This window comes from Lycorma delicatula, chromosome 6 (assembly GCF_047948215.1).
Source record: "Lycorma delicatula isolate Av1 chromosome 6, ASM4794821v1, whole genome shotgun sequence".
Classification (NCBI taxonomy): Eukaryota; Metazoa; Arthropoda; class Insecta; order Hemiptera; family Fulgoridae; genus Lycorma; species Lycorma delicatula.
This window is the reverse complement of record NC_134460.1, coordinates 23,176,044-23,236,991: the sequence shown is the minus strand read 5'-3', so window position 1 is coordinate 23,236,991 and position 60,948 is coordinate 23,176,044. Positions and strand designations below refer to the sequence as shown.

The following is a 60,948-nucleotide window of genomic DNA, read 5'->3' as shown; positions in this document are numbered from 1 at the left end:
ATTATCCGCAATTTAGTTATATTTTTGTTTATGTTGATAGTACTGTTGTGTACTTTTGGTACAGTACAGAAACAGCATGTTGCCACAACGTAGTGTCTACGAATGGATTGAAAAATCCAAAAATGGCCGCACAAGTGTTATGCATGACAAACGAGCTGGATGACCGTTTACATCTTCCAAAAACATTTGGATCGCTATGGTAATGAACAGGACATCTTCTTAGACAGAATCATCACTGCTAACGAAACATGGTATCCATCATTACGAGCCGGAGAGTAAACGGCAGAGTATGGAATGGAAACATCCAAATTCGCCTTGCAAAAAACGTTCAAGACCCAACCATCTGCAGGAAAACTGATGCTTACGGTTTTTTGGGACTCACAAGGCTCAGTACTGGAACATTATGAGGAAAGGGGCACAACAATAAACAGCGCGCTACAGTGAGATGCTTAATGCTAAGCTTAAGCCTGCAATTCGAAGCAAATGGTGTCGAAAGGTATCATCCTCTGTGTAGTCCTGATCTTGCTCCTTCTGATTACCACTTGTTTAGTCCACTCAAAGAGGCATTAAGGGGCTGTCGATTTACCTCAGACGAACAGTGAAAGAAGCGGTGCATTCCTAGCTCGCAGCCCAACCGAATGTTGAAAAATGATGTACATGTAAGTTTCCTATTTGTATTGCAATAAAATTTATAACTACATTGCGGATAATAATTGACTTACCCTTGTACTCTAAATTGGGGCTTACTAAAACTTTTCTTATCAGAGAAGATTTCCAAATAGAAAATTAGGATACCTCAAATAACAAAAAAAATTAAGGGGGAGCATATATAACCATAGTTCTATTTTAAACAATCATATTATTGGCTACCATTTTGGATTGGGCAATTGAATTTAATTTTAATTGTATATTTTTCCTGTCTCATTGAGCTCTTTAAAATGATCACTGGTCTCATTTGAAATTTTTGAGTTGCCCTCCATCCAAAAATCAAAAAGAGTGAAATATACATGCTTTGAAGTAGCCCCTTGGTACAAGTAAGAATGATGCAAACCACATCCATTTATCTCAATTACAAAAAAACGTATTAGGGGAAATATAAGTTTATATATATATAAATCTATGATCAAAAATAATTTTTATACTATGCAATTTATTAGGTTAGTCAAACTGAAGTATGATCTGTGAATGGAATGTATAAAAAGCTAATTTAAGTAACGATATTATTCTTCACATAATGCTTTTTTAACACTTTCAAAACATAACCTAAAATTGAAATACAAAAACAATTTTTTGCACATTATTTTCATAACAATGGTGTAAAGGAAAATTCTGAAATAAATCACTATAAATGAAATCCTGTTTCACCTTGTTTTGAACTGTATCTTGAATGACTGCATATAGGTGCCAAATTCTTCTATTTTCTATAAACCATCCTTTAACTATGTACCTGTCCTTTTGGCCGATTATTTCACAACACTTTACCAGTATGAAATGTTCCTTGTACAATATTTGCCATTATTGTTGTGATAATCTGTACACTTGCCACAAATTTATATATATTTTAAATTTGTATTATGCAGTTTTTTCTGTTTGAAAATCACCTTGTAAAATTGTCCATGAGTGTTTTAGACTTTCTAGAATTTCTTCTAAATTCAACTTCAAGTCATCACAAGAAACTTGACCATCTTCTACATTTTGCATGAGACAAAATGTAGTCTAAAATTGTTACAGACTTGTAGGCAAACTTATAAATTCTTCATGCTGAACCAAAATCTTGACTTGTGTAATTTTCTTCTACTATAATTACTACAATCTTTTAACAAAGTGAATGGTCATCCAAGGTTAAAATTAACCTTACAATAAGCATCTGGTTACCTTAAGCATTAATTAACAAACAATTTTAGGGCTGTTTTAAAGAAGATTCTTAAACAAAGACAAATATTATATCTGAGAATTACAGGAGTAAATGTTTTTGAAAAATTTTAACATTGCATTCCAACTGGAGCAACATACACTAGTTTTAAAAATCAGTTTATACCTTTTCAAAGCCATAGGGATGAGTGAGGAAAAATGCTTTCTTAGTAGAATTTCTTACTATCTATGGAAAAAATCCACACCGGGTTACAATTTCCAGCTTTCCTTTTTTTTGGCTTAATTCCTTATGTGGTTGTTAATCAGAATAACGTTTCATTACTTTTCTAAAGACTATCTATCAAATAGCTATGCTACACTTAAGCTATATAGCTGTTAAATAAATAAAAGAATTATGGTTTTTTTTTATAGGTCAATTTGCACTCTTTTGTAGGCAAGTGTGAAAAAAACCCCTTCTTAGTGGTAACTTACCAGCAAAGGGGAACATCTACATTAGATGTCTAGCTTTCAGCTGTCCTGTTCTCGGCACCTCTTTTCAAGTTCTTTTAGTTATATCAATCCCTAATGGGTAGTTAATCAAAGTAATTATTGTTAAATTTTCGTAAAGATCCCTTTAACTATAAAAAATTTCAGCTCACCAACTACTTGAAAAAGGGAAAATTAAAATTGACTTGATTTCATCTAAGGCTTAACTATTCATGTATATAGGTCAGTTCATGCTCCTTCTTGGTCTTTGCGACGCGAGCAAAAAAATTTCCTTCACAGCAGTGTCTTACTCACCAAGGATGTCAGTTTTCCAATTTCTAGCTGTTTCAATTCTTATAAACAATAAACGTGATTAAATAATTAAAACTTTATGAATTTCCAATTTCTAGCTGTTTCAATTCTTATAAACAATAAACGTGATTAAATAATTAAAACTTTATGAATTTTAATTAAAATACTTTTTGTCGTGATCAACTATAGCATAACGATGCCAAATTTCATCTTTCTAGCAGTGGGATTGAAGAATTATTGTTAACCAAATCAGTGAGTGCTTGTGCTTTTTCAAATTAATCACATTAGTGCAAGAAAAACATGATAAAATGGTATCATAATGAAGGTACCAACAAGACAAAAGAAAAAAAATTATAAGTCTAAATTTATCAAAATATTATATAACACTTGGGAGAATCAAATAGGCCTGAATAATCAAAACTGAGCAAGTAACAATGACTAAGCACACATACAGTATTTAGCGTTAATAAATGCAAGTTCACAGGAGGGAACTGGTAGAAAATTGTGAGAATAATTTATAAATTTAATTACTTAATACACACGATCGAACATATGGATATATAATTATCACTAAATTACCAAAATTGAAGTTAAAACTAGATAACTAACACAATATAGAATTAAATGTTAAATTTAACAAACTCTTCATTTAAGACGGCGAACATATCTTTTAACATTTAAGCCATAAAAATAACTTAAATTCACCTACTGTATCGTTAGTATGTTTAGTTAAATACAATAAGATTACAACAAACAATGGTTATTCAATACAATGAGGTTAAATACCTCAACCTTCTTGTTACAACATATTGAAACCGCAAACTACGATTTTTTCCAAAAATATAAAAACAAGCTATAAAATTATATTAAGAACACACACTCGCCTGGTCTTTGTTCACTGGAACAAAATAGATAATCTTTTACTTTATCAACATCAACTATACTAGCTACTGTTTTGAACTGACAAGACATATTACAAAAATATTTCACGTTAATTTACAACAAACAATCCACCATAACCTCTAAACTCTGTAACCAATGTTACCAACATTCCCCGACTTGTCATTACCAGAAATTCATTAGGAAAACAATGGCAGATTGCACAGGTCTAATTTTGTCAATTCTTTTTAATTTTAGTGGTGTATCTTCAATCTTAAACTAATATAAATTTGGTGTATTACTGAATACACTACTTATTCACCCATTTTTTACTAATAGCAATAAAATTATGTTAATAGTAACATCACTTGACATCAGTACTTTTAATTTTAACTAAAGCAGTGAGCATCTTAAAAAAATGATTACATATTGAAATGGGGTATCCATGTGAAACAAGTCTTTTTAATTGGACTATAATTGTATTGCAAATAACGTTAATGTTGTAGTGCGTACGTTTTAGTCATATGTGTATTTTAAGCATTAACTAAAGGCTGCATATAAAACAAAAAAGGCACCCGAAAAGTTCTTGGTTTTAAAAACTAAGGAAAAACTTCCTTTCATCTTTAAAATTGGTGGGCAGTCGATCAGCTGTACATCGCAATTAATCAGATGTAAGTGGGTTGGAATCTTGTTTACTTTTTTGCTTAACTGTATAACGTTTACGGCGTCATTCGACTGTCGGAGTGTTCTGTAATCACCGGTTGCGGGAAGATGGCGTATTCTGTAAATATCTCTGTCGAAGCGCCAATTGAAAATCAAATTCAAGAAATTACGTATGATGGACAAGAAATATATCAACAGTAAGTAAATTTTATAGCATTCTTACATAATATAATGTTTTCAGAGTTTGTGAATCAGTTCTGAAGTTCTAGTTCGATAGAGGGATTGCAAAGTCTATAACTGGAGGTTTATTTAAACTCATGTTCTCTGACTTTTTTAAACTTAATTCTAGAACCTACAAAAGGATATGGTTAAGAGGTTAAATGAATTTTCTCATTTACATACTTTTTTATATATCATATGATCTGGGTTTATTTTAATTACTTTTATTATGATTTTGGTGCTAACTCCTTAATTTTAACTGGACTTTAATAAACTTTTGGGTTAAATTCTACCCCAGAACATCTATCTGTTGGACTGTTACAAGAAACATAAAAATAAAAAATAAATATTTGTTAAAACTATAATTTCATTTACACCATTTTTTAAATGACTTTTTTTATTTTTTATTTACCTAACCAAAAATGATTACACTTGTTTCACATGGATATCAATTTCAGTATGTAATCATTTAATTCATCTGCTCATTTCTTTCTATATGTGAAATAAAATAGAAGGTTCTCTGCACATTTTTAGGTCATATTTGTTTAATAGAAGTAACATTCATTCTGCTTATAAAATTACACATACTTATAGATCAGTGAACATATTTTCATCATATTTATTTGTTACACACTTACTTTATTTAAGTTTTCTTAAATTTCCTTTATTATCGTGCACAATGAAGTTTGTAGTGTCAATTTGTTGGTATAGTTTTTTAGAATAGGTCTTAGGTCTCTCTCATTTTAACATATGTTCTTTATAGCAGTTTTTTTTTTTTAGTTTTAGAATGTTGAAACATTAAGTGACATACACAATAATGAATACAATGTTGATTGTCTTGTATAGTACTGGAATTGGCAAACATTGTTTTTCTGTTAGTAGCTGCATATTCAGATGGAACTGCTTGTAACTAACACATTTTGTTGGTTGGTTTAACTCATTTATTATCTCTGTTATTGTCTTTTTTTTAATTTATTATGAGATACTGATAGTAGAACTATTATTTTTCTATAATTTGTGTGATATTAGAGTTTGTGTTTTATTGAATCAGAACATTGTAGTGTCAATGTTTCTTTATTAAATAAATAGTAGGTGTAGTTGCACATTGTCTGTAATTATATGTAATAGAATTCACTTCATAAGTATTTATTATTAAAAATCACTATTATCATAAAAATTAAATGATCAGAAGGTACTTTAAATGGTAGGTTTTAGAGGAGGCTTTACTTTAGAGGAGGCTTTGATTGTATAATTTTTTTTATACTATAAAAATGTTTACTAAACCATACTGATTGTCTTTAATGAATAATGTAACATGATAGAATTAAACAAAACATCATTTTTCAGGTCATGTTATTTATTTCTCTTGTTTGCTAGGCCTTTGTCTATGTCAGAAAGTCTTGCCAAATTGGCCCAGAAAATTGATTTTTCAAAAGCTGCTTATGAAGACAAGAAAGATACAGGTGATAATATTGACAAAAGTGATGATGAAGGCACTTCAAAAGATTCTGCATCATTCCAATCTTCTCTTTGGCCATGGGATTCGGTTCGAAATAAACTCAGGTAAATTTGCTTTGAGAATATTCATTTATAATAAAGTAATTTTATCTGTCCTACCACACCAGCAGCCATTAATTTTTTAAATGATTATTTTTCTTTTTAGATTTTATGTTTTACTTTGGATTGTAATATAATTTCACGTTGGAAAGCAAAAAATCTTGATTAAAATTTGTGAGCTAATTAGGACAAGTAAATGAGTGACTGTTCAACATTGTGTCCAATTTACATCTTCTAATAGAAGATAAGAAGCTCATTTTTATGTGATGGATGGTTTTCTTGAAGTGTGATGTAAAATTTCTGGCTATTAGTTTTATAACTGTTATTTTTAAAATTGAAATATAAATATTTTTATGCATATTTTATTTGTAATTGCTGAAAATTACATTTCATTTTAACTATATATTGTACAAAAATTAATAAACATTATTATATTTGATATTTTAATCTCCAGGTTAAGAATTTATTTTTAGCTTTGAATAATGCAGAAACAAACAAATGAGGTATTTACATATTCTTCCATTATATGTCAAGAGACACTAATGGCAGTTTTCAACTGGTTTAGTTTAATCATACCCCATAGAATAATGTTCTGCAAAATAATTGAAAATTTTGTGAATTAAATTTATTTTTATTTTTTTAATGAAGTTAAAAAAAATTAATGATTTTAAATGATGGTCTTTTGGCTGATCCCATTTTTTAGTTATTGTGTTTTTTAAAGTATTTGTTTACCTTTCATTAAGGAGGCTAGTAGTAAATGGCGATATCAGCGGGGTTTTTCTGAAATAAATTACAATCTCTATGATGTTGACATCACATGAACTCTGCAAGATACGAATCTTATCATTCCTCTATTTGTACGACTGATACAGGTTTGTTATGGTGGTTTACTAATTAATTTCCATGTATTTTCTACAGTTACTGTATGAGCTCATATTCGTGAGTACAAAATTTGGTGAATAATTAACTGTTTGGTGGACATATTTTCCTGGCAGGCTTGGAATTCTCTGATATGCCCACCATTCGTCTAAAATAATTGTTGATCCTGATTTTGTGTAATTTTTTTATCAAAGACATTAAAGATTGAATGCTTCTATCTAGCACTGTGACAAAAAAACATTCCTTATTTTCTCAGCAATAACCGCCGAAGACCCACTGCTGAGGCAGTATTGCCAACATTATGTTTTTGTTGTGTGAACATACTCTCATTGATTTAAACTGTAATATCAGGTCAGCCAATTTCCACCAGATCGTTAATGATATTGTGAGCATGAACTTCACTTACATAGTTCACTTAAATGTTGTGGTTGATTTCTAACTTGTGTTCACAAAACTTGACTGATGCTTGGCCTTTGCCTAAGCATAACTATACTATTTTCCAGAACCGTAATTTAGATGGTTCTGAAATATATTTTGGCATTACCGTTTAAATTCTGTACACCTCCATGGAGCACATCCACCGGTCTTGCCTACCCATTCATAAAATCATGTTATTCACAACTACACAGATCATGTAGAATGCTGTGTTCCTGGAAAACAAAATAGCATCACTTTCATTTTTAACATGCAACTAAACACACAAAATTCATAATAGATAACAGAAAGAAAAAACAAAACTGGATGATGTCGTTAATTGATGATTTGTAACCAGCTAAATATGGAGCTGTATGAACAAATGCACTATGAACATATCCGAACATGCATAATATGTACAGTGACTCACTAGGTTGATATCATATAAATAAAGTAACAAAACAATTACATAAATTAATAACTTCAATATTACAACTAGGTTAATAATTAACTTTTCTTGAAACATAGTGGAAGAATTCTGGTATTTATTTCCATATATGGGAGGAAAAAATCTTTTTTCGTCGTTAATTTAAATAAGTTTTTATGAACTTCACTTGTTTGGAAAAAAATAATTTTTTCTCTGATTATGTGTTTTTCCTGCATGTTTAACCTATTTCTTGCTCCACTTTTACAAAAATTTCTGCTTCATCAGAACCATTTTTTATAAAATATGCTAAAAGAAATATATTTACATTGTCACTGATATAAAATGAAATTTCATGTAAAACAACTGTACCTGGATTAAATGAAAGTTCAAACTGAAGTTTTATTTTTATTAGTGTAGAGATGGTAAACATGTCTATATAATTTTATATTTATATTTTATGCTTTTTGTATAATTTGCTTATATAAGTATATAAATCATGATAAAAAAAAAAATAAAGAAAATTTTTTAATTCTGCATGCTGTCTTTTTGACTAAGTTAATCTTTTTCCATGTTGTGGTAGAATTGTCAATTTTTTTCAGTCATATTAGAAGCGTATTTCAAATTTGGTAGCCAAATAATTTGACATATATTATTGTGAGTGGTAATTTATTTTGTTTGAAAATAAAGGAACAAAAGGATTTAAATTAAATTTTGTATTAAAATGGAATTAAGTACAGTGAGGTGATGAAGATATTTAGGAGGCTTTTGGCAAAAATGTTATGTTGAAATCAGAAGTTTATGAATGAACAAATGGTTTCAAAAAGGCTGTGAAGATGTTGAAATTGAAACAAAGGTTGGACGTCCTTACACATCCATAACCAGTAAAAATATTGTGATATTGTGATCAATAATTGTCAGATCACTATTAGAGAAGCTGTTGAAGAGGTGAGAATCATTTATGGTTTGTGTAGAAGATTTTGTCGTAACATTTTGCGTATGAAACAATTAGCAGCAAAATTTGTTCCTAAACTGTTGAATTTTCAATAAAACAAACATTGCAAAAACATTACAGAGCAATTATTTTCTGACATTGTAAATGACTCAGAATTACTCAAATGTGTTATAAAAAAACATGGATGTACAATTATGATGCTGGAATGAAGCTTTAATCATCTCAGTGGAAGCTTCCTGAAGAACCAACATCAAAAAGAGCACGCCAATTTGATCGAATTAAGGTTCTTACTGTTTTTTCTCCAATTACAATGGCATCATTCATTATGAATTCTTATCACAGTCGATAAACGGAATTAAATAGTTTTATGCTGTTTTCATGAGGCAATCTGAAGAAAATTATCAACCTCAAATGTTGACAAAAATTCTTGAATTTTGCTTTACAATAATGCTCCAACAAGTTACACTTGTGATTGGTGATTATTTAGCCAAAAATAACACCATACTGATGCCTCCGTCTTCCAGACATTCCATCTTGCATCTTTTTCTTGTTTGCATGGATTAGGAGACTAGAATTACAATCATCTGACACTACAGATTGAATAAAGAAAAAAATATTGCAAGTGAACTTAATGCCATTCCAAAAAATACTTACTACAAATGTTTTGAGAATTGGAAGAAGTGGTGGCAAACGTTTGCTGCACCTCTGTGGGATTAGCTTGAAGGAGAACAATTGTCAGTAGAAGAAAAGTAAATTTATTTAAAAAAATTAAATATCTCATTATATAGGTATAGTGGTTAACTTGTCATCGCAAATAAGTTATCAATAACTGATAAAGTCAAAGATTCTGAGGTTCAAATCCTAGTAATAGTTGCTCTTATGTGGATTTGAATACTAGACTGTGGATACCGGTTTCCTTTGGTGGTTGGGGTTCAACTATCACATGTCTCAGGAATGGTTAGCCAGAGTCTGTAGAAGATTACACCTTATTTACATGTCACACATGTCATCCTAATCACATTGGACCATGAAGGGGGGTTACTTATTGTTCATTACTTGAACAGTTAGCAACATACACATTAGGAAAAAAACATATTTTTATATTATTCTTTTCACATTTCTTCTGTAAAGATGGGATGCAATCTTTTAAACTATTTATTCATTTCGTTTTATTTTATGCTAATCTTTAAATTTGAGCATTTTTTACATCCATCGTAATTATTTGATGCAATCTTACCTTTTCCTCACGTTACAGTTTTTATATCTTTGAAGTTAGTCATTAAATCATTTATTTTTAAAATTAATTCAGTTTGTCATTCCATGAATTTGTAGTTTTAAATATGTTTTTATGGTATACTTTCTATCGCATTTGAAGAAAAATTCTTTTAATTTAGAAATCACCTACTTTATTTTTGTATAGAGAAAATAATTTATAATTAATTATACTTATTAGTCTTAATGATTTGTATGTATTTTTACAATCAGAATACAGTTAGGAAGAGTGTGTCAAAACACCTTATAGTCCATTTTTCTTATTAGCTTTCCATTTTCCTTTTGTGTTTTGGAACTGCCATTGTACAGCCAGGTTGGGTAAAATATTCCTCCCTTGATCTGTGAGTACCATGTGTCTTCTGATATGATCAGGTCACAGCATCAATAAGAAACATAAAGATAACCAACTTATAAAAACAGTTTATATTTTACGTTACTACAATATTATAAACAATTATAATATTGTGTTTCATTTTATCATAATAACAAGTGCCACACATTATTTTTAGTATGCTCAAGGACAGTGCTGCTGCAATAACAAAACAAAGTAGTGTTTGTTTACACTAGTTCCAAATTTTGGTGTATATTTGTGATTTGATCTCTGAATTGCTTTCTTATTTTTATAAATTGTAAATTTAGTTGCATATACTATAAATAAATGATACTTCGCACAATTGCCATTGTCAATCTTCTGTAAAGACAAGAATTTGTTGTATTATTCTATTGTTCAAGATAAACCATGTACATTCACATACTAGTTTCCATTCAGTTACAGATGTCAGATTTAACTTAAATCTTGTTCAAAATGTATTAAAAAGACGATAAGCTGTTTCATCTGTAAAATTAAGTTTTATGTTGCATTTGAAATTGTCAGTAAAGATAGTGATCTAATAAAGTTGCTGTATAGTTTTTGTGTTAGTGAAAAATGTGTAAATTCAGCCTAGTTATAGCTGCCAATGGAAATGTTACTTTAGAAGATACTATATGGTCAATAAATGAAGTTAAAGAAAAAAATAAATCGATAGTCAGATTTAGTTTTTGTGTTTGTGAAATTAATGGCTCAGCTAGAAACAAGATTGGAAAAATATTATCCTAAAACAGAAGATCTTACAATAAATTATGCGCCTAAAAAAAGAGAACATTTACAATTAAATATTACGAATGAAGAACTTGGAATAGTGTTCACATACAAACAGTACTGCTATTAACAAATTTCTGGAAAATAAAAATGAAAATATCAAAGAAATTATTATAAATATTGTTAAAGCTTTAGACAATTTGCAGCTTCATTGTTGAAATCTAAGAAGCATTAAAGAAAAAAAATCAAACCTCTGGATCAGTTGGGGAAAGATATTTCTCAAGAAATTTAAAGGGGCCCCTTTGGTAACACGGCATAATTTAAAATTGTAACTAATCTATAAATAATGTTGTCATTCATTTATATGCAGTTTGCTAATAGAATATTTTTTTTTTTTTTACCCACACAAGGCCAGCCAGTAACCACCTAGAAGACTTTACCTTGGTTCACCTTATGTGACCCGGTGATGTCTAGCCAACACCCTTTAGCACTGTCCACTCATTGGACCTTCCCAATGGGTCCCTCCTGGTTCATTGAAGCAACACAAGCTCCGCTTCTGGATGCCGTGATGCCTCTCCCCAGGTGGACTACTCTCCTCATTCCTACTCCTAGTCAGGGTCTGAGTATGCCCCCATGCACACCCCCCGACCCTTGTGCGTCCACCCTTAAACCTCAAGGGTCCTTAATGCTTCATCAGAGGGTCCCGATCCAGTCACTCTTGTGTGTGACCGGGCCATGACATCCTCAGCAAAACAGCTACCTCCCTGGCCCTGCCTGGTTCCGTGTTTCGACCAGTCTGGCTACATTATTTTTTTAGCCAGCTCCCAGTTATTTTTTTCCCCTTTTCCTTCTTTTTTCTTTTTGTTTTTATCACAAAAAAGGACTAGTAACAGCCTCGCCTATGGGGCATACAGCAGCCCCCCTAAACACCTGTTACGAAAAGCACTTATAGGGTTCCACCTTTACATGACAAATATCATGAAAGCAAAACATGTGATAAGAAAACACAATTATAATAAACATATAAAACTAAGACAATAAATAAACAGTAAAGGAGTCACAGTAGAGTATACATCATAGGACAGAGTAAAATCTCAATACGAGACTAAGGTTTACCGGACAAAAATCTATATAACTAGAGGTCAGTATTCATCTATAGCACATGGCTAAACATAATAATCAGATATAACAGTACCAAAAAAGAGAAACAGAAACAGGCATCTTCTTACAACTAACATACATGAACAGTGGTAAAAACTAATGATATTAAGCGAAAAAAACAGAAAAAGGTCGCCTCCTAGAGATCCTCACCTCCTAGCGTGAACCTTCGATAAGGTTTAGTGTCACATTCTGGTTTAATGCCAGTAGAGCAGTAGTCCTATTCAAACCAGTAGCGAAAATTAGCTCCATTACAACACTCTTGAGGAAGATACATATGAAGACAAAATAGCAAAATAAAGATAATATAAGATAATGTATAAAATAATATAAATAGGTAACATACATGAAACAACGCAATCCAGCTTGAAGTGAAAGTAACTTATATCCTAAATTTTGCATGTCGTGTATCCATCCTGGGGGGTTGGATGGCGCTAATCGCTTCAAGAAGAGCAGTCAGTCTGAGCCCCATTCCGCAGCCTCCATCAACTTGGTCCGTAGGATGCCTGAGACCAGTGCAGACAACCCTGTCAATTGCTCCCTGATTTTCAGCATGTGTTCAACCGTATTGTCTGGTGTTAACCAATCAAGGCCTGCGAGCCTACGCTTCCCAGCCCATCTGTCACGTTCGTAAAAAGTATGAAGCGGAGTGTCCACCTGTCCGCAATAGATACAATCTGGGGTTTGTCGGATCTTGAAGGCATCTTCATGCACTCTCTCCATGCACTCTTCTAGGAGGAATTCCACGCTCCCTGTCACTCCATCAGTTGCCGTGCGACATTCTTCATTGTTCACACGTATGGCTCTGATCTTAACCGTGGGAATGCCTGCGATACCCCAACCGCGTCTCCCGATATATTGCGGTATGCAGCCGAAATCCGAATCGTCGCACGACGCTGCTTTTTTTGTCGGTCCAGCGCTATAATCCATACCGGCGTACATGACTGAAAACATCGTTACCGTCACCAGTAACTTCCTCTTGCTGGTCCGAGGTCCCTTTTATGTCATCATCAGTCGTCCAAGTGCCACACGGTTGTTTTCACTTTTCGCCGCCGCCTCACGAAGATGGGTGGTGAAAAGCCCAGACCGGTCTAACCAAACACCGAGGTATTTCGCCCTACACTGCTCCAATACCTTTACTCCATCAATATCCACTGCAATTGGCGCCTCCCAACTATCGCCAATGTCGCCGCTTTTTAGGAGGCAAGCCTTATGCCCTTCCTCCGCAGCCATTCACTCACTCTCTAAACCGCAGCACTGGCAACGTCTTCCACCTCTTGCTCAGTGTGGCCGGCGACCAAGAGGGCCAGGTCATCGGCATATGCGACCACCTCTGCCCCTTCCGGTAGTTTCATCTTCAGGACGCCATCATATACAAAATTCCACAATAACGGCTGTGGTAGTTCACATCATTTCAAAATTTACTAGTTCCTCTTCTGTATTCAGATTAACCCTCCGATCGTGGAGGTAGCTGTTGACAATTGCTATGATGTAGTCGTTTAGGCCACTGTCTCTAAGAGCCTCGACGATCACCCTCCAGGATACGCTATTAAACGTGTTTTCTACGTCGAGGAGCACCACTAGGGGAATTTGGTGTCGGCGCCAGGTTCCAGCCGCACGTTCTTTGGTCCAATTTACCACATACTGCACCGCGTCGATGGTGGAACGCCCCTTCACGAAGCCAAACCGGGTCGGGGAAAGTCCTCCTGTAGAGTCAATTTCGGCCCAGATACGGTCCTCGAGCAACCTTTCGTAGAGTTTTCCTAGGAAATTCAACAGACAGATAAGCTGAAAATTTTTTTTCTTCATGTTCTCCAGTTTTGGGCTTAGGGATGAGGACAAGCCTGGACTCCCTCCAGCATCAAGGAGAAAGCTTTTTTATTCAGAGCAGCATTAATACAATCCAAGACCGCCCATGGATGGTGGTCGGCCAAATTCTTTACTATGATTCCTGGAATTTCATCGGGCCCCGGACTCTTCATCCAGCTGATTCTGTGGGCTGCCCGGCACAACTCTTCTTCCATGAAGGGCCTTGGAAATCCACCTAGGATCTCCTCCCCATCCAGATTCTCAACTGGAATGAGACCTCAGACTGCCCCCATCGCCTGACTTCTTGACAAGAGGGGGAGGCGTTTACCAAATCTTCATGGGTTATTATTCGTATCTCCCTCATGGGAGATATCCCTCCCCCATGGGTTATTATTCATATCTTCAACAAGCTTGCCCCATGCCCCTTGCTTTGCTTTCCATATCTGTCCCTTAGTTGCCTTCTTTCCACACAGTAGGTCTCCTTTGCATTCTGAAGATAGTCCAGATGCCTCCTTCTGGCTCGAATCAAAGCCCTTTGGGCTCTAGTAGCGTCTGCTCTCAGGGTCGCAATGTGATCATTCCACCAGTAAGCCTTTGAGGGAGGTCAGCAGCAGTCACTTTTTTCCTCAAATTGGCCATTGCCTCAATACCTTCTCTCATCTTCACTTTGATATTCACCTTATCCCTGCTGTACAGAGCAGTTCCTCACCAACTGAGGTCTTTACTTGTTTCAGCAGGCTGGCATAAGTGATGCGTGGTTGGCTCAACACAACCGTCTTTGTTTTCGGTTGAGGTTTTGGTTGAGGTTGTGGTGCTTCTCCGAAGAAGCAGAGCAAAACATCTTGTGAGTGCTGCCTGGCCCAAAATTCAACTGTTTTCCTGGTCAGTTTGCCAAGCCTTCCCCTGGGAACTACCAAAACAAAAGTGTCATCAGCGTGACTGAGAACCCTGTCTAGTCCAATCGTCACATGGTCTACTGCGTCTATGCCCTCACCATTCACCAGAAGAACATAGCTGTCTCCCATAGGCTTTAATTCCTCTGTTTCCCCAAGAAGAGTCTGTTTCCCACTTCAATTGTCTGGGCTACTTGCCCAGGAATGCGTGCGTTCCATGACAGTCCCTTAATCGCAGAAGGTCCTCATGTAAGCATCCTCATGTATTTTGAGTATAGGCTAGTGGGATCCTGATGGACATCAGTATTTGCACTCTGCCCCTGTCCCCCATCCTTCAGAGGTCCCTCTTCCTCTTTAGTCTTTTTGTACAGCAAAGGAGACCATCTTCTCTCAACCACTACCTTCAGGTATGCAACCGTTCCAGACTGAAGGACTTGTTTGATCTCAGCTTGTCGGCCTCAAAATGTGTGCATTCCTGTTCATCGAAGGGCTCCTTCCTCTAATTAACCCAAGCCTGGGGGTAATGCCTTCAATCCAGTTCTGGACTCTCGCCATTTTTGTTTTGAGGTCCGGTCGTCCTTCTTTAATAGAGTTCATAAAATCCTGTAACTCCTCAATGTCCTCCAACACAGTTTCTATATCCACCCTGTCCTCATCATTGCTGCTGGGAGGGCGCCTCCTCTTCCTTGCTTTATCCATATCTTTGGTGTCTGCCAAGATCCGGTGAGGTGACCTCCATCTCTGGTGACATAGGACATGAATTAACAGGTGCAGGGGTGATGGTGGTCTTCCTCCTCCGCTTCCTGCTCGTTTTTTCCATTATAGGTTGGTCTTTCTTACTCACAAAGGCCATAATCAGTGTTCACTAGGGGCATTCCCACAAAAAGTGGGATGATTTCACAAAAGTCCCCACAAGTGTCCCTGCGAGTGACCCCATTTGTGTCCCTCACAAGTGGTTGGGGTAGTGATTCTAATGGACTAAGTTAGCACTATCTTCAAAGATTGTTTAGTCTTATTAAAAAGTATTCACCACACTAGAGTTGGTACACTTGCAACAATGGCAGGTTCTCGCGTCTTCTCCTACGGGGTTGGGATGCTTAGATTTGACCCCACGTTAGATGTAACTTTTCCTCTGTTATCTGTCTCCCACCCACATTATTTATCTCTGCTAAATTTTTACAGTAAAGTGACTGTGTATTTAAATCAACGCAAATGCAACGAAAAAATTTTATTATTTTAAATGTTGATACAAGACTTGATGTATTAAAATGACATGAAAATTGCTAGCTATAGTTTCATGTTAGGTAGTTTTGGTGTGGGATTTGTTATAAGTAGGGCTCAAGGTTTCAGTTAAATTTCTATAAAAATTATATTTTTATAAGATTTGATAAATAGAAATATGGTACTTTTCAAGCCCCTGCTGTTATTAAACATTAGTTATTACTGATAACTCTTTCTTTGTTGTATCTAACTATTATTAGTAATATCATCTCTGGTAAAGATAGGGAAACAAAATATTTTACTTGTATAAACTATAAAATCTTCAAGGAAGCATTATAATTAGAATACCAAAATTATGAGAATGATTTGCATATTGCTAATTGATTATACAGTTAAGAAATTCTGGAGCTGTTTGGGGTAGTGCTTATTATACCAGTTTATAGTCAATTAGAATGGTGTAAAAACAGATAATAAGTTTAATTTCAAATGCATAAAAATACATTCATTCCCATTTAAGGCCTTATGAATTCTTCATACATTATGGAGAAAAATAAATAATCTGTGTGACTGAAGTTAAAATTCTGAGAAACCGTTGTGATTATTCTCTCCCTTAAAAAAAAAAAATTAGTTAGGTTGGACCATAGATAAAAAAAATCTGCTCTCATCTTCGGATAAATATTGGCCAGTAACAAAAGATTTAGAGTAGACGTGTAAAAGTTGCTTGGTGTATTAAATAATAGCATAGATGTTTTATTCAATGATATTAAACAAATTGTCTGTTCTGAAAAAGCTTTTAATAACACCTTAATTGTTTTTTATATTCGGAGTTTAGATTTATTATCAAAACTTGTTTGTAGAATCACTTTTTCGCAATCCTTATATAATTTTTTGTTTAATATTATATATTTTTTCTTTATTGTATTCATTTTGGTTTTATTAAATTACACATGTTTTTGATGATTAATTCAAGAAATTATTTGATGATATTTTGTTTTTATTTAATTAATTCTTTTACTATTCTTTGTGATTTTGTTGAAATGTTAATTTAATGATTTATTTTGAATGTACTTAAAATACAAAATAAAAAAGATTTATTTTGATTGATTAACTGATATTTAATCTCCAAAATAATACTAACTTTTTAATTTAGATCTTATTTTGAATGCAAACATATTTCCTAAACTGCTATTATAATAGTTAAAAAATAAGTCTTACTTATGTTCACTGTTGTGGAGGCCAATGCAGGCAAATCCTACATAATTTGATCGGACGGGTCCCTGTTGATTTTACATTGTTACCACATGAACTTGAATAAATAGGAGTCCAAAAACTCTCCACAGCATTTGCATGCCTTGTAATTGGATTTCAAAAGTTAACTGAGTGATTAATAGTTCGATGTGTAAAGTAAAATTATAAACTTATAGTTTAGGTATATAATTATGACTTCGTCAAGAATCAGAAATTATGTTTGTCTCAAGTCTAATGCATACCTTTGTAACACTTAATAATATTTATTTTGTTCAGTTGGGGACCATAAATACAAAATATATATTTTTTTTCTCTGGAAAAATGAGGGTAAAATGTCTCTATATGTCTTTCACCTTGAAAAAAAGAGCTTTTTCTGTTTCCATAATGTGGAAACAAAAGTTTTGCAATCGGTTATAGCAGCAGTAATCACATGAAATTCTTCGTTGCTAAACTTAAAACTAGTATATTCTCTACTCCGTAATTATAAATGAAATGAAAGCTGGAGACAATGAAAATAATGCTGTGTTAAATTTTTTGACTAAGTATTGGTGTAATTTAGATTATTCTTGTTATTTTTTGTACGACTATTCAAAATGACAGATGCATTTATAAAAAAGTTTTTGTTTAATAATTTGGATGATATCCACCATATCAAGTTTTCCTAAGGTGATTTGTATTTTTTGTTGACATTTGGTAAACAGTTGGAATTTTATGCTAATCTTATTGTAAATGCTATGATAATTATTTATGTAGTTCTGAAAAAATTGTATTATTTTATAATGTTGTAAGTTTACTTTTTTAAGGTAAGATTTATTTATCTTTTTATTAATATTGTATATTATGCAAGATTATTATATTACAATTAAATTTTATTTTCCTGATATTATATAATATGCTATTAAATATATCTGTTATCAATGAAAGAATAAATTATTATTTTCTTTGAAATTTTTATTTCTATTCTTGTTTTTTTATATTTTCATTGCCTGCTTTCAGTATAATCCCATAACTCTTGATTAAATGTAGTTTATGTTTCATCATATCTTACTAATTTCTATTATATTAGAAATTCCCTTTTTAAATTGTGTAATCTACTACCATGTTTAAACATTTTGTTATTTTGAACTCGGGCACAAAGAATGTATGTTCTTATATTTTTTTGGTTACTTCCTCATAAAGAGTTTTCTTTAGAGACCCAATTGAGACACTTTTGTACTCAGGAGGTTGGCATCATATTTTACTAAAAGTCAGTAGAATGAAGAAAATATTTCTTCAAAATTATAACCGTTGTTCCATTTATTTTTCTACATGTTATTCTAAGCATAATAGAAACAAAACTTTGTGTTGTATGTAAAGATATGTATAATTTAATGAAATTATACAGAAAATACCTAACCCATAAAAATATGAATTTTTTGTTTAGCTATCCTATCCTTTAGAGAAAATGTCCAAATCTTAATCAAAACATGTTTATTACCTACAGGCCTTAAATAAATTTTTAGGGCACAGATTTTAGTGTGCTTATGGAAAATTAAAATTACTCTATTAATTTGAAGCTCATGTGGGTTGGGCACTTTCTCCAACTATACAATTTTAACTAATAATTACAGTAATATACAATAACAGCAATATAGCCATTAATTGTAGATTGATATTTTTTTTTTATGCTCATCAATTATTATATATGCTCAGGCTTATATATGCTCATTATTTATATGCTCAGGCAATTATTAATTAATAATTAATTAATGATTATTATGCATGCATATAGAGTATGAGAATATATAAATTACTCTTTCTCTATACTTAATTTATTTTCATTTAATTTTTTAATTCAATAATTTGTTCCTAAGTAATAACAAATTTTGAACTTATGCTCATTTTATGAATAATAAGTATCATTGTATCCTTAATGAAAATGTATTATTGTAGTTAATATATTTTAATCTTAGTATTTAATTTTTACTTTTGTAGTTTGCAATGATATTAAAATAATAATATTTGTGAATAATTCAAATTTATTAATTTTTTTTTGTATATGTTTTATTATTTATTCTAGGAGTGCCTTAACTGAAGTGTGTGTACTGGCTGATGTGCTACAAATTGCTAAAGAAAAGCGTTATTTGGTTTTAGATCCTATCCAACAAGACAGCTTAGATACTAAACCTATGGCACAAGTCTACGCCAGAAAAAAGGTACAAAATAAAATGTTTTACTTTTGCCAATCAAAATAAAATGGTGGATTTGATTCCCGATTTGAATTGAAACTAATAAGTAATGACAACGGTTTGTTTTCAGCCATATTTTCTTGTAATACTTTGGAAATTGATAATACATAATTTTGATCCTAAATCTTTAAGAAGCTGGTTTTGGCATTTGGTAACAAGCTGAGTGATATTGAATTATTCCTTTAGGGTGTCTCATTAAATATTGGTATAATTTCATTTAATGATCATTTGTTTAACACAATAAATCTTTTCATTTTAAATGAATTAAAAACCTTCAAGATTCCAGATTTTTACGCGCATACTTCAGGTCATAGAGATGGGTTATCTCTAGTAAAGTACAATATAGATTTTAAAGTCAGAACTGACCTCAATAGTTTTAATGAGGATTTTTGTTTTGATGTTTCTTATGTGTAAATACCCTCTCCAAATATGTTAGTTGTGTTTATTTATAGAACACCAGGCTTTCATATAAATTTTGTGTTGATTAAAACTTTTGGTGACTTCCTTCATTTTTAAAAAGCAAGAAGTACCTTTTATTTATATAGCAGGAGATTTCAGTATTGATTTACTGAGAAATAACAGTCATGAAACTAAGTTCATAGATTTAACTTTTACTTGTGGTTTTAAGATAAATTTTAAGGATCCTACAAAAATAACAGTAAACAGCACTTCTTGTATTGATAACATTTTGACAGATTTGTTTTTGATATAGATTTAAGTTTTTCTGATCATAATTCTCTTTTTATAACTCAGCCAAAAAAAAAAAGACAAGAAAGACCAATACTTTGTGCAAAGATGGATTTATAGTGAGAATTCTTTAAAATGTTTTCAGATTGTTTAACTGAACTTGATGTGCCTGATATGCCTTGCATGAATATGATGTTCAGTGACTTTTTTTTTTGAGTAAATTTATTACAGCTTTTAACTGTGTCTTTCCTGTGTAAACTTCTATTAGTAAAGAATGTGGCAAAACTAATAAAATTGGATAACAAATGGTGTAAGGTTCTCTGCCAAAATTAAATCTTCATATAGAAAGCAGATTTAATAGATCCCTACTTTTTGATTTATGTTAAAAAATATAAAAAAATATTCAATAAAGTTGTTAGGGCAATTAAAAGAATGGTGAATGATAAATTCATTGTCAGCTGAAAAAAAATTAAAAGCAACATGGAAAATTGTTAATAATGAACTTATCTTAATAAAAAGATGTACTTGAGTATCCTTACGCCAGGATTCTTTTATTATCTACTTGAGTAGATAATAAAAGAATTGTAAACCCCACAGCAGTAGCTGAGAATTCATATATTGTTTTAATGTTGTTTCTAGATTAAATATTCCACCAGCTAAAATTCCAACCACTGTGAAAGCTCAAAATTGGGAATTATTCTATGTTGATGTGATTTCAAATCACTGTGTGATCAAAGCTATATGATCGCTTAAAAATAAGACTTCATCAGGCTGTGTCGATGTTCCTATTAGTATTTTTAGGACAGGTTAGGTTTTATTAGGATTGGTCAGCTTGTACCTGTTTTGGCAAGGATAATTAATTTATTTATCTTGTAGGACACGAGTCTTTCCTGATAGGAATCACCTCAGCACACTTCAGCTTCAGACTTCTCAATGTGGTTTTGGGAAGAAACGAGGTATTAAGCATGCTTGTGTGATTTTGAGAATGGGATGTCATCTGCTTTGGATGACTCTCATAGGATAGCTGGTATTTTCTGTGATTTGTACAAGACTCTTGATTGTGTTGATCATTTGCTTTTGTTATATAAATTGTTCTTATATGGCTTTTCTGTGGATTTGAATTGGTTAGCTTTTTTTATTTAGCTAACTGTATGCAGAGGGTATATGTGGTTGGAAATGGCTTTAAATATTATTCTCTGGAAGTGCATTAGGTATGGGATGCCACAGGGTCTGTTGCTGGCCCTCTGTAAACCTTATGTTCATAAACAACCTACCACAAATCATCAGTGAGGATTTCATATTTTTTACTGCTAATAGAACATTATTGGTTGGGGTATGGAACAATTTTGGAGTTGAGTGATTCACTTAGGGGTGCTCTGACCTGTATTAAAGACAGGTTTACTAGTAATGGTTTCCTTATAAATGTGTTCAAGACTAAGATTATTAGTTTTAAATTGATGGAAGCTGGGCCTTCTTTGAGTAAATGTGGTTTTACTCTGGCTGAATCACATAGTTTTCTGGGAATGCGGGTTGACAAAAAATTGGAGTATGCATATTGATTACCTTACAAAATTAATTAATTCTGTATGTTTTGTATTTTCTGCCATTTCCCAGATTGTCTCATTAGATATAAGACTAATTTTGTATTATACTTATTTTCAGTTTACTGTCATATGGGATTGCTTTATGGGGAGATTTGGCAGGACGAGAGTTTTTAAGGCTTAGAAAAAAATTATCCATATAATTTATAAAAGAGTTCCTAACATATCTCTTAGGCCTCTATTCTAATTCTTGAAAGTGCTTACACTTCCTAGCTTATACATCTGGAATTATTAATATATATTCACAATAATTCTGAATTAAAAAACAAATTTACCTTTAAACATGATTGTAATGCAGGAAAACACCTACCACTTCCAAAACACCATTATCCTTTTATAAGAAAAGTCCTCAGTATAGAGGGATTAAATTTTAAAATAAACTGTCAGAAAGGATGAAAAACCTTGGTCCAAAATGTTTAAACAGAATGCTTGTGACTTGCTCATAAAAACACATGTTATTCAGCAGATGAGTTTCTGAATGATTAGCTGTGGGGCATTATCAAATGTTACTGTTGTTTTATGCACTTTTGTGTGTTTTTTATGTTCCTAATAATGCCCCAACTACCTCACTTAAATTATTATATAGTGTTAATGTGCAGAAATAGAAAATAAATAAATGTAGATACTGTATATAGTGAATATGGTTAGAATTAAGACTTTTTAGATAATAATAAAAAAAAAATAATAATAATAGTTTGAACTTTTAATCTTCAATTTAATGTGGACTAGGAAAATTTTTGAATTCTGTGTTTCATTCATTCTGATATTCAAATTTCTAGCATTGAAGGTTACATTAAAATTGGTTCCTGTTCTAATGAACCATTCCAATTCATATTGTAATGATCATTGATTGTTGCATATTGTAGTAGCTGTTACATCTACAAAAATTCTAAAAATGGTTGCAGAAGTTTCTATATGGTAGAATTATGAAGAAAATCTTTACATATCAAAGATTACCATATACAGATGGACATTACAGTTTTATAAAAATATGTCTTACTATTATTTTATATAGTTTTACTATGTGTTATGTAAGCACTGTTTAATTTTTATTTTTACAACTTTTTTCCTCACAGGCATTAGCAGGAGCTGCTGCAGTGCTTTTGACAGGAGCTGAACGTCTCAGAACATCACAGAATGAAGCTGCAAGGAGTAGGTCAACTCCTGATTTTCATATAGAGTTGTTAAGGTTGAGAAAAAATTGGAGGCTGAAGAAGGTTGCAAATACTATTGTTGGAGATCTTAGTTACAGAACAGGTATTGATAGACAAATAGCAACAGCTTATATTATGTGCAAATTAATGATTATTATCAATGTTCTATTGTGTGTTGGTGCTAATCCTAAAATATTTCTTACATCTCCTAAATTACCTACTCTAAGCATCTTTGTCTTCTTGGTGGCTTTTAGCCCCCTCACTTCTCTGTAGTATTAAATTAACTAACATTTCCATGTCTTACTTGTCAACCATCAACCTAAATAATTTTACTAGGTTATGCCAAACTTTGCTTTTCTCCAATCCATCTTTGATTCTCTTCAATCACAACTTTATCAAATATTTAATTTTGCATAATCTGTTGTAATACTACATTTACAAAGCCTTTTATAACTATCAGCGTGTAAGTTGGCATAAAAAATTACTAGCATTTAGCAAACATTTGGCATGGCACAAGGCTGACTGAAAACATTGTCATTTTATATAGGTGATATTTATAACCAAAAATACATATGATACTATTTAATTAAAACTAGTATCCCAATTAGTATTGTTATTCTAAATAATTATTTTTTCTACTCACTTTACTGCTATAGTTCACAAACTCCAAAGTCGCTGTCATCAGAAAATTCTAAAGAGCTCATGTCCGATTCTGAATTCACATTTATCACAAAATTGTCGAATCATGCCCATCATATATATCTTCAATGTATTTTTTCCAATGTTGACAATATGCTTGCAGACATTGCTCCACTCAGATTCAAACAATTTATGAAATTTCTCTTCATTAACTTCTTTCTTATTTGACTCGTATATAAGTACAGCTTTGTTAATGAATCCTTTATTACAGCTGGCATGAACAATATTAATTGAGCTCTTGGATGTTGGTGTTTTCCAAACCTCATGGAGGTTTGTTGTGTCTACCCATGATTTTGGTGTCACATGGCTACTGTGAATGTAGGTTTCATCTGTGTAATCTGTCTTCCTTCTTTGTGAAACAGGGAAATTTGTCATAAAATTTCATTCTTTGCATTTTAATATCATGCCATTCTGTCAGTATTTTCTAGTTGTCTTCTGTTTTTTTTCATCTAAATACCATTTTACATAATATTCTCTTTAAAGATCTTCCACTCCCTTTGAAATTAATTTCACTTTTGCGAGCTTTTTGCATAATTCTCTTCACTTGAACGCATTTTTCGGTTACATAAAATTTATTTATTAAACACCTCAAAGCATCCATGTCAAACGAATCTAAATTGCATACAGCACTGGAGCGATTTACATGTTTTACATGAACATGGATGGCTTCTCAGTTTCATTTGATTTTCCTTCTGCTATAATTCCTTGGAATGTTTGTTTTGATACTTTTGTTGCTTGAACAATCGTATTCAGCACTTCAGTTATCCTCACTATTCTGGTTCTGGTATTTTGTAAAAAGACATTGTAAACATTGAATACAATTTCCCTTGCCTGACAATGAACTACTGTACCTTTTCCTCCTAACTTGGGCATTTTAAAAGAAAATAACTGTATTGAAATATTAAAAATTTTCATGACTGAATTTATGAGAAAGCCTTAAATGAAAACAACACAACAAATAGTAAAAATTCACAAACAACAAACAAATAGTAAGATACACTAACTCTATTCTTTCCATTAAGTAAAATATACACCGCAGTAAATGTTTCTATAATAATCACTTCTAGAACATAATTACAAGTGATGTGTGACATATGATTCTTCACTGCACAATGATTAGAGTAGATTAAAAATAAGTAAATGAAATTCTTAGAATTGCATGTTGTGTTTACAACAATTCATAAATAGCACATTAGTCATGTATGATTCATGAATGATTCTATTATTATTAGTTGCTATACAACAGGAAGTAGGCCTAGATCACATCAGTGTATAATTTAGAATAAAACTCAACAATTACATACGCTGCAGCAAGTTTATGAAAACTGTTTTTTATATATACCATACCACAAAAGACATATAGAAAATGACAATGTTTTTAGAATATTGTCATTTTTATAACTCTTGTAACAGAGGCCAATGCATGCAAAATTCTAGTTCATAGGCTTTCAGAACCTGCGCCAACATTTGTGCCGGCGAGTCTACTTTGTTAATTTCCTTCTGTTTTGAATCCAAAACTTTGCTGAAATGGTATTACATTTCAAACATTTAATGTAATTTTGTGAATTTATGCTCCCCTGGCTGATGACAGATTTAGGTTTAGGTATATTTTTTTATGTAATCCACTTTAATTCTATTCATCTATAGTCAAGTTCTAAAGCATCGGTAACATCAGTTTATTTTTGTATGACAGATCAATTGTGAACCAGATATTAGTCTAGCCTGAAAAAGATTATTTTGTAACTATTTTTTACCTGTTAGGTAGTAATTTGTTTATATAAATGTATTTTTCCTGTTTTTTATTTTTAGCGGGATCAAAGTACTCGCAGACTGGTATGTTTGAAGTAACTAAAGCAGAAGATGAAGAAATAAAAAGTTTGAGTCCACCTTCCTCACCTGGTGCTAGTACACCTACATCAAAACTTAATTCAGCTTTAAGGGTATCTGTACCCAGTGAACTTCAGGGTGTTGCATACATTCAGGTTCTTTGTAAAAAAGGTAATATTTATTTATTCATCTCCTTAATTATATATTTGTTTGTAAGTTATTATTTGTTAGTTTTCATTTATAAAGGTAAACGAGTCCAATATATTATCTTTGTTTTTGTATAGGACTTTTTTAACAGTTTGCATAACAATTTATTTTAAAGTTTGTGCCTGATTATTTAAATTAATATATCTTAATAAAGGCTCTTATACAGGTGATTCCAAATTGCACTGCAATCTTTTGGGTGATGATTCTATAACCAAAAATAAAAAAAAAAATTTCATCTAAACAAAGGTCAGAAAACAGTTTGTTAATGAGTTTCAGCCTGCGAAACATTTAGCCTTGCTTTCTGTTTCCTCTGTGAAATTAAACCATTCTTGAGGTGCAAATTGAGGGGTAGATTTGTTGCCTCCTTATGGTTTTTGATCTAAAAACTGATTAAAAGTAGTCCCAGATCTCATTTAGGTTTTAAGAAAAACAGGATAAAACATGAACAGTTTTATTGGAAAAAAGCACTTTTTTAGGTTTAGAATAAAATAACTGTTAATTTACCAGTAACAAATAAAATTTTCTAGTTTATGAGAAAATTGATGTAAATAACATCTATTAAAATTAAACATAGATTCAAGAAGTTCAACTTTAATAAAAAAACAAAAGACACAAACTGGATTGGAAAAGTAATTGGAAAAGAGATTTTAAACAGAACAATTTTCATCAGTGCTTGAACAACATAATGTAAAGGAAAACAAATAGAAAACTTATCAGTGACAGAAAAAAATTACCTCCAAGGCTTCATTGAGCCTTGATGGTAAGGTATCAAAATCAGGTTATAATAACTTTTGTACATGTGTTGTATGGAATGGATATAAATGTTGCTCCTATAACGTTTGCCACACACTTATTACAAAACATGAAAGCGATGTGACAACCTTCTGGTGCTTAGGTGGGAGATATTTATACCCCATTCAATATTGCTATAAATTGACAACATATCTGTCAACTCTCCAAATGAAAACAAATTTATGGTATCACCGTTGTGAGTGATTGACTGAACAATAACAGCAAAAACACTACTCAAATGAATATTCAAATGCTAGACACAACTTAATTGTTGATCAGCTGTTACTGTCAACATATGAAAAAATAACAGTTTTTAATGTTTTAGAGGGATGTCTTTAAAATTTATTTTTATAATTTTTAATATTTCTATGTAAATTGTTCTGTTTAAAATCATATCATTTTTCTGATCCAGTTTGTGTCTTTTGTTTTATTAAAGTTGATTAAATCTTCTCAAATCTGCATTTAATTGTAATAGGCTTTATTTTTATCAGTCTTCTCATAATTAAATACTCTGTAAAGCTAACTAGAAATTTTTATTTGTTTATTGGCAAATTAACACAGTTATTTTATTCCAAACCTGAAAAAGAATGTATTTTTCGACAAAACTATTAGTGTTTTATAGTGGGGAGCGTATGGCTATGCACATAGGCTGACGGCTGGCTTGCTGTACTATTAACTAAAAAAAATTTGACAATGTACTGCACACTATGTAAGTATACGGAGCTATACAAGATGTTTTCGTAAAGGAATGACTATCTAACTGTTCCACCCGTCCCGTCCTATCAGTCTATCTGTCTCACATGCAATGTGCACAGCTATACACTGCCTACTATACCCTGTTTTTTTTTTAAAACCTAAGTGGGTTAGAGGTCTGTGACCACTCTTATTCAATTTTTTGGATCAAAAACTGTAAGGAAGCACCAAATTTATCCCTTGATTTGACCCCAAGAATTTTAGTACGGTTTAATTTCACATAGAATCTGGGCTAAATATTTTGCTAGCTGAAACTCACTAACGAACTGTTTTCTAACCTATTTCATTTATTTTTATATGAATTTTTTTCTTTTTTTGGTTATAGAATCATCTCTCGAGAGATTGCTGTGTAATTTGGAATTAACTGTATATCGTAAGTGATGTGAAAGTATCACACTGCTATATGTTTTAGGATATTTTAAGAGGTTTTTTAGCATAGATTTTCTTAACTGCCTTTTTTAATCACTGGAATTTATGCAATGAAATAGTTGAAATAATTCTTGTAAACCTTTCTTTCAAGTAATATCTTAATAACATTGAGAGAGTCAAGTAAGGAAATTGGACATTTGCCTAAGAATATGCTGAATTATTGGAGAATTTTTCACATACTACAAAAATTCACTCTTCTAAAAAAAAGAAACAGAAAAGAAAAATGTTATGATTCCATTTTACTTTGCACTTATTTAATAAGTTTCTAAATGAAACAATCGTAGTGCCGCCTTGTTTCATTTGATGCATGACATGTTACACCCCATCCTTTTGATAATATCATTGCCTAACAGTGGTTTTTTGTACTCTTACTCTGGCTTGAGACTTTAAATCTTAATAAAAACTCCATAAAAAATAATCTCCATAAAAAAAAATCTTAATAATAAACTCCATGAATTATATTAATCTTAACATTCATCAGACCCCACTGTTCATAAATTAAATATATTTGCCATATTTGCTTGAATATACTTCGACCCTGAATATAGGTCAACCTCCCAATTTTTTAATTTAATTTTCAGGCAAAAAAAGTTGTTAGAAATTTTTCCGCTACCAAAGAGAATTTTATTACAATAAGAAATTCATTTATGTAATTACGTAATATTATTCGTACATTTATTAAAAATGTAAAATTGTGTACAAGAGTTTTAGGAAGAAATATTCTGAATGAAATAATGATTGCAATCTTTAAATTTTTATTTAAATTTTTTTGCTATAGATTCATGAAAAAAATTGTATTTTAAAAAACACTACTTACAAAAATTTATACACAACACTTTAATTTATCAATGCTGCCATCTGAAAATAAAATGTTGGTTTTATTATTTGAATCATACTTCCACAGAATATCATCTTCAGTTCTATCTAATATCGCCAACCGGGCTGGTCTATTGGTTAACTCATCATCGTAAATCAGTTGATTTTGAAGTCAAGAGGTCTAAGGTTCAAATTCTAGTAAAGGGAGTAGTTACTTTTATACAGATTTGAATACTAGATTGTGGATACTGGTGTTCTTTGGTGGTTGGGTTTCAATTAACCACACATCTGTACAAGACTACACTTCATTTACATTCATACATCTCATTCATCCTCTGATGTAATACCTTTTGGTGGTTCCGGAGGCTAAAAGAAAATGAAAGTTCCATCTGATATATTGCTAATGCAATTTTTTAAATCCTTGTTTAACAATATACAGTGTTATTAAGTTCTATGATTTAATAATCCACTCATACATAATAAGCTCGCAGGAGATATTTTTTTTATTCTTCCAGTTGGAGTTATCAGATGTAGGGAATTGTCTATTGCTTCACATCCTACAATTATAATTTTTTTTAAGATTGTCTTTAAAAGACTTATTCACAACTACATCTAAAACAAGTATTAACATGGATTGCTGTCTTCTAAGACCTAAGTTTCTGGACTAGACTGCTTTAAGCCAATTTTTGACTAAAGATTCATTCATCCAATCTCTTTCATTTACTTGTACAACAATGTTTTTGAGTAGTGTTTCTTTTGACAACATTTTTCTGTTTAAAATCACAAATGGTGGCAATTTTGATACATCAGATAACATACATAGAGTGTAACAGTTATTTTTTCATTTCCACATGATTTAATTAACACAAATCTTTATCTTTTTCGTTGATTGTTGTGTTTGTAGGCATGCAAAAAAAAACAGGAGTTTGATCAGCATTACCAATTCTTTCAAATGGGGTAATTGTGTGTTTTTCTTAAATAATAATGTATTTCTGGAAAACAGTAAGTGTTTCCTTGTAATCCACTGATAATCATTGAGTTAATGTATGATATGTTAATGTTGTACCTCTTTCTCTAACTTTCATGACCTTTGATCATGATTGCGTCTTTTGTAATACAAAAACCTTTACTTCTATTTTCTTAAATGACTTCAACATTCAAATCATCTATTTCTTGGAAAAGGCCTACCGGTGGTGTGGTCCTCTGAAACTTTTAAGGAAGATATTGTGGTCAGTAAGGAGTCTTTCTGTTCTCTACAACAATGTAATTTTTTTTGTTGACACCATATCTTCTAGCTGCACTACAATTATTAGACTTTTCAGCTTCACTTATTACTTGTAATTAAAATTTCGCTTAAAAATTTTGGTGAAAACATTTTTACACTGTTACTCATTTCTGATGGAAAAGAATTACCAAAGTATTGGATTTTAAAGCAACAATCTTTTTGTAATGGACATCTGTATTTATCTTACACATTCTAATCCTAAATGCTCATTAACCTTACCAGGTAGATAATAAGTTAGAGGGATAATCCTAGTATTAGTATTGAATCAATATAGCAAAATAGAAAAGATATGATCAAATTACTACCAAAAATAAATGTTTATTTATTATTTGAAGAAAAACTTAAATTAAATAGAATTAAAAAAATATGGTTTCATGAAAAAGGGAAAATTAAAAACATTCACTGGTTATGTAGATTCATTTAATTATCCCTTTTCTTTAAAAGTTTGAAAATGTAATTCTGTGTTTTAAATTTACTTAATATACTAATTTAAAAATTCTGTATCTTTATGAAAATAAGAAATTCTTAATTAGGTTCTTTTATTAATAATAATAGATAGTAATAATAATAATAATAATAATAATAATAACTGAAGGTGTTTAATAAAATAACTATAAACTGTATTAAGTCCTCCATCATGAATATAGAAATGAAAATAAACTACAAAACAACTTAAAAGCCAGGCTTAATCCAAATTTAATTTGACCTTGCATATAAGCTGACTTCTCATTTTGTGGAAGAAAATGTAGGTAAAAATCTTGACGTACATTTGGGGAAATCCAGTATTTAAGAATCATTGATTTCAGTTTTTGGATATCTTAATTTACTATCTCACATTATTACATAGTTTATATTTAAGCTCATGAAATGATTGTAAGTCTTACATTTGAACTGAAATCATTCATCCTCTTCGTAGATTAAAATAAATGACAAATTCTTTCTTCTATTATTAGTTAATGGTCATTCATGTTCATTTCATCATTGCTCACAATTTTTCAGTAAGTAATTCTATTTTTGAAAGCACAATTAAGTTGATACCTGTACTTTTATCAGCATGGATATCTTAACTTTCATTAATTTCCATTGTTAAACTTTATTATTTGTCTCCATCTATGTTTTATTTGCAGTTGTTTTCATATAATTATGAAGTAATTGGAGGTTGGTATTTGTTAGGAAACAAAGTTAAATAGATTGTGTCCATATATATATATTGTTAGAGCAAGTTATGAAAGGGTCTCAAAAATGAGTATATTCATACTACTGATAGTGTTTTTAATATACTAAGAGGCATAATTTGACTTTTTTTTGTATGATTTATGTATATAAAACCCATTATTTGTATATATAATGGGATGTAATTTCTTTTGTAAACTCTAATTTTGAAGTTTTTATCCATTCCAATTATATTTATATACAGTCTGAAGGCTCTTCTGAAAAGAATTAGGAACCATGGAATAGAAATTTCATTTTAAGCAATAGGATGGCTTTTTTAATTGTAAGAGACCTTAATTTCTTAATTCAAATTTAATTTAAATAATTCCAAAAGATTAATGGCTGTGAGGGAGAAGGTGGAGGAAGTATGGACTAGTATTATGTCAACATGACCTATCAGTGTGTAATTTTAAGTTAAATAAAATTTTACAATTTTTGTTTTTGTACATATATTGCATTATTCTCTAGACTCTGCATCAATTGGTTATTTTACATCTCATACTGTGCACTTTTTATTTTTCTGTGAGGAGAATTCAGAGATTATCTGCCATGTCGGAATTATTTTTTTGTATCTGCCATGTGGGAATTATTTTTTTGCTGTGGCAACATGGCTAGCTTTGTTCCTATCAATTATTGTTATTAATTATGAGATACTTATTACAGACATAATTAATTTCTTATTGTTTCTACATGTTTGTTCAATCTCATGATAAAAATAGTAAAATGTTCTGAACGAAACTGTTTTATGTTTATGCTCTTTTAAATTTTTAATGAAGTAGGTCTAAATTTGAAAATATTGTGAACTTAAAATGTGTTTAGGTTATTTAAATGGAAACAATTTATAGGGATTGTTGTGAAAAGGATATGATGGGTCGGTGTATCTTATATAAATGAAACAGAATGTGATTGTTTGTCAAGTGGGTGCAATTTTCAACAGGCAATTTTTATTCTACTGAAATACATAATTTTTTAATTGTTTGTGTGCTTTTTTTTTAGATACTGAAGATTTATGTAGCGCTTCGTTAAATCTTTTGGGTTCAGCAATGGCCAGCCCTATACCTGATGTTCACTGGCAGCAGAAACTTGAAGCAGCTCAAAATGTCTTATTTTGTAAGGAACTATTTAACCAGTTAGCCAAAGAAGCTGTTCAGTTACAGGCTCCAATTCCACATATGGTTGTTGGAAACCAAATAATGGCGACTGTTAGTTATTGTTTTTTTCATATTTTATTTAAGTAATACCTTACTTATTTACTTATTCTCAGATGCCTAATTGTATAGAAAAAGTTTTTAAATAGTGGAGTGTCTGGCCTGGAGTTAGTGGCCTTGTAAGTTTCACACAGTATAATCTTGAATAAAATCTCATCAAAATATGTGACAAATTTAAATATGAGTTTTAAATAATAACCTTATTCAGTAATGGGGCCCTTGCTGAACTTACTGTAATTCAGTTTGATACTTTGATATTACTCTTAATACTGGAGGTGAGTAAAGTATTCTTAAATGAACCTGTTCTTTGAGCTTTTCATTGTCTGGAGGTAAAGCAGTTTATTATAGCATTTATTTGAATTGGATGATGAAAAATCATTGATCAATAACATGTGCTCCTAACTAGATAAAGATTACTTCTATCTTCTGAAAAGTAGTGGGTGTGATGAATGCCTATTTCCTTTATCTGAGTGGTTTTGTTGCACCCTTTGAGAGTAGGGTTATTTCACATTTTGCAATTGTTCTGGGGGGGGGGGGTTGTAGTAGCTCATCCCTTTATCACAAATTAGCATATATTTGCTTGGTGGTATAATGTAAAGTTTGGCTAGAAAACTTATTTATTAATTTACAGCCATATACCCTGTTACGGTTACCTACTTTCTTCTTTTTTTTTTTTTTAAAGTTAGTTTTACAGTATGTGAAATATGCCAAGGCTGATCAGGATTTGAACTCAGAACCTTCTGAATAAAAGGCTGAATGCTGTCACCACTCTGCCACAGAGGTTAGTGATGGGGTAGCTTGAGGGGAAAAAAAATTGATGTAATTTCAGAGAAGATTTTACAGTATGATCTGAATTTGATAAAACTCTAAAAGACTTCATTTCATATAAACAAAAGTATATCATTTCATATAAACAAATAGTAGGAATAGAAGAAGTAGGAATGAGTAAGCTTTATACATTATTATGTTATGTTTTTATGAGATTGAAGAAGCCTCTAGTTAAAAAAAAAATTGACGGTTGTCGTACCAAAGAAAGAAATCATATAAATGTGAGAACTGATACTACATGTTTAACTGATAGTGTTACATTTAAGATCTCATGCTTCAAAAATGCTTACAAGGATAGTTTTCAGGCAAATAGAAGGTGGTTTGGGTGAAGACCAAACACACATCATCCATGTTCTTTAGCCAAACACACCTTCTATAAATAGTCTAAGGGCCATTCTGATCCTTTGACTATAGAAGACAGGTAAGAAGAATAAAGCCACTTACATGGCATTTGTTGATGTGGGAAAATCATTGATAATGTTGAATGTTATTTGCAGTGTGTACAAGAATCGGGTAGCACTTATAAGGGAAGATGAAGGAAAGTGAGACCAGAAAGGAGTAAATGAAGGTCTGTATCCACACTCTTGTACTAGAGTAATTTTGTTGAGATATTAACTACAGAGTTGGCAGTTAGTATGCTAGCATCAGTGGAGCTGATGGGGCCATTCTGAAGTGGCTTCTTTACTTTGCAAGTGACAAGCTTCTTTACTCATAAGACAGTGGAAAATAGAGTGCATGTATGAATTGTGTTGGACTAATCTACCGAAATAGGATTTGGTTTACCAGTACATAACCTGTATTAATGGTGAATACTTTTTATAAATACTGTTTCAGTGGTTGTTTATAATTTTTTTTGCAGGTACTTCCTGGTATTCAGCTCATAATAGGTTTATACCATAGTACTGGAACTGATAAAAAAGGTAACTCAGCAACTCCACCTCAAAAATCTGAACATGATCATGTTTTGGAACATTCTTTACATCAGTTATTAAGAGAAGTGCATCATAAAAATACACATCATCCTTTTCCACATCCTTCTTCTGGCCCACTTGGACCTAGTAAACGTAGATGTCTTGCTGGACCAACTGCAGCTGATAGATATCAACTTCTTGAAATGACTAAAAGGTAATTCAGTTGTAGATTATGAAATTTAGTCATGGGTACTTATTTATTAATTATATCAGACAGCATTATTGCTTTATTTAACTGATTATTAAGTGAAACCTGAAAAAAAAATTTACTTGGTAGATTTTTGTTGTAATTTGCTTGCTTTGATGCAGTTCTATCTTCATTTCTGTGTTCTTCCCCTGAATCATCTGTCATTTGGCTGGTTTGATACTATTCTCCATTTCTTTCTGTTGTCTACTACATGTTTTTGTCTACCTATACAGTTTTTATCCTCTGTTTATCCCATTGACACCAAATTAACTAAACCTAGATGACATATATGATCCAACAACCTAGTTTATCTCTTTGCAAGTTCATTCTCAAAACTTCTCTTGCCTCATATTTAACATTTCTTCTTTTTTTAATGTATCAACCCTTCTAATTTTCAACATCCTTCTCTAATACCACATTTCAAAGGGTGTGTTTTTCCTTTCTGCTTTTTGTATTGTCTATTTATTGTTACCATAATGTGATACACTCCATATAAATATTTTCAAGAAAATATTTTTAATTCTTAAATATATTAGATGTTCAGACTTCTCTGCATAAAAAACCTCTCCTTACTTATGCCAGATTGTCTTTGATCTAGTTTACTTGTTTTTTATAATTGTACTCCCTAAGTAGCAAAATTTTGACAGATTTTTTTACCTATCTTAATATTTTATTTCTCATTATCCTTCTTATTGTCAGAGAATGTTTCTCCTAGCAGTGAATCCACGCCATTCAAAATTAATTCTAACGTAGTGTAGATTCTGCCATAAGAACAACGTCATCATTGAATGTAACAGTTTTATTTTTCTGCTTGGATACTTACTCCATCCTCATATTTTTCCTTCAGTCACTTTCTTCATTTCCTATTCTTGCTACTGTTGTCCGATTTATATGCATATTATATACAATTCTTGTTGCCCATTATTTCATTTCAATTTTTGTTTTAATATTAGAAATTTTGTTTTATTGTATATTTTCAAATGTCCTCTTCAGATCTAATAATTCCATATAAGTGGCTTCATTCTTTATAATTTTATCTTCTTAGATTAATTAGATGGCTAGAATAGTCTTCTTTTTACACATGGTTCTTCTGAAACCTAAATATATTCTAAGTTTAATATAGCTTCATTTTATATTTTGTTTGTCAGTAGATTATCCTATTCAGTATTTTGGATGCAAATAATATTAGGCTGATAGTAGTAAAATTCTCACACATATCTACTCCTGCTTTCTTTGATGTGATAACATCATTTTTTTAAATCTAGCTATTTTTCCACTCTCATAAGTTCTACATTATAATTTGTAAAGCCAGTCAGAGTGAGTTCTGCTTATTCAAGAAATGTTTTACAATCCATAATTCAGTTTTAAAATCTCTGCCTAACCATTATATAATCTATCTGATCTCTTCCCACACCTACTGGACTCACTCATTTTTATTTTCTTCTTTATGGTTTTTATAAAGGGTATTCACAATCATCAGCTTCTGCATAGTGCAGTATCCTACTTCCTCTTTATGTTACTCTAACCCGGCTGATATTTTGATTCTGTTCTCTGCTAAATCTTTATTCTCACTTTTATGTAGCTCTATATAATACTACAAACACCCTAAATTATCTCTTGCAAATCATCTTATCTTTTTCTTTTACAATTTTTCCTTTATATCTTGTACAAGATAGGTTCAAAATGTTCCTGGGTGTATTTTTCAAACGCTGCATACCAAAAAATTTTTGATTACATGTCCTCTAAAGTAGTTTCCTTCACAAACTACACGTTTTTGCAACATGTATAAAGTTTTTGGAAATATTCCTGGAATCAATTTTGAGATGTCATCTTCAGCTGCTTTGTTGCATTTTTCACATTTAATCAGTATTCTGTAACTTTTCCCCTTAAGAACATTTTTCAAGGAAGAAAAAAGTAAAAATTATCTGATAGAAAATGTATAGAAAATGTATACTCATAAAATTCTGATCAGTCTATACTCATAAAATTCTGATCAGTCAGTAATGAACTCTCCTACCAATGGTAATGTGAGTTTCTTTCTGATCTATAGACAACATTTATGGAACAATGTGTGTTGACCAATGCAGTATATGTTTAGATCATCATGGAGAATATTGTGGCAACTTCTGACTGATATCCCAATCATGGATGCTATTTCTGTGAGTTTTTCTTCCATCACTTTAAACAACATTTTCAACATGCTCAATATTTTCTTCATTTGTTGAGGTAGATAGGCATCCATTATGAATCTTATTTTCAACACTAATATGACCATCACTAAAACACTTTGGCCAGTTATAAACTGCTGTTTTCTTCATTGTCGATTCATTTCATGCTTCTTTAAGTAGCATTAACATCTCATGACTGTGATTTTTTTAAGCAAAATACAAATTCTGATATTTATGCATTGTTCAATTGTTGACATTTTTCTACATTCATATTACGAAAAACAGCTTCAGATTGTTGCTGTGGAACAAGAAATTGTGATGTGCCTGTATGTGATATCATGAATGCTGCCAACATTAAAACCAAAAATTTTCTTATTACGATTGCTATTTTAAATTGCATGAGGCAATTGGGAACTTCTTGAACCTTCTTTCTTTTTTTTCTCTTTAGCCTCCAGGATATTACCGTTCAGAGGATGATGAATGAGGATGATATGTATGAGTGTAAATAAAGTGTAATCTTGTACAGTTTCAGTTCAACCATTCCTGAGATGTGTGGTTAATTGAAACCCAACCACCAAAGAACACCAGTATCCACCAACTAGTATTCAAATCCGTATAAAAATAACTGACTTTACTAGGACTTGAACGCTGGAACTCTCGAATTCCAAATCAGCTGATTTGAGAAGATGCGTTCACCGCTAGACCAACCTGGTGGGTTGGGAACTTCTTGAACCTACCTTTGTTCAAAATGACCATCTTATAACAGTATTGTCGTAAGTGTCTTAATGTAAATCACTAAACTTTTTACTTCAGCTTTCCCTCTAATTTCTTTATTATTCAATAAAATTTATATTTATATTATACCAACAAACTTATCGTTATAAAAGAATTTAATTTTGTTATATTACTTTTCAAAAGCCTGACTTCTTATTATTCTTAAAATTTCTGGTGTTTTTTGTTGCTCATATTTGATTGTTGTCTCCTCCTTCATGATATATAAATAAATTTGAAGAATTCCTAATAATTCCTTCATCATGTTAATATCCTGTTGATTTCATTTAAACATGGAAGCTCTTCTGGTTTGTGCATTCTGTTTTTAATGTTATTTTTACTTTTTGTCTCCTTAGAAATTTTACATGCTAAATAACAAAACCACAACATTTCGCTTATTATGTTATTATATGTTAATGTTTATCCCATCTTATCATTATTTCCCTTCCTTTTATAATTTATCAGATTTATGATTATCATTCTTTGGTAAACTGAATTTTTCCTTTGTTATGAGTAGTGCTATAAATAATTTTTAGGGATTTTTTTAGAGGAGGGTTCTGCTGTAAGGACAGTATCATCAGTAAATCTTAAAATTTTGTTTTCCTCCTTTAATTATACTTTAACCTCACATTTTTCACTGACCTTGTGTTGAACAGGGTCAGTAAACAATTGGTTACTATCAAAGTCATATCAAGAAAATTTATGTGTTCATTGGAGTATGATAATAAGTGGTCTCTTTCTCTCTCACACACACACTCTCTCTCTCTCTCTCTCTCTCTCTCTCTCTGATAAACTTACCTGTTCTTAAAAACATATCTGTTATGACAATATGTCACAAATGCAAGCAAATAATGTTTTCAGGATATTCTTAAGTCAAGTTGTAAACTATTTTATTTTTCTTAAATTGAGGCAGTGTTTTTCTTAATAATGGGGTTCCTATTTTTTTATCAGTTCAGTTTATTATCTATTTTATGTTATTTTAAAAATATTACATCAGTGAACTATGCTGTTCCATATAAATACTTTATCTTTGTGTTTTTTTATAGCCAAACGCTGTTAGAACAAATCATACAACAAGCTCAACATTTTTTTATGAGACTACGTGCTGAATATGTGTTAGATACAATTGCTAAAGAAGTAAAAGATCCACTGATTGTATCCCATTGGAATGCATTAAATTCACCAACACAGTCTTGTGTTAAAATCAACATAGTTACTCATGGGTAAGTAGATTAATCTTTTTATGTATATATGTTAAGCTTTTACTTCTTTTTGATGTGTAACTTTGAATATTTATTATATTGTTGAAGAATGTAATGAAGCGAATTTAATTATTTCTTGCTTACATGTTATAAACTTTCATATTTTATATCTTTAATAATATAAACATTGAAATCTTCTTTTGGGTCCTCATGGGAGCTGATAATAATGATAGATCAATTGCCAATTGTTAAAATATGATATATCCCGACCTCAGCTGGCATATATTAATAGCTTCAGTTATGTGTTGGTTTGAAGAAGTAACACACTTTATGTCTGTTGGCCAGCAAAGTATTACACATGTCTTGGATATGCATTTCTTTTTTTTTGCAAGCTGAATACATCATTTATGGAGCAGCCATAATCAGCTAATATACAATATCCATGTTCAGCAAGGTATGTTATCTTTTAAGGGAATGTTTAATTACTTCATAAGTTACAGAAGGGAAATGATTACTCCCATCTTATAATAAAGTTAAAGATAAGTCATACTTTTAAGTTGATATAAACTTATTTACTATAGTTATAACTGAATTTCATTATGTATTGTGTTAAGAGCAATCAACTTAAAAGAGGTCCCATCACTTAGTTTAGTCAATAAATAGTATTTTATTGGCAAACATTTTACAATAATTTACAGAAGATGTTGAAAGTGATGTCTATTTACTTCTATGCACTTGTCAACACATTTGACCATGTTCTTGGCTACTCTTATTAGCTTCACCCTGTCTATTTCCTGGATGGCGTTGGTAATGTTTGTCTTCAATTCCTGCAGTGTGTGGATTGCTCTTACAGACATATTCTTTTAAGTAACCACACAGAAAGAAGTCATCTAGTCAAATCAAGGGATCTTGGTGGCTGTAATCCTTCAGAAATGTTTCTTTCACTGAAAGAGTCTTGTAGCATCTCCAAAGTAAAGCAAGCTGTATGGCAAGTGGCGCTGTCCTGTTGCAACCAGCAATCACCTACATCTGTAGTAGGGATGGACTGTTCGACAATTTCTTGGTAGATGGCAGCATCCACAGTTTTTTTTAGAAAACAAAGGTCCTATGGTATTAATATAGTAGGCAATCTACCTCTGTAATTAGTTAGTTCTTATTAGATGGTGCCACTGAATAGCTACATTGAAATAAGAAAATAAATACAAAAAAGAATGAATAAATGATATTTAATTAATATCGAAATTATAAATATAAAATAACTGAACCTAATCTACGCTTACTTTGCTTGCTAGTCCAGGTTGCAAGCATAGGTTAAGTTTGGTTAGATTATATTTATAATTATAGCATGAGCAAGGTTAATTTATTCTTAAATTGGTCCATTTATTCATTCTTTTTTGTATTTATTTTCTTATTTTAATTCAGTGTTTCAGTGACGCCATCTAAGAACTAACTAACTACAGAAGTAGATCGCCTGGTACATTAATACTGGTCCTATTATTTGTCACCTTCAAACTGAAACCCCACACCATATGTTATTTTTTGTAGGTGTAGGGTAGATTCAAAGAAAACATGTGGGTTTTCAGTACTTCAGGTCCGGTAATTCTTACTATTAACAACATACCTACCAAGGTGAAACCTCGCTTTATCTGTGAAAAATACATGATCTAAAATGACAATCTTGCCTCTAATGAAGTTCTTGAACAATTAATAGAAGTGAACCCTTTTAGCATAATCTGCATTAGGTAGTTCATGGAAAGCCTGCATTCATTACGGATAAATTTCAGCATTCTCCTTACTGCAGTGTTAACGTAGTAAATTTTCATCATCTGTCACTGTCAGTGACATCTGTATCATGAAATATTGAAATTGCCATTTGTAAAACATTGAAATTATTAGTAATAGTTTTTCTTGAAATCCTACTTTCTATTTTAGACCAATTTTCTGTATTTTCTGTAAATACTTTAACATGTGATTTTTTAATCTTATTGTAATTTTCCATTAGTATTTTTTAACATTTTTAAAATTATGCTTGTTCATGATGCAGAGTGATAGAAACCATTGATTTATCTTTATTAGACTTATGGTATTGTTTGATTAAATTATAATATTCATTAAAATTATTCATTTTTTTGGTGCTTACATCTTATTATTTTTATAGATATGATGCAGTTTGCAGAACTTCATTGATTGTTCATGTTGGTGAGAAATCATTAAAGTGTGTTTGTCGTGATGGCAGGGTTATGCACATGTCGTATGAACCACAAGAGTTGAGAGATCTTATATTCTGTCAGGTAAAATTATATTATTTATATTACATAATTAATATAATTTAACTCTTACGTATGTTTTCTAGACAAGTAGTTGTGATGTCAAATCTCCTGTTGAGATGTTTCTATTATATATGAAAAAACAACTTCTGTTTTATTTGAATGGATGTGCAATGTATTTGCCAAATTGTTTTGATCTTTTTAAATGGGGATACAAGATTAGGATTGGGTGTGTGTATGTGTGTGTGTGTGTACACACATACAAATAAAGTAATGAGATGAAATATACGAATAAAGTAATGATACTAGATTTTTTTGACAGCCAAAGTAACAAAACTGTAAAGTTATTAGTAAACATATGGTTATATGAACAGCTGATTTATATTAGGTATTAATATTTTTAGTCTATTGTTGCCATGTGAGATGTAAACAAACTTTCCATGAAATGAGTTTTTGTTGTGCATTACAAAAATGAGTGTTATTAATTATGAGCAACGTTGTGCAATCAAATTTTGTGTTAAACTTGGTGAAATACTACTGAAACCTTTTCAAAATTGAAAAGGGTATATGCAGATCATGCTCTGTCACGAGCTCAAGTTTTAGGTGTTTAAAGCATTTTCAGATGTAGACAATCCATGCTCTGGAAGACCGTTAATGTCAAAAAGTTACAACAATGTTGAGCAAATCAGAGACTTGATACGGTACGATTGGCGATTACACTGATAAACATAATTTTTTTTTCCTAATGCGATACATGATTTTAATCTGTTTTTTGATGCTGAAAATGAGTATGAACTTAGAATCTATCACCCATAATTTTAGAAAAATGTTTTAATTTTAATTAAAGAATTTTTTCATTTTTCAACATATAGTTAGCATTTTAAGCTCCTATATTGTATTTTGTTAGCTCATTTTTTATTGTTTAACTTTGTTAACATAATTTGTAAGCTATAAATAAACAATACTAGAGAAAGAGTTAAATCATATAGTCACATAGTATGACATATCTAATATTGATGCGTGAGTCTTCATGGACAAGAAAAATCATGTCTGTGCAGGTCAAAACATGTAGCTGAAAACACGGCTGTGTTGTTTGTATTAAGCACTGGATTTAGGAATGAATTAATTTTGTTCAGTCTTAAAAACTTAAGACTGAACGTTAACTGTCATAATGCCTCGAAATTGTGTAAATGATGTGAATATCTTTTGTTATGTATGTGGTGAGTTTACTGTAAAGTCAGACAGAAAAAACATTACACGTTTAATTAAAAAAGCATATCATTTGTACTTTCAGTGTAAAATTGGTGATCAGGATAAGATGTGGGCTCCTCATATAGTATGCACTAATTGTTCTGCGTATTTAAGAGGATGGCTGAAAGGTACATGGAAGGTTCTGCCATTTGGTGTACCTGTGGTTTGGCGTGAACCAAAGGATCATGCTACAGATTTTTACTTTTGTTTAACAAGTGTTTCTGGAATTCTAAAAGATATAAACATACTCTAAAATAACCTTCATTGCAGTCTGAAATCAGGCCTGTACATCACAGTGAAATTATTACAGTTTCTGAGCCACCTGTGAATATGATTTGAAAGCAGTGATGAAGAATCAGGCAGTACTGAAGAAGACAACAATGATTTTGATTTTGAATTATCTTCCAATAAGCCACATCTTACATCACAAGGTGAATTAAATGACTTGGTTAGGGATTTAAATTTATCAGAAAATCAAGGAGAACTGTTAGGATCAAGACTGCAAGGTTGGAATTTACTTTAAAAAAATACCAAAATTTCAGGCTTTCAAAGCCGACAAAAAGAACTTTCTCAGTACTTTATTGATGAAAATAATTTGGTTTATTGCACAAATATTGATGAACTTTTGTGCACTTAGGACAAATTCATAAACCTGAGGAATGGCGCCTATTCATAGGAGTCCAAGTATAGTTTAAAAGTGGTTCTGCTACACAACGGTAACAAATATCCTTCGATACCAATCACTTATGGTATTAATTTGAAAGACACATATGATGTAATAAAAGATGTTCTTGAAAAAATAAATTATAAAAACGTAGCTGGAACATATCCCAACCCCGTAGGGGAAGACATCTGCCTAGTGGTGATGCTCCAGTCGCCGCCCCCCCGTTCGTTGCCCAGTTGGGCTGCTTTAATGGGAGTAGTCTATCACCCTGGTAGTAGTAAGCCTCATAGTAATAAGTCTATCTCGTAGTAATAAGCTTGGCCTCGTTGGGATGCCACAAATGTAAATGCCTCGGGAGACATTTACATCAGTGATTTATTAACTCAGCTTTTGCCTTCGTTGTTGGCCTTGTCCTGATATCTTGATGTCCTACTAGCCAGAACATATGTGGTGATTTGAAAGTTATAACTATTTTGTTAGGCATGCAGTTAGGCTATACTAAGTACGTGTGTTTTCTTTGCAAATGGGGCAGCCGAGTTAGGGATAAACATTATGTTACCAAAGAGTGGCAGAAATGAGACAACTTAACTCCAAATGGGAAAAATATATACATGAGCCCAAAAAAATATTTTTACCCCCTCTCCATATCAAGCTAGGACTAATGGAAAATTTTGTCAAAGCAATGAAAAAAAAGGATAGTCCTGGATTTTTGTACATCAGGCAGAAATTTCTAATTGTAAGTGAAGGAAAAATTAGAAAAGTAATATTTGTTGGTCCTCAAATAAGAGAGTTGGTTAAGGATGATGTATTTAACTGTCTTAAATAATGTAGAAAGTGCAGCTTGGGCTTCATTTAAAGACGTTTGCAAAAGTTTGCCGGGCAAACAAAACTCTGACAACTTCTTACTTCATACAAAGCTATAGGATGTAATGTGCCTTTGAAAATACATTTCCTCCATTCGCATCTGGATTTTTTCTCGGACAACTTTGGAGACGTAAGTGACAAACATAGTGAACGTTTTCACCAAGACATTTCATTGTTGGAAACCAGCTATAAAGGGAGATGGAATAGTAACATGCTGGCTGATTATTATTTGAAATTAATTTGGGATGTGCCTGAGGGTACTTATAAAAGAAAATCTCAGTGAAATCATTCTAACACAGGTATGGCCATGCAAAATTATAAATTTTACAGATTTTAACTATATTTTCCCTTTTTTTTGTATATTTATTTAAAACTAAGGGTGATAGAAATATTGTATTTACAGATATGTAATGTACACAGAAAAGCAATTCAAGAAATGGTATCACACTTACAGAGACATTTAAAAAACTTTTTATCTATCAGTGTTAACTGTCAGAATGATTGCAGAACAGTTGAATTTGAACCATACCACAGTCCATCAAATTTTGACAAACAAATTGGACATGAAAAAAGTTTGTGTAAAATTGCTCCCAAAAAACCTCACTGTTGAACAGAAAAACAACAGGGTGGAAGTATGCTGCAACTTTCTAGGGTGAATTGAAACTGATCCTGATTTTCTAAAAAAATGTTATTACTGGTGATGAATCTTGGATATCTGAGTACGAACCAGAAACAAGATTCCAGAGCAATGAGTGGTACACTTCAAACTCACCACGTCCCAAAAAAGCAAAAATGAGCAAATTAAAGATCAAAATCATGCTAATTTGTTCTTCGATAGTAATGGCATTGTCTATAAGGAGTTTGTGCCTACAGGACAGACTGTAAATCAATATAATTTACTGAGAAATTCTTGAAAGACTGTGGAAAAGAGTTGCCCATGTGAGACCAGCCATAAAAGATAAAACTGGATGCTGCATCATGACATGCACCTTGTCACATTGCACTCTCAGTTAAAGAGTTTTTGGCAAAGAAAAACACACCTGTAGTTCTTCAACCATCTTATTCACCTGACTTGAGTCCTTGCGACTGTTTCCCACTTTAAAAAAAACCTCAAAGGACACCATTTTGGAACAGTAGAAAACATTAAAAAAAAGACACCGACCATTTGAAGGATATTGCGGTCTCCGAGTTCCAACATTGTTATAAAGAGTGGGAAAATCTTGGAAAACCAAGAGTGAGAGAACCACTCCCATGAGAAGTTTGGCTTCCCAAGGGAACAGTTCCCCCACTCTGTCTCGAAGGTGTTAGAAGTCCATGTATAATTGGATTGTAAATAAAAAGTTTTTTTGAACCAGTCTTATTATTTTATTTACAGACCTTTTATATATATAGATTGGGATTAGAAGCACATATAGCCCATATGTAGGGTGTTACTATATTTAGTGATATGATAGTGGGGTTATATAGTTAACCTACAACTTTACACGAAAACAATAATGGAATCATTTTATGAGAAAAAAAATTATTTATTGTAAACGTTTTATTTAACAGTTGTAAGTACATATGTAAAAAAAAATAATTAATGAAGTTTTTCCACATGTGGATCTATATTAGCAACACACAAAAGCAAATTTAAGTCAAGTGGTAAAAGATGATTTGTATATTTAGTTTTTACACAACCATAGATGAAAAACTCTTTTTATAGAAGTAAGATATGGTGAAAGGCTATATTTTCACCAATTCTCACTGCTTCTCTGACTAAATTTCCTTATTCAGTTGGACGAGCAAGCCAAAATGTATCTAAATCTTCAGATGTGAATTGTAGTTGTAACGTTTTATCAGCAGACATTTCAGTGAGTTTGTTGTTAATTTCAACTGGTAACTTAGCAGCTGCAACAACATTTTCACTAAATGGTTTCAGTTCCCATCTCTTCAAGAAGTCATTTTTATCTTCAGGGACTAATGCCAACTTATTTTTAGCTCCCACAAATACATCTTCATGCTATCCAAACTGTGGTGAATAATAGTGTCTTCTTCATTTAAATTTTTCAATATAATCGGAAGTGTGTGGAAAATAATCGAGATATGCAGCTTCTTAATGAAAGCATGAATTTTGTCATTAATAAACTGTTTAACTTGTTCTTGTAAATTCCCATTGAAGTCGTTTGTGAAAATACATCAGCTTGGTTAGCCAACAGCAACATATACTCATTCTGTAAAAACACTGAAAGCGCCGTTTGTTTATCCTGGAAAAATATTTAATTCAACTTGCATTTCCAATATTTAGGTTAATATTTTGCCCGCAATAACCAACTGACTACTGCTGAAAAGAAGGGATTTTTTCTTTTCACCCTTTTCATCGCATAGTTTATCATAGGCAACTTTTAATCAAATTAACCATTTTTACAACTTTATAAAGAACTTCTTTGAGATTTTTTCAGAATATTTTTTGTGGCAAGAAGCATATTTGTGAAGGAAGCTATGTGTCGATTCCATCCTTGGCATGATACCATCTTTTATTCTTTTATTCAGAAATTCACTGTTATTGCCTTTGCACCATCAGTATTCTGCAATACATTTTGACCAATCTATTTTATAATTTTTAGTAGCTTCATAAAAAACATGAAAAAGACATTGTTGATTTGCATGACAAGGTATTGGTTGCAAAACAACAATTATGTAATTATACAATTATACAGCATTCATATCTCACAAATCATAGGAACTGAGAAATGTTTGCTACATCTGTTGATTCATCAAATTGAATCATAAAAAATTCACTTGAATTCACTTGCTGAATTATGTGATGGTGATATCATCGATTCGCCTTGATATTGTTTTGTTAGAAAGCGGAATTTTTTTCTTCCATGCCTATTAAAACACTGACCATATCAATTGCAGCAGACAGTATGAGGTTTTCTGTGAATGTTTGGAGTTTGGATATGTTAGCTACTCATAATGCTATGACGTAAGATGCTTCAAGTTTATTTTTATCAGTATAGCTTGACGTACTAGTAGAAACTTGTTGATTTCTCAAAGTATGTAATTTTCTTTTGAAAACTTCCAAGGGTTTGCTTTTATGATTTAGGTGTTAAGTTTCCAATTGTCAAATAAATCTTGATGGCTTAAACGAGCCGGATACACATTAAAGCATCACACAGCTTCGGGAAATGCCTTTGCTTCTAACCATGAGAGCGGGCAGCCAAGTCTAAAACAAGTTAAAATAAATTGATTTTCTATTATATTTGTCTATTGGTGACGATGGTTTCATAATTGTTAATTCAGAAATCAGCTTTTATCAATTATTAATATCTTTATTAAAATCGTACATTTTTTCTTGCTTTTATTTGTATTTTTTACTGCATGTATTCGCACCCACTTCTCCCTTTTTCCTATGCTCAGGTGGGACTTGATTCCTTTCCTGATACCAAAATACAGTGGGGTGCTACAGTACTTGATAATTAAATACTTACATTCATCTTATTATCATGCCTGATATTATTAAGTTCAGTTTTTAATAGAACTGGTATTTTACCAAAACTACTGTATTAACCGGTGTATTAAAAATCACTGGATAATGTTTATTAACTTTCGTATAATACTATTGAATGAAACTGTATGTAGTATAATTTTGATTGTGGGCCTAGATAATCATAAAGCAGTATTTTCAGTTACAATCTTGGTTATTTATAATAGAATTATTATAATATTTGGTTTCTACTGTTAATGTATTCACGCATCAGTTACTCTAATGCTGTTTTAATTCATCTGTAATAAAATTGAAACGTACGTGAGTATTTTTTAATTTGCTAAGACACCATTATCTGGTTTTAAGGTTTGAATAGGAAATCAATGCAGTTTGTTTTTTTATTCATTTGTTTTAGATTTATCAGCACCAAATCAACGCAGTTCAAGCACTCGCTAAGTGCATGGGTTGGCAGTTTTTAGCTAACAGTTCCCATCTTGGACTTGGAGCTGTTGAAATATTGGGTAATGCAAGTAGTTGCATTTTAGCATCCCCTATAGGTGATCGGTATGTATGATTTTATATAAACTATTTTTATTTCACTTTGACTCAAATAATTTTTTCATAGTATGTAGATCAAAAGTTTTATTTGTAAAAATAAAAAGGGTCCATTGACTGTTACAGGCTGTTGCACAATAAATGTTTTAAAAATTTTGTTTTTAGTTCATTTTTTTACTAATTTTTAAGTGTTACAGCTAGTGAATATGTGGTGTAAACATTATAGATATTGCATTTTTATTCTTTATCATTAGTCACCTGATTTGATGATAATTTTTATAATCTCCAAAATATCTGTTACATTCTATTTGTTATAGCATGATAGCAGTACGTTGTGAGCCTCAAGGCGGTGCCCAGGTTGCTATTGCTCATTCTCCTCGTAAAGATTTTTTCAGTGGGCAGTTAGTGAAAGAAAGGAAATGGGAAAATCTGGGTGGTGCATTCAAAGAAGTTCGTTGGGATAAAATGGAAGGAAAGAACTTTATTAATAAAATGGAATTATTGATGGCTAGCTTAACAAGTTCATAGTGTTAATTATATTAATTTGGTTATGTATGTTTATTTTATATAATATATAAATCAAAACTACTAAAAGAAACAGAAAAGGCAATATACTTACCATATACAGTGATTTCAGAATTCGCTCCATGCTTTCAGCATTCAGTCATTCATAATACATTTGTTTAGATGTGAAACTAATTTACATTTTTTTTTACATTATATATTTTAGAGTGAATGTGTTCAGACAGATAATTGATTGTAACAATGAATTTTCGGATGTAGAAATGTTATGAAAAGTTTATTCACATTGTATATAAACTGAAAGTAATAGTATAAAGTAAACATTAAAAAATCTCAAAATAAGTAATATAAGTTTGATTTCTGTATAAAGCAACCTAAATGTTTTATTTAAAAATTGATCAAAATAAGTGTAGTAGTTCTCATTTTATACTTATTTTAATGATTTTCCTGGCAACCAGAAAACATTGAGATTTTGAGATTATAATAATTTCAAAAGCGGCAATAGTTTTCAGTATAAGTATTAAATGAAAGAATCAATCCATGAATCAGATAGTGCTAACATCTCAGCCTTTCATCCAGAACCTAGTGTGTTCAAAACTTGATTAGACTAGGCATTTTTCATATACTATACAATTCTTATTCAATATTCCCCTTCATAATCTTAAAGCTTTTGTGCTGAATTAATCATGTATAAAAAGAATTTCTTGACACCATATATATATATAAAACTGAATTATCAGAAACCAACAATAGCATCAGGTAAATAAACATATCAGATATTTATATTAATTGATCTGCTAATTACTAGAAATATTATATTTTTGTCTTATTGGCAGAACTGTTAAAATTATTTTTAAAAAAAAGACCATGATTCAATGTATAAGTTGTAACTTGTATATAGAATTATGTTGTAGTATCTTGTAAATTGTGAAAACAACTGTGATCAGGAGTTGAATCTGGCCTTTCTGGATTAAAGCCTCATGTATTAATGGGTAAATTCACTTCACTGTGTATTAAAGTAGTTGATTTTTGTTATAATTAACAGAGTACTTATTGGTGTTATTTATAGCTGTATTTTTTGTAATTTCATCCTTAAAGTAATGCTGTAAATGTACTACTTATTAGTAAGTATCTTGCCTCTTTTGTATGTGTAGTAGTTTTCATATTAATTTATCATAAACAGTAACATATTGCCTGTTTTAATTTGTACATTAAACTTAGAAAAAATATTCTTGTTTTTAATTTTTGGTTTTTATTTTTCTTCATTCCCTCACCCACTGTTTACTGATGTGACATTCCTAAAACATGGAAAAATACATGAGTAAAATTATTTCTATACTTGTTCTATGAAGATGGTAACTTCATTTTAGGAGTGGTTTGGTATGTCAGATTATCTACAACTGTTTGATTGTAAGGTTTAACAGAAATAAATAAATAAATAAATATATATATATATATTTTTTTTTTGAGAGAGAGAGAAGAAAAATAATTTAAAAGTGTGTATGGTATGTTTATCAGAAATAAAAGTTGTATATAGTAACAAAAATTTCCAGTTTCTTAAAGCCTATTACAATAGTCATTAAAAATAAACCTTTATGAATTAAAAGTTCATTATCATATGGGATGTAAGGAATCTGGATAACATAATGCTACATATTTCTACTTTTCTATTTATGATTAATGCAAGAATTGTCAGATTAATATAAAAAATTTCCCATATGAATTTATTTTAATCCTCATTGAAATCATTCAGCATAACCTCCTCTGTAACCACATGTTCTTGGATTGTTGATATCTCATTTAGTTTTCGTGTTATTATTGTTTGAGTGCAACGTGTTTAAATGTTAGTAACGATTTTTATAATGTGTGTTTTTCAGGAGCAATTATACAATGTAAAATTTTGCGTGAACTGGGAAAAACTTTCACAGAAACTTTTGAAACAAGCTTACGGAGATGTTCTGGGTCGTACCCAATAATGTGAATGGTTTTCGTGATTTTAAAGTGGTCATCAGTTAATTGAAGATGACCCACGACCAAGAAGGCCTTTGATTTCATCTGATGACACACAAGTTCAGAAAATCAATGATCGAGTGTGTGCAAATTACCAATTGACTGTTAGAACTTGCAAAAAGGGTTAGCATCTCGATTTGATCATGCCATGACATTTTGACTGAAAAATAAGACATGCATTGAGTTGCAGCAAAGTTTGTTCCTCATTTGATGACTGAACAGCAGAAAGAACATTGAGTGGACAATTGCCGGTAACTCCTTGAACAAGATGATGACGATGAAACATTCATGCAAAGGATCGTAGCAGGAGACGAAAGCTGAGTTTATGGCTATGACATTTAGACAAAAGTTCAATCATAAAAAAAACCGCACTTTACAAAAATTGCTACTAACACTTAAACATGTTGCACTCAAATAACAATAACACGAAAACTAAATGAGATATCAACAATATTACACATTTGCTACCAACTGCACGTCACTAAATATCTCTGTTGGCGTGTAATTAAAAAAGTTTGATTATTTTTTTAAACAGACCTCATATTTCTCCGAAAAAACTTTTTTTTTGTCATTTACTTAATAAGTTATATTTAATTCTTAAATATTAAAACTAGTAAAATTTCAAGTTTTCAAATTTTTTTAGTGTAAAAGTATTAATTACTCCCAAGTAGTAAAACTGTGAAATGTCTACTTTGAAATTTAAAAATCTATTTTGCTTACATTACTAATGGTAATAAGAAAACACAATTTTCCATTACACAAATTTTTAGTCACAAATAATTAATCACATTTTTCCATTACTAAATTATTTATGTTAATAGAATTACTGGAAAAATGTGTGATTATCTGTAATTGTTTTCAAAACATCATCTTTGCATTCTGCAATTTTGTTTTGCATATTTGCCTGCCGAATCTGTCTTTGTTTTTAGAAATATCATAATGTAATAGTTAAGGGGCATTTTAAACTGACTCAGCTCATGGTCTCAAATCTAAATCCGGTTGTCATTGGTATACTTTATTATGCAGTCCCAAAATTCTTTACAATTCTCAAATTTTCTATTCATCCATTTGTCTCAATCTCTGAATCTCGGTTTATCTTGTAATCTTTCTTCTTCTTCTATTTCTGTTCTCACTTCTATTCTTCATACTTTCAGTTCAAGCCTCTTTCTTTTAATAACTTGTTATGATGCATCCATTGTTTCCAGTTATTTATTATTCTCCTTGCAGTGTTTTCCTCAATTGAGCTGATTGTTATACCTGCTGTATAATACTATTTTTAAAGAAAATTTGTTTTATCATCAGATTTGGTTAAATCCAGTTTAGTTTATGATGGCAAAACAGGTTGTATGATGGTTGTGTTATTTTTTGTTCTAATTAAGCTCAACAAAAATCTAGGATTTTAGTAACCTGGGTTACTCTTGCTCTTTTGTATATTCTGTTGTCATCTTTTACTGAACAAGCTGGTTCCTGAATTTACCTCAGTTCTACTAAAATATAATTTAAACAAAATTACTTTGTAACATCATCATTATCTTCTCCCTTAAGTTCCTTCTACTGTCAGAACTTCCATTCAGACCTTAAATTATTCCTGATCCAAGAGGTAGTTTTCCTATGTTTTGAGTCCCTCTTTTACACTTTGTCAAGCTTTCAATATACTTCTTTTTTCCACTTTTGTTCTTTATGGTAATTTCTCCTTACCTGTATGAAGTGCATCATGTCCATACATTTGCCTCTTTAGCATTTTCATTGTGGACACTTGTAATAAGCCCTTTTATTAAACAATGCTCACACAGTCCCTTCTTGTGTTCCCTTTTACTTGTCTGAGAAAACTCATTGGATTCTTTGATTCTACCTTCTTTTGAAACCAATGATAAAAATTGCCCATATTGTGAGAGCCAACAAAATTGTTGAAATAATAAGTTTGGGCTGGTTATCCTTCAGTAGTTTAAAATACATTTTTAAAGCAAAAAATAATTGGGATCAAACAGGAAATTATGGAATGATACTACTGTACTTCCTCTAATGCTGTATGGAGTTGAGATCTCGGACCTGATCAAAAAAGCCATATCTAGAATGAGGACTACACTAAGAACTATGATTAGAAACGTGATTGGAATAACAAGAAAGGATTGTAGAACAAAAGTTGATTGAAAGAACAACAGAAATAAGGATATTGGAAAGGAGATAATAACCAAGAAGTAGAATTAGGCTGGCCGTATATTAGTAAGAACAGTAGATAGTGGAATAAAGACTGATTGAATGGTATCTGTATCTTTTGACAGAGTCTAGAGTGAGATCTGATGCTGTTTGAGAAGAAGAGATAAAAAAAGATGTGATAATAATATCTGGTATCAAGTAGTTTGTGACTTAACAGGAGTAGAATAGAATGAACCATGGATATGTAAATAAATTGTTAAAGAAAAATTAATAAAATAATCAGAGAAAACTCAAGTACTTATTATTATTTTTTGTAGTTTTAATTTATGAAAAAGAGGTTAACTTAGAATAAATTTAAATATGCTTGTTCCATGTATTATTGCTGGTATTTATGATCCTTTAGGTTTGGTTGTTCTGATAGTATTCTTATGTAAACAATTGTAGCAAATTAAATGACAATTTTACCTAATGATTTATTATCACATTGGAGAGATCTATGTACTCACAAGTTTAGTTAATATTACTAATTATAAAGCAGTTAAGAAAAATATTATTATCTCTTCTTTTCAAATATATGGCTTTGCTAATGCATCACTAAAGGAGTATGCTAGTTATATATATGTCAGAATTTATTTCAATGAAGAAAGTTCATCCAACCTTCTCTGTTCAAAATCAAGAGTATCATTATTCAAATAGATTTCATTATCATGATCGTAATTACACACTTGTTTACTACTAATCCATTCAGCTAATTAAGTAATTACATCCTTTAATATTCACATAGGTAAAATTCATTTGCATACAGATTCTGTGATAACTCTTCATTGAATTCACGGTGTATCATCAAGGTGGAAAGTACTTATTGCCAGTAGAGTTTCAGAAATACAACAGTTTAAATGCCATATGGCATCACATTCATTCATCTGACAATACTGCTGAAGTTCTGTCTCAAGGTTGTTTTCTTGAAAGGTTGCAAAAACATAATCTATGGTTATCTTTAGTTATATCAACCCACAATACTTTTTACTAACAACAATAAGTTCTTGGTAATGAGTGTATTCTACCACCTGATTGTGATACTGAAAAACTTAAAGATATTCAACTCTCATTTACTACATTATTTAAAGACATTACTGAAAACGTTTCGCCCTTTTTCTAAATTAATCCGAACCTTTATTTATTGGCTTAGATTAATTCATAATGTTAAAAAATCTTGTCTAAAAGATTTATCAGAAGCTTCTGATAAAACATCAAAGTTAAATAAAACACAAAAAACAAAATTTTATAATTTTTAAAGAATAAATTTTTAATGAACAAAAAATAAACTTACTATTGTTGGGATTTGCGAAACAATGTACTAGGACTGTTGCTTATGCTTCTCTCTTGAGTTTTACAACAAAAATTACAATAACTCAACAAATCAAAAAATATTGCTAACAGGGATGAATAATACACACACTTATAAAAATAAAGAAAAATGACAATAAACAGTACAGTTTGACTCGGTACTCCCATAACTAGTCTACTTGAATTCGTAGAACCACTTTTACATAACTACGTTTACACATCAGAACTTAACAAAATATCTTATTAATACTTATACTAAGGAATTGGCCAATCCAAAATTAATTTTAATTTTAAACATAACATTTTATAATAGGTTACATTTTTAGGTTACATTTCAATAATAATATTTTTTAATGTTATTTTTAAAAAAAACGGATAAGCAATCTACTGATAAATCCATGAAATGTTTTTATGGAGGAGCCTTTGACATTAAATTTTCATATCTGTATTCTGTACAAATTGTAGTTTATGAATTTTCTGATCAGTTTTCTTAACATACTCGCTGCACTAAACCATGTCAAAATCCAACAGAAAACTGACACTTTCCAATGGTCTCACTGGTCTAACCCCACCACTATTTCTCCGAATTATCAAGTCTCTTTGAATATGTGTACTCACACAAACGCTCTTTGTATTGAAAACATTGTTCATTTTTCAAGCATGATGTCATATTTCTTAAAATTCTATTTTAAGAAGGAATTTTTGATAACTAATGAATCGTGCTGCTATTAATTTTACTTTTACGTTTTTTTAAAATTATCATCTGTCAACGTATTAAGAAATCCATATAACAAAATAGTTTATGATAAAATAAAATACAAATAAATTCACCAATTTAAATAAGCCAATTCAATTTAATTTAAAGTTAGATCAGAATTTACAATGGTTACAAAGAATAATTAGCATATTAAGTATAAAGAATTAAATGTTACACTTAATACGTTCATGTGTATTTTCATACATTTTCACAATTGAGTTATTTCAGGTTAGTAATCAATGAGATACAAAATTATCACTTAACGTGATTAATAATTGAAAACGAACATTCACGTCTCCTATATGGAGGTATTTAATTAGTTCACAATACTGGATGTAAAAGATATAATAATATCCACTGTTCAAAATGTTTTCAGTTTAATGTTAAAAGGACCAACAACTTGTTCAATTGCCAGCGTGTCATTCCTAAACCTTCTCTTGTGCTGTTGACTGTGGTGGCCCATTGGTAATTCATCATGATAGGCAGGGATCAAAAACCACTTCTAAGACTTATACTTGTCTATTTATAAGCCTTTCAACCAAGACTATACACATAGAATTAGTTTTGGATTTAATTATGGAGGCTTTCATTGCCATACTGAGACAGTTTATTTCGTATGGGAGCACTCCAAAACAAATGTTTTCTGACAACAAAACAAAATTTAAGGTGGTAAATAATATTTTACATGAATTGTTTTTCAAATTTAATGCAAAGGAATCCCAACACAATATTCAGATCTTCACTATTTCCCGAGGAGTAGATTGGTCATTTATTTCTCCTTCATCCTCACTGGCAGATTATGGGAAAGCAGGATAAAGATGTTAAAATATTATCTTTGTCATGTCATAAGACAAAGACAAGTTGTTCTTTATTTTGAGAAACTATGTACCATACTCAGACAAATTAAAGCTATCTTAATCTCATGTCCACTGTCCACTACATACTGTATCTTCTGATTTGAGGTTTTCACAACCACTAACTACTGGAAGCTTCCTTATTGGATCTCCTGTGACTACAATTCCTAATCCTGATGTCACTGAAACTTCTGTTAATTGCTTAGGCCATTGGCAGTTAATTAAAAAATCTACAGTCTATAAAGAATATTTGGTCTTAGGATTATTTAACATCAATTACAACATAACAAATGGCAAACTATTAAGAAAAGCTTACGTGAATGAGATTTATTTTTAATACTAGAAAAAACACTGCTCCTTTACAATGGAAAGCTTGATAAGAGAAACATTTATGGGATCAGACAACCTAGTACATGTCGTAGAAGTAAAAACACGAATGGAATAATTCTTAGGCGAGTGAACAAACTATGTGTATTACAGATTTTGAAAAATTGAATAAATGACTATTAACTATTTTTTTTTTTACTTCTACGGTATATAATTAACATGTAATTATTATCTGCATTCACTTATTCATCGTAGATATTCAACTACTAGAAAAGCATTACACAATTGTATATTATGTAAATTCAAGTGAGACTCTTTGACTCTTCTGGTCTCTCAAGTGATTTGCTTATTAGGAAGTTTTGGCAGCTTTACTCATGACTTTCCTGAATAAGAAATCCATCCAAAAACTGATTTGTGGTTTACTATTCTTAATAGCAACTTATTTATGTAATGAACTTATCTAGGCATGTATTAAAGGTTTTGGCATCTTGAGCTCTGCTATGAGAATAGTCCATTATGCATTGTATTTTCTGATTTATGTCAAGCAATCAAGCAATGACTCAAGTAACCACCCACCATCAAGCGACTTACTTAAGGAATCTGACTTTCAAGCGATGACTTTAGAAACAACCCACCATCTAGTGATTTACTTAAGGAATCCAATGTTTCAAGTGATGACTTAATTAAGTAGCCAACTACTATCAAGCGATTTACTTATGAAGGAATCCACTTCATGCAGGTGATTTGGGTGTTGGGAAGGTTTGTCAGCTTTACTGATACTAGCTAAATAATAAATCCATCCAGACAATGTATTTGTGGTTTATTACCCCTATTAGCGACTTGCTTATCTAGTAGATCCTTTTATATATGTATAACAATTTATCAAGATAGGGATTCAAGGCTGTTTATGGCATTTGCCTCAAGACTATGTTACGCTACTCAGCTATTAAATTTCAAGGTTATGTGTACTTTGAAGTTACTTATACATATACTTATTCACACTCAAATTTATGTTTATTCAATACTGCTATGTACCAATTCAGTCAGCTACTATGTTTATTCGATGTTTGTTCATGCCACACACTTTTTCAGTCAACAGTTAAGCTAATCAGAGCATACTTACTCCTCACATATTACTCTATCCAAGACTTCACAATTATACACTTAATTGATTCAGTATTGATCTCGTGCAAGATTTATTTGTTCCAAGCATTCATTCAATTTACGATTTACCATTGAAAAAATTTAGTATGAAAATTGTTACTCAAGAAGTCTTTTGTACTTGTGCTTAACTTTATAATGTGTTTGTTAACACAATAAATGGTTATCATTATTATTTTTGTTTTATATTTTTGTAAAATGTTGAATTATGTTTTTCAGTTTCACTTCATTTCATATTTTTCATTAAAATTTATTTACACAAATTTATTTAAAAAAATAGTAAATCAAATATTATTTACTCATACTATTAACTAATGCTCTAATATAATAGTAAACTTTAGTAATTCTTAATAGTTACTGTTAACTTTAGTAATTCTCAGTTGTAACTCATACTTGCTCATATTTATTTTTTTTAAATCTGAAAGGTGGTGTTCAATAAAACAAGATGAAGACACAAATGGTATATGAAAAAAGTTTTCTAAACTTTTTTCTTAAAAGTCTTTTCTTTTTTTTTTAAAGAAAAAAGCTTTCTTGTCACCAAATAAACAAGTTTTTCAAGAGTAAGTCTAACACCAATTTTTCATTATCTTCTTGTGAATCTGTAATTTGGTGCAAGCTTTTCCAGTACTCAGTATTTCTAGAATAAATGTCTTCTTGAGTGAAACTATTTGCACTCTTATAAAGATTATTATAAGTTAACCTTGCATTAACTACAGATATGTTGAGTAGTAATTCAAAAGAACTTTATGAATCACTTGTAAGTAGGCTGAAGTAACTTGCCATATGATTAGAGAAGGTTATTAATTGTTTTGCTTTGTAATCAGCTATGATAACTGGTCTGTTTACTTCTTTCTCAAGATTTCACTTTTCTTTTAGTATTTAATTTTTTTAGTTTGTGTTTTGTACTTATAAAACAAACTTTCAAAAACTCAAAACCTGGAAACATCCCAACTACACTAAAGGAGGAAAATGACAACTAGATCATGTCTTCATGGACAAACACCACCACAAAGAGATCTACAATGTAAAAGTCCTCCAAGGAATAGATGCAGGCTCAGATTACTATGTAGTCAAATTAAAACTAAATTCACTTCTCAAAGAAAGCAACAACACTAAGCCCGTAAAACTAAAAGAAAAATAGACCCTACCCAACTAATCAAGAATGAGAATTACCAAAAAACACCTGAAAAAATAATCATGGATAAACTTGAAAAACTAGTCAACAACCTTAAAAAAATCGCAGAATTGGCTCCAGTAAAACCCATAAAAAAACATCAATGGTAGAACAGCAGTGCAACGAAACAGCAGAAAAGAGACATCAAGCATGGCTATTACACCTATTCCAAATACCAGAAACATCTTTCCAAAATCTGCTAAAACAAAGAAAAGAAACCACTCAGACCCTAAGGAAAATAAAAAGACAATACCCTAAAGACAACTGTAATCAATAGAAGAAGAATTCAACAAAATGCAGTCGAGAGACTACCACCAGTCCAACTATTGGGGGAAATCCATCTAAACACACCTAAATCAGACATTACAGGAAATATACCATACGTGTAGCGACCTATCAGGGATTCGTCCCACCTGACCTGCCAAGACGCAAGGCCCCGGTCTTCAATCTCCTGCTTTTGTTCTGACGTCAATAGGTTATTTTCCTTGGAAATGTAGCGTTCCTTACGCTCATTAGCCAAGATATCTATTAGTCTGACTCCAGCTGTAACACAGACTGTTCCGCGAGACTGTTCTATAACCGCTTATAACAATCAGCAAGAAGAGTCGCTGGGCCCGCAGCAAAATGTTCGTGTAACACCTAAAAGCCAAGCGGTGAGCCCAGAAAGGTGTAGCATATAGCATAATAGCCTCAATAATACCTTGTAAAGGAACGCATGATACAATAATTAACCCCAAACCAGGATGAATGACTACGGATTCCATAAAAAGCATCAGCTTTCTTTTTTGCTACATACTGTAGATGTTCCTTGAACCAAAAATTCTCATCACGAATAACACCCAGGTATTTTTGTGCCGTAACGTACCAAATGGGAAGACCAGCCATCGGAACCCGGATTCGTAGGGAAGCAGCCAATCGGCCCTTAAGCAACATCATTGTGGTTTTCTCTGGGCTGAAAATCATCTTATATTGGAGACTCCACAACTGGAGTGTCTCACAAGTATGAGTAGCTCGCAACTCTACTTTGTTAAGCGAATCCCCTTCAATCAACAGCAGCGCGTCGTTAGCTTAAGCGATTACACGACAACCTCAAACGCAACATGGAATCGAATTCTATAATCCAAAGAAGCGGACTCAGAACACTGCCCTGAGGGCATCCTTTATTTAGGGTCTTACGAACCTCCGAGCCGCCATCATGCAGGGAAATAGTCCGATGGCTGAAATAACTTGATAGCACTTCTAATTCATTTTGTGTACATTTACGCTTCTGCATCTGAAACAGGGCAGAGAGCCACCATAAATTATTAATGCCCCAGATATGTCCAGAAAAATGTCTAATACATATTTGCATGAATTAGAGGGAGTTATAGCCATCATCTTTATTATGGCATCCTCAGTGCTCTTGCCCGGTCAGAAATCATACTGGTTGTCCATTAGCAAATGATCAGTGGCCAATCTAACATTAATACGCAGTTATAGGGCCTTCTCAAACACGTTAACAATCACAAGCAAGAGCGTTAAGAAGAACTAAAAGTAGGATCTTTGTTGCCACCGTTGAACAACAATACCAAGTCTCCACACTTCCATCACGACGGAAAGTGGCCGGTGAAGAGCAACCTTTTATAAATTCTAGTTAGAGGACCAAGAACTAGTGGAAGCGCTCGGATGAGGAGCTCTACTGTGATACATTCATATCCAGGGCCTTGTGCCTTGCCATCCTGCAGATCACCTGACATACCTCCGCCTCAGTGATCTCAGAAAAATGTAAGTCTGTTTCGAAAACCGCGATATCCCGTCTGACACGCCGGTGGTATAAGACCTTACCCACCATAGTGTCATCTGGGAGCAAATCATTCAGCAAAATATTAAGAACACGGTCCTTATCAGTTACCACACCCTCGCTGGTCGGCAAAGCTGCCAAGAGGACATCCTTCCTGCACTTATACCCAGGGGTTCTCTATACAACGCCCCCAAGGATCTCTATTTCTTTGTTCCTGAACAAAGAAACGCCAGGAATTACGCTTGGAGGACTTCATGCTATGAAAGTACCTAGCCCTCCTTCTGCGGTAATCCGTAGTTAGGACCGCAAGGCGATCGGGATCACCGTCTCGTTGCGCAGCTCTTCTGAGTCATGAATTGACTCAGAAGGGCATGAATTGACCCAGAAGGGCGATTCTTACCCTTCTGAGTAAAGAAGGGTAAGAATTGGTTACCCTTCTTTAGAAGGTATCCTCCACCTCTTATCCCCTCTGAGGGGGGGGGTTTGTCCTGGTCCAGAAACAGCGCCGTCACTGCTGTCCCGACTTGTGCCTCAGTTAATGCCAGCAAAGATCGACAAAATTTCCCAACCACTAATCATTAGCCACGACTCCACGGGTCGTTGTCAATATCAAGCCATAACTCCTTCCAACATTTCTTCACAAGTTTTTTCCGAATCATCAGATGATCCGACAGGCTCTCCTTCTGCAGAACCTCCCAATTACAGTAATCGCCGATATGGTCTTAGTTGGTAAACGCCAAGTCAGGCACTGAATGCGGCTCTCTCCGTATAAACGTGTCACCTTGTCCGTTAAAACATATCAGCCCCAGAACGCTCGCCTATTCACTTAAGTATTGTCCTCGTAGTGTAGCAACACAACCAGCAAGATTGGGAGACTTAGCGTTGAAGTATTCTGCTACTAGGACCTTTCTACCTCTGTTTCTGTTTACTTTATGGCTAAAGTTTTCCAAAAAAATCAACGACGTCTTTAATGTTTGTATTGGGCGAGTGCTAACAACTATACATCACCATCTCACTCAGGTCAGCCCACACACATATCCTCGTTCCGCATCATTTGCTACTACCGGCGTACTACTCACTGGGAACCCTATCGCCGCCTTGCTCGTGAGGTCCACCAAACATCAAGGCCCCGCCACCGTGTTCGGTTCAACCACAAGTATTATGTCGATGGCCTCCCTCTGTGCGACTTCGTAACAGAGGTTCATATCCCACCGACTCTTGTTCGCATTAAATTGCAGATCTCATTTTGTCGTGCATCAGCCTGCTCAGTGGCCCTCCGCACCACAAAACGCACAGGCTGCTGGGTCCTCACACTGTGTCCTCCTATGTCCTGCTTTCCCACAGTTGATACAAAGGTTTCTATGATCGGTACCCTGACAATTTGATACCAGGTGGCCTGTCCCCCAGCTCCTGCAGCACCTATTGGCTGTCTCTCACATATAAGCG

The 60,948-nt window shown here is 31.9% G+C and overlaps 1 protein-coding gene across 1 annotated transcript; it reads left to right on the top strand.

Moving 5' to 3' along the window:
- Positions 1 to 4,235: 4,235 nt before the first annotated feature.
- MED17 (mediator complex subunit 17) lies at positions 4,236 to 49,177 on the top strand. Its single transcript, XM_075369372.1, has 11 exons — positions 4,236 to 4,388; positions 5,788 to 5,973; positions 19,378 to 19,513; positions 22,911 to 23,091; positions 25,497 to 25,685; positions 32,005 to 32,210; positions 33,904 to 34,169; positions 38,188 to 38,364; positions 40,502 to 40,634; positions 47,274 to 47,422; positions 47,731 to 49,177. The coding sequence occupies exons 1-11, from the start codon at positions 4,300 to 4,302 to the stop codon at positions 47,939 to 47,941; spliced, it is 1,923 nt and encodes a 640-aa protein (XP_075225487.1). The 5' UTR covers positions 4,236 to 4,299; the 3' UTR covers positions 47,942 to 49,177.
- The last annotated feature ends 11,771 nt before the right edge of the window (positions 49,178 to 60,948 follow it).

Coding starts and splice junctions, on each gene's coding strand:
- MED17 (XM_075369372.1), top strand. CDS start 4,300: ATGGCGTATTCTGTAAATATCTCTGTCGAAGCGCCAATTGAAAATCAA. Junction 23,092..25,496: donor AGATCTTAGTTACAGAACAG/GTATTGATAGAC, acceptor TTTTATTTTTAG/CGGGATCAAAGTACTCGCAG. Junction 25,686..32,004: donor TCAGGTTCTTTGTAAAAAAG/GTAATATTTATT, acceptor CTTTTTTTTTAG/ATACTGAAGATTTATGTAGC.